The sequence below is a fragment of the Squalius cephalus genome, assembly GCF_949319135.1.
Source record: "Squalius cephalus genome assembly, chromosome: 1".
NCBI classification, from domain to species: Eukaryota; Metazoa; Chordata; class Actinopteri; order Cypriniformes; family Leuciscidae; genus Squalius; species Squalius cephalus.
Window position 1 is genome coordinate 68,534,155 of NC_137122.1, and position 72,089 is coordinate 68,606,243.

Genomic DNA, 72,089 nt, shown 5'->3' on the forward strand with positions numbered 1-72,089 from the left:
TAGCAGAAACACAAGCAGATCTTTCAGATCTACAATTATTACACCACTTTTCAGAATTATCTTCAGCAATATGACCGTCGTTTGATTGCTATAGAGGGGCTGATGCCAGACTTGATAAAGCTAATGACCACTCTATCATCACTCAACCGAAGTTTGAAGAAGTTGGAGGAAGAGCTTGTTGATTTTGTAGAAGAAAAGAGTAGCCGCCTGAAGAAAACCCTAGAAAACCAGCTACAAGAGATGGGTAAAACTGTGTGATGGATTGCATGAAAAGAAGAGACAACCATCTTAAGTCTTTGCTTTGTCTTACACCTGGAGCTACCTCCACTCCAACTACAACCTCAACACCAGATGTACAGTCAACTCCCATGCTACACCAGCTGCCTTATAGAATGTCCGTAAAATCGAATTCCCTAAGTTTGGGAGCACAGGAGCTGAAGACCCGATAGCTTATCTGGAAAAATGTACAGAGTATCTAGCTGTCCGACCCATGAGTGATGCTGAAATATTAGCAACTCTGCCATCGGTACTGTGGCTGAAAAAGCACAAGTTAAAACATGGAGTTAGATCAAAACTGCCTTTTTGCGGTCCTTTTTACCCGATGATCATGAGGTTGAAGCGAAAAGGAGGATAAGAGAGAGAAAACAAGGGATTGATGAGGATCTTCGAACATTCGCTTTCCAGTATTGAGCCTTATGCCTTAGACTGAAACCACCGATGTCTGAGAGAGAGATTCTGCAGGCTGCCTTAAGAAACTGTAATCCCCGTATTGCTAATATTTTGAGAGGAACAGTGACTACATTTGATGACTTGGTGCGCACAGGAGCTTTGGTAGAGCGGGACATTGCTGAGGAGAGGGCCTTCTGGAAGCAACGTCAGGCTGAACAGTCTTCCAGAAGAGGAGGCCAAGATAAGTACAGCAGAGGTAAGCCCGGAAGTCACAGCATGGCATTAGTGACAAGAGGTAATGTCAAGCTTCTAACCTTGACTATAACTTTGCATAGCCAACCTTGTGAAGCCATCCTGGATACAGGCAGCTCCTACTCATTAATCCAGGAGTCACTGTGGAGGAGATTGAAGGATGAGACGGAGTCTTGGCGGTCCAGTCAGGGACAGACATTTACCCTTGCCAATGGCCATATCCAGAGGGCGTTGGGGGAAGTTATTTGGGAGTGTGTCCTGCAAGGATGCACAAACCCGTTGCGACTATTCATCATGAGAGATGAGGACTTAGCCTTTCAGCTCATCTTAGGGCTTGAGTTCCTGGTAACATGCAGAGTCAAGTTGGATTTTGACTCCTCCACATATTCATTGCCTGGAGAGAAAGAAACAGTACATCCTTTCTCTTGTTATGACCAACCACCATCAGTTAACATATACTGTGCACTGCCAATAGTGCAAGTATCTAGTGATACCACAGCTGCCATAAAGGATTTGGTGGGTCTTGCGGATGCCTCCCGTAAAGAGAAGAGGCGTTTAGAGGGGTTGCTGTTTAATTGGCCGACTGTCTGTACAGATACATTAGGTAAAACCTCTATCATTAAGCACCAGATTATAACTAGTGACCCTGTTCCAAATAGAAAAAAGAGCATATCCCGTTCCAATCAATAAGCAAAACTTCATTGATGAGGAAGTCAAAGCCATGCTGAATAAAGGTAGCCTAGAAATCTAGACGCACCCTAGCGGCAGCAAAATGTATTTTGCAGCCAGGGTAGTCTAGCAACTCTCCATTGACTTTCGAGCTGCAAAAACCTAAATTGGGTCAGGCCAATCACAACGTGTATAGAGTAGGCGGGGCGGGCTTAACATAATGACGACAGAGTTGCGACGGTTCCCTGCTACTTGAAAACAAAGAATGGCTGCTGCTGCTGGCGAGCAGTCTTTCGAATCGGCTTTGGCCGTGACTCTGGAGGACTTGGAGTTAAGTTTTTCTTTGAGAAAAGAACGGCACTTAAGTCATTCTTTAAAAAAGGAAGATGTGTTCGTAGGTTTGCCGGCCAGATATGGCAAAAGTTGAATCTATCAACTAGCTCCGATGTTGGGAAAACGCTCTGGTTGGTTGAAGCGCTGTCCTATTGCGTGCAGAGGGAATTTGAAAGACAGCCGTTTATCCCGCCCATCGGATTGAGCCGTGTCTATGGTGAGTTGCCAGACCTAACATCTTGATGTAGGTCTGGCTTGCCAGGCTAGAATAAAGGTATAATATGACCATCTGTCTCCCCATGGGCAGCTCCAGTAGTGCTAGTGCCCAAGAGGGATGGGAGTATACGTTTCTGTGTGGATTTTCGAGCACTGAATGCCAAAACCCCACTGGATGGTTTTCCCATGCCTCAGATACAAGAGATCTTGAAGTCTGTCTACGGAGCAACAGTATTCAGTACCCTAGACCTCAAGACTAGATATTGGCAAGTTGTGATGGATGAAAGTAGCATCCAAAAAACTGCTTTTGTTACAAAGTACAACCAGTATGAGTTTGTTCATCTACCATTTGGGTTGAAAAATGCTGGAACAATATTCCAAAGGCTCATGAACAAAGTTCTACAAGATCTTATTGGCAAATGTTGTTTTGTGTACATAGACGACATCGTTGTGTACTCCAGAGACATCCAGCAACTCTTCCGGGATCTGAAGAAGGTGTTTGTTGGGCTGGAATCGGCTGGTCTAACCCATAGACTGTAAAAAATATGGACAAAGCGTCTGTGACGTCACCCATTGACTTTCTGAAGAACGGTTTTGAAGCCGTTTATGGGGGGTATGGGCGGCGCCATCTTGGAAAATCTTGGGAAATCCTAACCCCGCCCACCTTCTGACACAGCGCGCGTCACTCAGCTCACTGTGCTACTCCGGTCATCTTTGTGTATATTTTAGGCAACGAAATATGTTATAAAACACCATACTAACTCTTTTCGTTTTCATTTAAAGAAATCTTAAACATTATAGCCACACAAATGTGGTTCAGGCAACGCGTATTGATTATATTCACTGCACATAACCTGCCTCTTTTCGTTTTAAATATAATATAAAAATATTAAACATTTTAATATGGTCCAGGCAATATGTGCATTTGTACTAAACAACAGATTTTGCAGTAAACAACATTATAGATCATCTTCGTTGTATTAAAATTTAAAATGACAAAACTCAACCCAGTCTCTTTTTGTTAAATTTCAGTTTTATCAATATTAGCCATTATAAAAGTATAAGTAAAAGGTATAAGAAGCTATACAAATAAAGCAAACAATTCAGTCAAACATACAAAGTCAGCGCTCTGTCTAGTCTAACCATACAACGGTAAAGTTAAATAGCTTATAAAGTTATGAAACTTCCCCTCAGCCAAAACGATTGGCCAGGGAACAAGTTATAGATTCACAAAACCAAAAATCGCCCGTTAGATATACACAAGACGAATTATACCTCATGTTTAACCACTACAGAGACGCCAGGGTCAGCGGCGAACGACTAGCCGAGGAAAAGCTGTTGCAGGCGGAGTACATGCGCCGAGCGCCCGGTCATCATCGCTGGATCTCACAACTGGATAAAATTTTCATAAATCTTTAAATAAACCACAGATTTGAGCTTTAAACAACTACATTCTCGCCTGAAAAACTCTTAAAACTACATTTCATGATACAGAAACAGTAGTATTATATTTCAAATGTGTTAAAAAATGGCGCTTCTTATGTTGTCATTCTCCAGTTGGCGCAGCCTAAGCTGTCAATCAAGCTGTCAATCAAAGTTAACCACGCCCTTATTTGTCATACATTTTATATCTAAATACGATCTAAACTAACGAGTTAGAAAAAAATTCACTACCCTCGCCGTTGTCAGGCACTCGGAACCTATCGAAAAATACAATAAAAGTCCATGGGACCAACCTGTAAAAACATGAATTTATGCTGTGAAAACGGACATTTTAACATGGGGGCTATGGAGATTTGCTCCCTTTTGGGACCTTCCCCTAGCGGATTTTCGATGTATTGCAGTTTTTCGCACTTCCGGGTAGGCTTCATTTTTCAGATGAGAATGTTGCCCCTTGGTCTAACCCTTAACCTTAGGAAATGTAAATTGGTAAGGAAATCATTGACTTTCCTAGGACACGTCATTTCAGCGATAGGCGTCAAGACAGAGGATTCCAAAGTGGATGCTGTCAAGAATTTTCCTGTGCCCAAAAACATTAAGGGAGTTGAGCGATTCCTAGGTCTTGCTGGGTGGTATCACCGATTTATTCCATATTTTTCGGAAAGTGTTGCTCCACTCCATGCACTTAAGAGGAAGGGTGTACCATGGAACTGGACTAAGGAGTATCAACATTCTTTAGAAGATTTGAAGGATGTCCTACAAAAGGCCCCAGTTCTGGTGCCCCCAGACTCAAGTAAATCATTTAAAGTGTAGACGGATGCTAGCGACTTAGGACTTGGGGCTGTCCTGACTCAGGATTCGGAAAAGGGAGAACACGTCATCGCCTATGCATCCTGTCTGCATCAAGGAGCTCAAGGAGGCCTTTTATGAGGACCAGCGGTCAGCATAAAGGACGCACGGCAAGAGCGCGCAAGTGGTTTTTCAGAATACTCAGTTCTCCTGTTATTTCAGTGCTGTATTTGACTTAAGGTAAGCCTATCTTCGATTCTCTGCTTATTTTTGTTTTTTAACTTCACATAATTGTGTATTTTATTTAGACGCGTTGCTACATTAATAAACAGCCGCGTGTGGAAATTATTATTGCAGTTTAATCGCACTTAAGTATTGGCTCCTAGCTAGTTTCGATTTGGCCCATTTTCGCTTTATTGACTTAATTGCCGGACCGAGACAGCTGTCCTCACTCAAGCAGTGATAGCATTATATCTATATCTATGTAATTTGCGCGCTGTCACGGAAGCGTCAGCGGAAGCGTTCAGCTCTCGTGTTCAGCCTCCTCGTGTGAAGACCGACTCGGGTAAAGACCATCGACTCTACCTGCGCGACTCCACCGAGCAAGGACACCAGAAAGGCACTTAAGTATCTCCTTTTCCCTTTTCCTTCCCACTTTTTATCTTATTGCTCACCTTAATCAACATGTGCTTTCAATACATTCCTGTTTTCTCTCGGCAACGCCCTTTCATCACGCGCAAAAGGCAGCGCAATACTGCTAATCTGCGTCCAATTATCTCATCCTCACACACACCTCTCTCTCTTTCCGTGGGTCTATGGAATTGTCAGTCATTAGTCAATAAAGCTGACTTTATTCCAGCCTTTGCATCTCATTCTACTCTTAGTATCTTGGGCTTGACTGAGACCTGGATTCGTCCAGAAGACTCAGCAACCCCTGCTGCTCTCTCTAGCAATTTCTCCTTCTCTCACTCCCCTCGCCAGTCTGGGAGGGGTGGGGGTACAGGGCTTCTCATTTCTAACAATTGGAAATACTCAGCACTCTCTTCTCTATGCAACAACAACTCATTTGAATATCATGCTATTACACTTACAACTCCCAAGAAGATCCATATTGTAGTCATTTATCGCCCCCCAGGTCAGCTGGGTAACTTCGTAGAGGAGCTGGATGTGCTGCTGTCCTCTTTCCCTGAGGACGACACCCCACTTCTAGTCCTCGGCGACTTCAACATCCATCTCGAAAAGCTGCATGCAACTGACTTCATCTCTCTCCTAGCCTCTTTCGATCTCAAACGACTCATCACTACAAGTACTCACAAATCAGGCAACCAACTGGACCTGGTTTACACACGCAAGTGCATCACAGACAACATCTTGGTGAGACCTCTCCATGTCTCAGATCATTTCCTCATTACTTTCAGTCTACATCTCTCTACCCCTGCACCACCAACCCCCCCACCAGTCACTCTCAGGCGAAACCTGCGCTCACTTTCTCCCTCCCATCTTTCCTCTGCTGTGTCATCTTCTCTTCCCCCACCCTCACAATTCTCATCTCTGGATGTGAATACCGCAACGGATACCTTATGCTCCACTCTAACCTCTTCTCTAGACAATATCTGCCCTCTCTCCTCCAGGCCAGCACGCGCTACTCCCTCTAACCCCTGGTTGTCTGAGGTTCTTCGTGAACACCGGACCGAACTCAGGGCGGCGGAGAGGAAATGGCGCAAATCAAAAGACACATCTGACCTGAGTATGTATAAATCTCTCCTCTCTTCCTTTTCTGTTGATGTTCATGCTGCAAAATCTTCCTACTTCCACAACAAGATCAACAGCTCCTCTAACACACGATCACTCTTCAAGTCATTCAACTCTCTCCTTTGTCCACCTCCACCACCACCCACCTCCTCTTTAACTGCTGACGACTTTGCGAACTTCTTTACCCACAAAACAACAACTATCAGCAGTCAGTTCTCAGCTCCACACACACAGGAACCCAGACTGACCCCTTCCACAACCAATAACCCTCTGTCCTCCTTTTCTCCGCTAACCGAGGAAGAAGTATCTACACTTCTCCTCTCCAGTCATCCTACCACCTGCCCTCTTGACCCCATCCCCTCACACCTTCTACAAGCCATCTCTCCCATACTCCTCCCAGCACTCACACACATCATCAACTCATCCCTCCATACTGGCACTTTCCCTACAGCATTCAAGCAGGCTCGGGTTACTCCACTGCTTAAAAAACCAACACTAAACACATCATTGGTAGAGAATTACAGACCTATCTCTCTCCTACCATTCATTGCGAAAACACTTGAAAGAGCTGTTTTCAACCAAGTAACATCCTTCTTGTCTCTAAACAACCAGCTAGATGTCAACCAATCTGGCTTCAAGAAAGGGCATTCAACTGAGACTGCACTACTGTCAGTCACAGAAGCTCTACGGATCGCAAAAGCTGCTTCCAAATCTTCAGTCCTCATTCTCCTGGATCTGTCTGCTGCCTTCGACACTGTGAATCATCAGATCCTTCTGTCCAGCCTCTCATCACTGGGCATCACAGGAACTTCACTCCACTGGTTTGAGTCCTATCTCACAGGTAGGTCCTTCAGGGTCGCATGGAGAGGCGAGGTATCCAGAAGTCATCAACTGACCACAGGTGTTCCCCAGGGTTCAGTTCTTGGTCCCCTCCTCTTCTCCATCTACACCACATCACTGGGACACATCATACAGGCACACGGTTTCTCCTACCACTGCTATGCTGATGACACACAGCTCCTCCTCTCATTTCAACCAGATGATCCCACAGTAGCTGCACGGGTCTCGAGCTGTCTGGCGGACATCTCCACATGGATGAAGGAGCATCACCTGCAGCTCAACCTGGCAAAGACTGAGCTTCTCGTCCTCCCCGCCAATCCGTCTCTACAGCACAACTTCACTATCCAGCTACAATCATCATCAATCACCCCATCAAGGTCGGTCAGAAATCTTGGAGTAACGCTTGATGACCAGCTGACCTTCACAGATCACATTTCAAAGACAGCTCGATCATGCAGGTTTGCACTGCACATCAGGAAGATCAGGCCTTTCCTAACTGAGCATGCAACACAACTTCTCGTCCAGGCCCTGGGGTCTCATTTATAAAACTGTGCGTAGGAACCTTACTAAAAGTGTACGTGCGCCCGAAAGCCAAAAATGGCGTACGCAAAAAAATATTCAGATTTATAAAACCGTTCGTACGCCAGAACCTGCGCAGAATTCACTTTATAAGTCCCAGTCAGCGGAAGACTGTGCGCACATGCGTCTCCACCCCGAAATAACCATATATGGAGCTTACAACGCCTAGTTTTACTATGCAGATCCTCATCTGCATATCATTTGCATATGATTATTCATCCACGTGATAACGTTGAACGGTACAAGACACATTACATTAATAAAAATCAAGTAGTTGCCTATCCTTGCCTTGTTTTTGAATAGCCTACATAAATCAAATAGTGTAAAATACATTTCAGAGAAAGTTTTTCTCAATCTTTTCCACTGGCCGAATTTTATTTTTAATTGATTTATATTTTTTAATGTAAACAGATAGGCCTTGGGCATTATTTGCACGAAACTATTTTCTCAGACAATCTGGTATTATCATAAGCAATTATCTCTGTGGTTAAAACATTAAAACACAGCATGCCAGAGGAAAAGTGTTCAAAAACACCGTATCCACAACAAATATTTCTATTGACTGAATTTGAATATAAAAATGATGTAACTTCTCAGTAATGATTTCATGTTTAAGTGCTTAACTACATTATTTTAAATGGCATATTTAATCTAAATGTTTATATCAGAAGTAAAACATAGTTTAAATCATAATTTTATTTATTTAAACTGTTAATTGCGTTAGTTTAACCAAACGGCTCAACGCGCTCGCTGCCGCGGACATTTAAGAAGGGATGGATATTTGCTTCAAGTGACAGGCTTGGTGAGTGAAATTATATTTGTATTATCTTTCTCTGTATATGTTTAATTTCTTTAGATTTTCTGTCTAAAAGTGACCAAAAAGACACTTAACTCCAGCTCACCATCGGTGTCGCCAATTCCCTTTGTCTCCAGACTGTGCGTACGCACGGCTCAAAGTTTGCTTAAAGGTGCGCACATTCTCCCGTCAAGTTTGTTTTTTATAGATCACAACCTTTGCGTGGGAACTGGCGTACGTACGTTTCCAGCCCCGTTTTGTGCGTACGCACGCTTTATAAATGAGACCCCTGGTCATTTCTAGGCTTGACTACTGTAATGCTCTTCTGGCCGGACTTCCAGCATGTGCAACCAAACCTCTACAGATGATCCAGAATGCTGCAGCTCGTCTTGTCTTCAACGAGCCCAAGAGGGCCCACGTCACTCCTCTGTTCATCTCTCTGCAGTGGCTACCTCTCGCTGCTCGCATCAAGTTCAAGGCATTGACGCTCGCTTACAGATCTACCACAGGCTCAGCTCCCTCCTACTTTCACTCACTACTACAAGCCTACATCCCTACCAGAAGCCTACGATCGGTCAACGAGCGACGTCTCGTGGTTCCATCACAGAGAGCCACAAAATCTCTTTCCAGAACATTCTCATTCACAGTTTCATGCTGGTGGAACGCTCTCCCCACCCTCATCCGGAATGCAGAATCCCTGACAACCTTCAAAAGACAGCTGAAAACCCATCTCTTCCGTGAGCACTTAACCGCATAAAAAAAAAAAAAAAAAAAAAAAAAAAAAAACCTCCCCTTTCCTCTAAAACCTCACTTATCGGGCTTATGCTACTCTGAATAATGCCTGAACTTCGTATCTTGAGCACTTCTTGCGTTGTTTTTGTTTTTGCCTCTTCATGATGACTCGCTTAATCTAGTCCTAATTTGTAAGTCGCTTTGGATAAAAGCGTCTGCTAAATGACTAAATGTAAATGTAAATGTAAGGAGCTGAAAAAACATATGCCGTTTCAGAGAAGGAATGCCTCGCTGTCGTCTGGGCGGTTGAGAAGTGGGGACAGTACCTAGAAGGGAAACCCTTTGAAGTTCTTACTGATACTTACTAGGTGGGCTATCCAACTCCAGGGAATTGACTTTACTGTGAGATACCGAAAAGGGAGATTTAATGTTGTGCCTGATTCGTTGTCCCGTGCAATGCCTGAAGGAGAGCCACTGGGAAGTGTTGCGGTATGCCAGGCAAATGATGTGAATGGAGACTTACCGATCAACTGGGAAGAACTTGGTCAAAGCCAAAAAAGTGATCAATCATTGCAGCCTCTGTGAGATGAAACAAAGCTTAACCCTACCGACCCCCAACGTATCCATTATGTTTTACAGAACAGCTTTCTGTTCAGATGTGTCCCTGAAAGTCAAAAGGGTCATACTTTGCAAGTAGTCATCCCAAAGGATCTCCAGTTTGCACATGACAATCCTTTAAGTGGGCATCTTGGACTCATGAAAACATTGCGGAGACTACTCAACGTGGGGTACTGGCCAGAAATCCAGCGAGATGTATGGGATCACTGCAAACAATGCCAAACCTGTCAGCAATACAAGCCACGTATATCCAAACTTTCTGGAACCCTTCAATCTACTCCGGTAAAAGAACCCGGATATATGATGGGCATTCATCTTATGGGACCATTTCCAAGGAGCACGAAGTTGAATGAGTATTTATTGGTTTCTGTGGATTACTGTAGCAAGTGGGTCGAGGTGTTCCCTTTGCGGTCAGCTAAGACACCTTTGATAACTAACATCCTTATCAAAGATATCTTTACCCGTTGGGGGGTACCTACCTATTTGGACCACAATTTACCTCACAACTTCTGAACGCTACCTGCAGACAATGGGTTGCCATTCAAAAATGTACCACTACATACCATCCGCAGACTAACCTGACAGAAAGGGTAAACAAAACTTTTAAGACCATGATTGCCTCATATGTCAAGGACAATTGGAATTGGAATTGGGACCAATGGATCCATGAGTTCAGCTTGGCAGGAGAGTACGAAGTATACCTCAGCGGAAACTGCTCTAGGACACAAGTTGAAAGGACCCCTTGATACGATGTTTAATCCCCTGGGGTCGGCAACCTGCTCGCTTTTTTTCTTATCAGTGCAAACGAGACTCAAAATACTCTGTCGATTTTGATCTTACATACAAGTGTTATACATCATTTGATCCTGTTAAGTGTCTATTATTTTTGTGTATACTCACAATAAAAACAAAGTGTTGTGCTTTTTGCCAAATAAAGAAAAATAAACATGATGCAAGTTCTGCCTTCTCTCTGTCAGTGAAGTCCAATCTGAAACGCGTCCGAAAATGAACTAAAACTCAGCAAATACTCAGTCAAACAGGCATACAGACACACAGGCATGAAGCAGAAATTTATAAAATAAAGTAATTTGTATAAAAAACAAATATTCTCCGTTTATGTAATCTGAATGAAAAGAGAGAGAGATCTCAGCTCATTGTAGCTCATTAAGTTTTAATGTGACCCCGCCCACAGAGAGCGCGCGCTATTCAAACGCAAATGATCTGAGGCAATCCAAACAAACCTGTGAACGCCCACAATCAGCTGGATAAAACACAACGCGAGTTCTCTTACGAGAGTACTCTCGTGTTGCGTAAGGGAAAATCCCTTTTCTCGAGAATACTGAAGCCAAAAATTATCCTTAATTTTGTCTTAATTTAAAACGCATTTGCTGCACAGAGCAGACATAGGCGAGGCAGCTCTCGCGCCTATTGGTCGCTCTGCGGCAACTGCTGCGACCTATCGAGAGGCTGCTCGGGCGCCCTCATACGTCACGTCCCGCCAGAATGGGCGTGGCTTATGTCTATATAAGCCCAGTCTCGATAGGATGCTCTTTGATTTTTCATCTCTTCAGCGAAGTGTTCACATCGCTGGATCTTCGGAGAGAAGCCTGCGTCGTTGAGAAGGCACTGCAGCGGGACGAGCTCTGCATCGCAGAACAAGTGACTGAGGAAGCCGGCCGTCTTCTCGCCGCCTTCAGCCGCCGCTCCTATATCCTTTTCACTTGCTCCATGTGTGTTCGCCGCCGCAACACACACATTTATCCGCTAAAAGAGCCGAGGCGTTGATTCAAATGCTTTCCCAGAAAGCGACAACATGGCTACGTCGACCCTGCAGGCTCGACTAGTCATTTTTAACGTGGACCCCGTGCTTCCGCCTCTCACGTCCGGGCCGCGCCGAAAAGAGCGCCACCGCAGAGACCACCAGAATGCGATCCTGTTCGCGAATGCACGCCGGTGGGATCCCCACGTGCATCGCTTCCTGAGTCTCCCACTTCGCTCACGGATGGTTAGCGCCCGGCTTCTGCCACCGCTCTCACCGTGATCGACGAGTTCAACGGGGACAATGCAGAAGAGGATAGTCCCGCAGAGGCCGGACCAACCTTACATTTCTCAGTCCCCTCTTAGTTCAGGCGGCTGGAAATATCAGTATTGCAGCTGAGCTCACGGCCAGCTTTCTTACGTACAGAAAGCGAACCTGCCCCTCGTGCCCTCCCGTTCAAATGGCGGGGCTCGAGTATTATGAGCGTTTTAAACATTTGAGCCCACGCCGGTGCCCCCCGCGTGACTCACATGACGCACTCTTACATGCTCACGCTAACTGAAAGCTTATGTCATTTCCCCCTGTGGCTCAGTGGCGAAATCTAAGGCTTTCGCGCCAGAGACCCGTGTTCGAATGACGGCTCTGGAGGCAGATAAAAATGATGCTGCTCTCCTCTGAGCTCGCGGCCAGCTTTCTTACGTACAGAAAGCAAACCCGCCCCTCGCGCCCTCCCGTTCAAATGGCGGGGCTCGAGTATAATTAGCGTTTTAAACATATGAGTCCACGCCTGAACAGTGTGCCCGGCCCTGCCCTCCGTGTGACTCACATGACGCTCTCTTATCTGCTCACGCAGGTGGATGGAAACGCTTCGCTCTCGCAGTTCCCACAGCAGAGGTGACTGGAGGAGTGTATTTTGCAGCCAACGAGCCCGTTATACAACCCGCTCACCTGTACCCAACGCCGTTTTCACGGCAACCCAGATAAATCTCATTATGTCTGTTGGCCCGGCTCACGCCGAAAGTGTTATAAATGTAGGAATTGTGCCCACTTCCCAGTGTTCACTCCTACACATAAGCACGGCCCGTTCAGTGAAATTCACTCATTTAGGGCCCACATCAATAAATCATCTCAGGCCGCGTGTGTTTCAAATGTAGGAAATGTGCCCGCTGTTCAGTGCTCACCCCTACTCATAAACACTGCCCGCTCAGTGACACACACTCACTTAGGGCTCCCATCAACAAACACCAATTGTGTTTTAAGTGTAAGAAGTATGCCTGCTTCTCAGATACTAGATACTAGTACTAGTAAACACTGCACTAGTATCTATCTATCACTGCACTAGTATAAACAAGATACTAGTAAACACTGCACACCCTGCGTCACATACACATACACGTATTCTCAGTGTGCCGCCCCACATAAGCACTGTAAGCACAGTGTCAATGTATCATACCGATCGTGTCTCTGGTTCCCTGACACTAAGCGACCAGAGCCCAGATACCATTCTACCCCTAGCCATACGTGCAGAAGCATGGGAAATGATCCCGGGCGTGTCAGAATGGGCATTGAACATTATAAAGCGAGGCTATTCGCTGCAGTTCGCTCGCAGACCTCCGCGCTTTCGAGCCAGGGTCGAAACTACGGTGAAAGGCGAAGTAACCTATCTACTTCACGCCGAGATAGCAAAACTGCTGACAAAAAAGGGGCCATTGAAACTGTCCCTCTGACACAGAGCGAGTCGGGCTTCTCCGTACCCAAAAAGGATGGTGGTTTCAGACCCATCCTAGATCTCAGGCATTTGAACAAAGCCCTTATGAAGAGATCGTTCAGAATGCTCATGACCAGACAAATCCTCATGCAAATTCGCCCGAGGGACTGGTTTATTTCAGTGGATCTGAAGGATGCTCATTTTCAGATACAAATAGCGCCCCGTCACAGGCCTTTCTTGAGATTCGCTTTCGACGGCCAGGCTTATCAGTACACCATCCTTCCGTTTGGCCTGTCTATAGCACCCCGTACATTACGAAGTGTATGGACGTGGCGCACGCTCCCCTGAGACAACTATTTGGACGACTGGCTAATTGTAGAGCAGTCTGAGACGGAACTGATAACCCACAAGGCCTAACTACTCAGCCATCATGAAGGCTTGGGTTTCAAAGTCAATTGGACCAAGAGTTCGCTGTCTCCCAGCCAGAAAATACCTTTCCTGTGAACAGATTTACACTCAGCGTCAATGACAGCGCGGCTTATGTCACAGCGCGCTCTACAAATACAACGCCTGACAGCGTCATTCAAGGTTGGCAATGTCACTTCTCTCAGAAGTTTTCAGAGGATGCTAGGCCTTATGGCCTCAGCAGTGCTTTGGCTGGGCTTGCTTCACATGCACCCACTTCAGCACTGGCTGAAGACGCGCATCGGGCATCAGGCATGGGCCTCCGGTGAGGTGCTCGACCCGAAATTTGGATCCACAATGCTGTGGGGGGACGGAGATTCTCTCCTTCCTACAAGAGCTTTTGGACGAGGGCAGGTCCCCCTCCACACTTAAAGTGTATGTTTCAGCCATAGCTGCGTTTATAAAAACAACGCATGGCCAGTCACTGGGTAGGAACAATCTTATCACCCGCTTCCTTAACCCTTCCTTAACCCGCCAGCGCGTTTTGCTGGATTTTCTTCACATTGTAGCACAATAAACTTAAAAGTTAAGATATACTGTATAAAAAAAGAATCTGTGAGATGTCTACTTTTGTATGTGGCCACTTACAATCAAATCAAAACATTGTGCTTTTGTAAAATAAAGAAAATAAACAGGGTGTGCTTTCTGCCTCTCCGTCTCAGTGAACTTTTTTTTCTTGAGCACGTCTATAAACTGAAACAAAACTCAGCGAATACTTGTCACACATTTATGAGCCATATATCTTTATAAACATTTAAGTGTGTACTTTTAAATGATCGGATTCAAACTGAAAAAAAAAAATTATCTGCTTAAGTAATTTGTATAAAACCAACAAGATGTCCAGTTTCTCAAACCCTTGCTCATTATTTTTAATTTGACCACGCCCACACGCACAAAAGAGATTGACATGCAAATCGTCCACGTGTCACACGAACGCGCTCGTTACCTCAAAAACAAAGCACCAAACTTCATAAGTCTCTGCTTTTTGTCGAGTTTGGAAGACATGCTGTGAGCTTACATTGGATTTACCTCAGAAGAAGAAGAACACGATTTGAAGACAAGAAAGATGTAAGGTAAGAAATTCTTAATTATATTAGGTAATGTTATTGTTGCATAAACTTCACATTGCAGTTGAACTGTTGCTAGATATATGGTGAATAGCTATTATAATATTTAGACCCGTGTTTACTGTTAAAGGGCTAACACTCTTTCATGTAGTTGCGATGTTATATTGTGTCATGTTTATCAAATTAAAACTGATTAAAAAACGTAGACTCCACTTCATTGATAGTAGCTTATGTTGAACTTAATTCTTGTTCAAACAGATGCTGTATGAAGCAGTACATAAAGTACTGAATGAAAATATCTCTGAAACATCTGTGTATTATTTGGCAAATATTGCATTTATTTCACTTCAGCTGTGGTAAAGTATGCAAACACCACGTGAGCGGGAGCCATTTAGTGTCCGACTTTACGTCTCCGTTTTCAGCTCCTCCCGCCTGCACGCGGCTACTCTCGCCGATCGGTTACATCCATAGACTGTAAAAAATATGGAAAAAGCGTCTGTGACATCACCCATAGACTTTCTGAGGAACGGTTTTGAGGCCGTTTATGGGGTGTATGGGCGGGGCCATCTTGGAAAATCTTATAGCAGAGCAACCCATTTTATGTACGATATTTCAATACAAATTTTCAGAAAGGATACAGAGGTGGTATGATGTGTTGTGTCAGATCATGGCCGAGACGTCAAATTTCAGGAATTCCACTCGGCGCAGCCTATGCTCGTTATGAGCTGTCAATCAAGCTCATACATTTTATATCTAAATACGATCTAAACTAACGAGTTAGAAAAAAGTTCATCCCCCTCACAGTTGTCAGGCACTCGGAACCTATCGAAAAATACAATAAAAGTCCATGGGACCAACCTGTAAAAACATGAATTTATGCTGTGAAAACGGACATTTTAACATGGGGGTCTATGGACATTTGCTCCCTTTTGGGACCTGCCCCTAGCGGATTTTCGATGTATTCAGTTTTTCGCACTTCCGGGTAGGCTTCATTTTTCAGATTAGAATGTTGCCGCTTGGTTACATCCAGCCGCAGCCAATGTCGAACACACCTATTGACATGCAAATCTCCACGTGAAAGAACGCGAACGCCCTCATTACCTCAAAAACAAAGCACCAAACTTCATCAGTCTCTGCTTTTCGACGAGTTTGGAAGACACACTGTGAGCTTAGTCAGCTTACATTGGATTTACCTCAGAAGAAGAAGAACACAATTTGAAGACAAGAAAGATGTAAGGTAAGAAATGTATTCTGAATTATATTAGTTAATGTTATTGTTGCATAAACTTCACATTGCAGTTGAACTGTTGCTAGATATATGGTGAATATTATAATATTTAGACCCGTGTTTACTGTTAAATACTGTGTTTGTGGATATCTGCTCAAACGTAGATATGTATATAGTAGCAATAATGTTTAATATTTTGGCGCACACTGTGCGTTTGAATGTTTCATATTCAAAACGCGTTGTGCGTTTGAAAAGCAAAATGCACCAAACATTAGGCTTCATGTTTTACTCCAATCTCATTTCATAATGTCATAACGAATGGAAAATTTTGAAGTGACATATGCTAATCAATATATTTTTCTCTAGTGTAGTGTTACTGAAGTGTTCCTTTTTGGTTTGATTTATAGGTGATTTGATTTATAGGCCGCCTGCTATAGGCTATAGGCTATTGTTATTATTATTTAACCCTCTGGGGTCTGATGTGTTTTCTGGCCCTGGAGGTGTTCTGACATGCTCTGACATTTGTGCTTATTTATGTTTCTTGTGACATTTTCATGGCTAAAGTCTGATTACACTGTATTTAGCACAAACTCTGCTACAATAATATATCAGCAGCATGTATGTAAAAGTTTGTAGTTTTGAGATAATGACGTTTATGCGTGGTTTGTGAAAAACAAAAAAATGTCACTGAAATAAGGCCATGAAACCCATACTGATTATTTCTTCACACAACTTTTGAAAATTGTATCATGTAGCCTAGAATATTTGCCTCAAATCTATGTGAAAATCATCCTGACATCTCATTCAGATAAAACAATATATCAGTTTTAAATTTGAAAGACATGTTTTGTGTAAGAAAGCTTTATGCGAGTAGGCGTAACACATCATTAATATGTATGGTTTTCACACCTGAGAAACAAAGTCCCTCCCCCTAATGGCCCTATTAGGAACTATCAGGCCCTATCATTCTGAGCAACCTTGCTCAAAGAATGAGGAGATTTAAAAAAGAATGGCTTTTGATTGTTTGGATTTATTTACAACACAACATAATCCAAAGATACAACCCAATGACAAAAAAGCACATTATTGAAAACAATGATCCAAAGACAGAGACCTTTGTGCCATTCCTAAAAACATTGTACATACCTTTCATTTCCAAGGTTTGAAGTTTGATTTTCACTTTACCATGTTCATGTACAGAGACTCATGTGAATGTTGAAGTCAGCAGGACTCAGTTGCATCTGGGCCCTGTAAAAAAAAAAAAAAAAAAAAAAAAGAACATACAGATATCAAGAGAAACTATAGGGCTGCACGATTTTGGGAATAGATTTTAGATTTTTCTGGTTAAAATTTATTTTTAAAATCCACAGAATACACACACACACACAAATGTTTCCAACAATATATAATGAATGGTTTGTTGTGCCTTGTAGGTATAGGCTACGCGCAGTGCTGCATAAAATATTAATAACAATAAACTAAATCTTCCAAAAGATTTCAATAACAACAACGCTAGAGAAAAATATATTGATTACAATATAAAAACATGAAGCCTATTGTTTGGTGCGTTTTGCTTTTCAAATGCAGAGCGCGCTCCAAAATATGAAACATTCAAACGCAGAGCTTGCTCCAAAATATGATACATTCAAACGCAGAGCGCGCTCCAAAATATGATACATTATGGTTACCATATTATACATATCTACGTTTGAGCAGATATCCACAAACACAGTACCAGTTCAACTGCAATGTGAAGTTTATGCAACAATAAGGGTGTATTCACACCTGCCTTGTTTGGTTCGATTGAATCGAACTCTAGTTCGTTTCCCACCTTGGTGCGGACCTTTTGGGCAGGTGTGAATACAGCAATCGAACTCGGGTGCGGACCAAACAATCGAACCGAGACCCAGCTGAAGAGGTGGTCTCGGTATGGTTCCAAATGAACTCTGGTACGGTTTGTTTATGGTGTGAACATGAACAGACCCAATTGCAGAAAACTGCGCCTTTTTATTTGACTGCTCTTATGAGGATTCTTAACAAAACGGACATTTTGGCATAATGGTGTGTCTTATTGTTCGTTCAAGCATGAAAGAGAAAGAGAATTCCGGCGCGCTGTCTGTGCACGCGATACTGTTGCGCGCTTTCTGCGCATTGTGTGTGCATCAGGACATTCACAGACAGAGCGTTCTCTTTCTAACATTCGTTCGGTATCTCACTATGGGAACGCCTCTGGGCGTGACCGATCGCGGAAGCACCAATTACACCACGTCTGCCAACCGTGGCAGACCAATCGCTGCAGCGATTAGGGAGTCCCGCCTCCCTGTATATAAACCGCAGCTACCTGCCGTTTCGTCATTCTCGCTCTCTTCCCCGTGGAAGATTTCGGAAGCTGTCCTCAGCAGACTTGGGAATTATTGCTTAACAGTTTCTCGACGGAGCCGAGAGGTAACGTCCCTAACGCAATCAATTTCTTAGTTGTTGAGTGACTTCGTCACTTAAGAGTAAGATAACTAACGTGTCAAGACGAGTTTTCCTGCTCTTAAGTTTTTCCTTTATTTCCGAGTCTTTTTCGGTGCGCTCACCACGCTCCAAAAGAGATAGGAATAAGAGAGCTCTCTAATCGCAGCACAGCTCCGTACTAGTTGTCACGTTGTGGTGTAACTCATCGTACGAAGAGAGTGCTAGCTCTATCATGGCTACCGCGATAGAACCGGAGAGCCCCGGAGGAAAGGGTCGTCCTCCGCACCCGTGTGCTTGTGGAATGTGGATTTCTGCTAGGGATGCACACAGCCTCTGCATCTCCTGTCTGGGCACTAAACACGCTCAGGCAGCGCTGTCCAACCCTGAGAGCTGCCCGCACTGTGCTGCATTCTCGACTAAGATCCGTGAAAGGAGACTTCGCGTGGCAGTCGCGGGAAAATCGGACCCATGCCTCTCTGCTCAACCCAGAGAGGAACCCATGGATTGTCCGCAAACCACTAGCTCATGGGCAGAGATGATGGAGAAAGGCCTTCACAACAAGCAGGTCAAGGAGCTGAAAGAGACCTGTATGATGGAAAGAGGCTCCCGTCACGTCTCCCGCCGGCCAGGCAGTTTATTCCAGCCGTCCCGGCCTGTGTGGCGGAGATGAAGAAGTTTTGGGACAAGCCTTTTTCACATCGAGTGCCCGTTAAGGGTTTCTCAAGGCTAGATGTTCAGGGAATGGACGATCTAGGGATGGCAGATCCTCCCCCTGTGGAAACATCGGTAGCTAATCATCTGCACCCGAGCCGCAGGGCAGCGCTCTCTTCAACCGGAGCCTCGCTGCCAGGAAAAACGGAGCGCTTTGCTGCCTCCGTTTTTCAAAATATCTACAAATCAACTGCACTGTCTGTTCGCGCTTTGAACGCGACGTCCCTCCTTACTGCCTATCAAGCGGAGCTGTTAGAGGAGATGGGTCGTCAGCTGGACTCCGGATCTCCCAACCCAGTGCTCTGGGAAGAGATATGCGTCATCGCAGATTTAAACCTGCGCACGTCCCGCGGAGCAGTTCAAAGTTGCGAAGTATGGGCTTAGCAGTTGTGGGGGAGAGATCGCTGTGGCTGGGTTTGTCAGGACTCTCTGACAAAGAGAAAGTGGAGTTTTTGGATGCACATATAGATCCAAAGGCCATGTTCGGCTCGACGGTGACGGCAATGCGTCAGCAGTGTGACCTGCGAAAGAAGGAGGGAGAAGCTTTCCAGGTCTGTCTCCCCAGAAAACCGGCCGCTCAGCCTTATCACCCGAACCGGCCGAATTTCAAGCCCTCAGGGAGAGGCGGGCACTCTGATTATCAGCCTTCCCGCCCCGCGCCACCGCAACAGCAGGGCAACGCGGCTCCGCAGTCTAAGCCCGGTTTCGTTCGGCCTAAACAGTCGTTCGCAGCCGCAGCCGCGAAACACCGACCGGCTGCCCCTCAGGGGAATAAGAAGAGGCGGTCTACCTGATATGCCAGTTCGGCGACAGGAAGGGTTGGGAGACAGCACCCAGGGTTTATCTGTCCCATCCCTTCAGAGCGATTCCTCTCTCCCTCCCGCGGGGAAAAGGAGAAGGAATGCAAGGATAAAATGTGTCCGTGTGGACAGTTCAGAGTTCAGCATGTGCGGGAATGTGGCCAGTTCTCTACCAGTGCCCCCCAAGAGTTTTTCTCCCCCTCCACCTTCGAGGTCTGTTATGGGGGGAGAAGGTCTAACGTTCACAAGCATCCCATCAAAAATAAAGTTTTCTCTGACGCATCCAGGTCAAGGACCGAGGACGCAGAGTGGGATAAAAAGAGAAAAAGATCACAAAAAATCACAAAAACTATCACAAATGAATACCACTATAACTCCTTCACTGGAGCGGTATTCCCCCCCATTGCCGCTAGAGTGTGCTGCGGCACCTCTAGTGAACAGAGACGGGAAAGGCCCACTCGCTGCTCAGGCAGTGAACTGGTGCGCATGTGCAGTTCATCCCTGGGTACAGACCACTATAGAGAGGGGATACAGGCTTCAATTCGCTGTAAAACCTCCTCTGTTCAATGGAGTGGTAATCTCAGTGGCCAAAGGGGAAGCAGCTCTGGTTTTAGAGGAAGAAATAGCCTCTTTAATGAGAAAAGGAGTGATAAGAGTGATTCCAACGGCAGAGAGCCAGAAGGGTTTCTACTCCCGTTATTTTGTGATTCCCAAAAGAGGGGGGGGTCTCCGTCCCATTCTGGATTTAAAGGTTCTCAACAGACACCTCAGAAAATACAAATTCAAAATGCTGTCTGTCAAAACGCTGTGCCAAAATATTCGGCAAGGAGACTGGTTCACCTCGGTGGATCTCCAGGACGCATATTTTCACATAGATATTTTTCCTGCGCACAGGAAATATCTGAGGTTCACCTATCAGGGCACAGCATACGAGTTTACGAGAATTCCGTTTGGCCTGGCTTTAGCCCCCCGAGTATTCAGCAAGTGTGTGGAAGGGGCCCTGACTCCATTGAGGAGATTAGGGCTCAGAGTTTCAGCATATTTAGACGATCTTCTCATCTGCGCGCCGTGCCAACGGCAGGCAGAGAGCGACACACACACACTTGTGAAGCATCTGGAGAGATTAGGTTTCAAGATAAACCAGACGAAGAGTTGTCTTTCTCCATCCCGAGAAATAGTCTACTTGGGTCTCAGGTTGGATTCTGTGACGTTCCGAGCTTTCCTATCAGAGGATCGCATCAAGACGATTCACAGCTGTCTCTCCCTTTTTCAAATAGGGAGATCAGTCTCGTTCAGGATGTGTCTTCGGCTACTAGGTCTGATGGCCTCATCTGTGTCAGTGGTTCCCCTGGGACTACTGCGAATGAGAGATTTTCAGAACTGGACAGCTTCACAAGGCATTCGCCCCAAGAGCCGCCTCAACCGCAGAGTGCGGGTCTCACCAGAATGCGCGAGCGCTCTCCGTCATTGGAGAGTCCCATCTTTTCTCAGGACAGGATGTCCTCTAGGTCCTATTATACTGAGAAAAGTGGTGACGACGGATGCATCTCTCACAGGCTGGGGCGCAGTGTGAACAGTGAGAGGAGTTTGGTCTCCGGCACTGAGAGAGAGGCACATCAATTTTCTAGAGCTATTGACAGTGTTTCTAGCTCTGAGACATTTTGTGCATTTTCTCAAGAGTCATCACGTATTGGTCAGGACAGACAATACAACGGTGATTGCCTACATAAATCGGCAGGGAGGAGTTCGTTCTCACATGCTTCACAGGTTAGCGGAGAAACTAATAATGTGGAGCAGCAGGTCTCTCCTCTCATTACGCGCGACGCATGTCCCGGGAATAATGAACAGAGGAGCGGATCTACTATCCAGGGGGAATCCTCTGTACGGGGAGTGGAGACTCCACACCCAGGTGGTCCTCAGGTTATGGGAGATATTCGGCCAGGCTGCCGTAGATCTCTACGCATCGCGCGAAGACGCACACTGTCCCCTGTTCTTCTCCCTGGCCGGCGACGATGCACCATTGGGTGTGGATGCGCTAGCCCACGAGTGGCCAGACGTGTTGCTGTACGCGTTCCCGCCGTTGAGCTTGATCGAGCCGACATTACGGAGGGTTCGGGAACGCAGACATGTGATGATTCTGATCGCGCCTTACTGGCCGGGGAGACTGTGGGTGGCGGAGATTGCGCAACTGCTCTACGACCGACCATGGCCGTTACCAGTGCGCAGGGATCTTTTCTCACAAGCACAGGGGGAAATTTTCCATCCCTCCCCTCAGAAACTAGCTCTCTGGGCCTGGCCCGTGAGAGGGTGAATCTGAGCACAGCCGGATTACCTCCGAGGGTTATTGAGACGATTCAGAACGCGAGGGCTGCCTCGACGCGTTCTTTATATAATCTCAAATGGGGAGTTTTCGAGGAATGGTGCGCAGAGAAGAACATTGTTTCTTTCCTGTGTTCTGTTTCGGACGTGCTGTGTTTCCTTCAGGACCTCCTGGATAAAGGCAGGGCTTTTTCCACGGTTAAGGTTTATCTGTCCACTATCTCGGCATGTCATGTGGGTTTTGATTCAGGCACTATGGGCCAACACCCCCTGGTCTGTAGATTCATGAGAGGTGCACGCAGATTGCACCCAGTATCTAAGCCAATGGTCCCACTATGGGATTTGTCCGTGGTCCTGAACGCGCTCTCTAAACCCCCTTTCGAGCCCATTGATAAGATGGACTTAAAACTGCTCGCTTTAAAGACGTCTCTACTTCTCGCTCTTACAACAGCAAAGAGGGTGAGTGAACTACATGCTTTATCAGTTCACCCCTCATGTATGGAGTTCGCTCCGGGTGGTCTAAGAGTACTTTTTAGAACTAACCCGGCGTTCGTGCCTAAGGTCTACGATCACGCGGATAGGATAAAACCTGTGGACTTGTTGGCTTTTCACCCACCTCCTTTTTCATCTACAGAGGAGGAGAGGCTAAACTGTTTATGTCCGGTTCGTACGCTGTATATGTATGTACAGAGAACCCGCACATTGCGTAAGAGCAATCAGCTGTTTGTCTCGTGGGCTGACGCTTACAAAGGAAAACCTATCTCCCGTCAACGTCTTTCCCACTGGGTGGTAGAGGCTATCGTGTTATGTTACAATAGCATGAATTTAGAGCCCCCAGCAGGTCTACGAGCGCATTCTACTCGAGGAATGTCTACGTCCTGGGCTCTATTTAAAGGTATTTCGATTCAAGAAATTTGCGCGGCAGCCAGCTGGTCCTCTCCGCACACATTTATTCGTTTCTATAGACTGGATGTAACAGAACCCTCTCTGGCACACTCAGTTCTGGGAGTGAGTAGTCAGGTGGTATAGGATGGTTCTCTAAGGACGGATCTTCTCAGATTATTCTGTTTCTCCGTCTGGGTCAGTGATGCTGAGTTACCGGTATAACTTTACTTTAACCCTCTCGTCTTCAGTCTGCTTCGTCAGCATATCGGCAATACGGGAGTTGTCTATATCCCATAGTGAGATACCGAACGAATGTTAGAAAGAGAACGATTAGGTTACTGACGTAACCCAGGTTCTCTGATAACATGAAGTGAGGTATCTCACAACATTGCCCTCCTTGCCTTTTCGCACGGAGAAGAGATATGGGGAGAATGACGAAACGGCAGGTAGCTGCGGTTTATATACAGGGAGGCGGGACTCCCTAATCGCTGCAGCGATTGGTCTGCCACGGTTGGCAGACGTGGTGTTATTGGTGCTTCCGCGATCGGTCACGCCCAGAGGCGTCCCCATAGTGAGATACCTCACTTCATGTTATCAGAGAACCTGGGTTACGTCAGTAACCTAATCGTTCTCTTTTGTCTTATCGTGCTTAAATGGTTTAAAAGCTTGTTCTCTCCGCCGGAACTGTCTTGCAGCACATCGTCGTCTTCTCTAAATCCTAATTACAACATCGTATAGATGACATTGTATCATATGATGCTCATAAGTTTCTTCATATTGCGTTTGTAGAGAATAACACCAAATCAGTAAAATAACAAATATTACAAATATTACAAATATTTAATATTATAACAAAATATCTCCATGCTGAGCCTGTTTGTGCACTTCCTGCTTTTCCCTGCTTGAGAATTCCTGTCCAATGAATGGACGACCTTAGCACATGTGTGGTTTTGTTTACACATTTTGGTTCACTTGGTTCAAAATGAGCAGTGTGAAAGCGAACCGTACCAAACAAAAGAATTAACATTCTATTTAACATTCCAAAGCAAGTGAACTAGCGGACTTTCCTGGTGTGAATACACCCTAACATTAACTAATAATTAAGAATTTCTTACCTTACATCTTTCTTGTCTTCAAATCGCGTTCTTCTTCTTCTGAGGTAAATCCAATGTAAGCTTACAGTCTTCCAAACTCGACGAAAAGCAGAGACTTGTGAAGTTTGGTGCTTTGTTTTTGAGGTAACGAGCGCGTTCGTGTGACGCGTCGACGAGTTGCATGTGAATATCTTTTGCGCGTGTGGGCGTGGTCAAATTAAAAATAATGAGCAAGCGCTTGAGAAACTGGACATCTTGTTGGTTTTATACAAATTACTTAAGCAGAGAATATTTGTTTTCAGTTTGAATCCGATCATTTAAAAGTACACAGTTAAATGATTCTAAAGATATATGGCTCATAAATGTGTGACAAGTATTCACTGAGTTTTGTTTCAGTTTATAGACTCAAGAAAAAAAAGTTCACCGCGACGGAGAGCCAGAAAGCACACCCTGTTTATTTTCCTTATTTTAAAAAAGCACAATGTTTTGATTTGATTGTAAGTGGACACATACAAAAGTAGACATCTCACAGATTCTTTTTTTATATTTCTTTTTTATGTATGACCATAAATGACGGAATAATTTAAGTTTATTGTGCTACAATGTGAAGAAAATCCAGCAAAACGCGCGGGCGCGTTTGTCGACCCCAGAGAGTTAATGCAGCACTGCAGCCTATGCCTACAAGGCACAACAAACCTGGTGTTCATTATGTATATATGAAGAGTTCAGATGCAAAAGCCTCTAAGTGCCATCTGAAAATTTCTTCTAGAATGATCATTTTTATCAAGCTCGCATACCGTAAAACTTCAAATAATAGCCGAGTCCCAAATAGACGCCTGTCTCTCTTTTACACGCCTGGTGTGGCTACAGGTTTGGATAAATAAAAGCCGGTCTCAAATAGAGGCCCAGTCTGTTTTTTAGTTTCAGGTTGTATTTAATCTTCTAAGAGGGAGAAGTGACGGAGAGCGTCGAGGAGGAGGAATTCGCCAATGAACTTGTAGTTGAGGATCGCGGTGATCATGATAGTGATGAATAGGGTCTTTTTGTATCACATGATTGCAGTTGTTTTACAGAGTAGCCTTCATTCTTTCTTATTGATGTGTTTCTGGCAACTAGTTTATAGGCTCAATGGATATTACCGGTAACTTGTATTGTTCAGCCCATGGCTGTCACATCGTTTAGTTTTTTTATGCTGCCAATAATCTAAAGGGGGTCACACACCGTATGAGAAGTGCAGCGCCGCGTCGCATCTAGGACAACTCGAGGTATCGCACACCGGATGCCCACTTTGTCAGTTTATGGCCAGCAATATAGTTATGCTTAAAGGGACTGTGTGTAGGAATTTCTCCCATCTAGTGGTGAAATTGTATTTTGCATTCAAACGAATAATGCTCTCCAGCGCCTCACTTTTTCAAATTCGCGTTGCATCTACGGTAGCCGTTTTGTACCAAAAAGCTATGACAGGATGTCTTATAATAGCACTTCGAGTTTTTCTTTGGGTGAACAGGTTTGTTATTTAAAACAAACTGAAACTTGAAACAACGAAAAAAAGAATGTTATACAGTTATCAATTACTGACTGTGAAAAACATTAACTATGGTAATTAGTAGTAATGCCTTCTTTACTCGTTATATTTTTTGAAGTACGTGCATTGTTAGATATCAGTGATGCGCGGGTTGATCCGAAATGAGCGGGTGCCTGCGGTCACCCGCGGTTACGAGTCATCCAAAAATATTTTTAATGATATTCGGGTCGCGGTCGGTCGGGTCGTTTGAAATAAAGATGCCAATTAAACCTTTGTAATTTATATAGTACTAGAGAGCATATGAGCGGAGTGGAGCGGTGAGAATCTCCGCTCATCATTGCTCACGGAAATGTTCGCTCCCCCGCTCAAAGCTACATCAGGCTGCCGCTCATCATCGCTCAGCGCTCAACGCAGTTTGCTCCGCGCTCCACTCAAATAAAGGAAAGAAAAAAAAAAAAATCTACATGTATATCACTTTTAGCTTAGACCACAGCCTTACCTCCTAAAGAACTAATGAGCAACAACAACAACATTTTTCAAATAGAAATGTTTTATTTCAGATTACAAATTAGACCTAGGCTATGTAAGAAGGAATATAGCCTACTTACACAAAGTCCTGTAAAATTAAACGAATAAATGGGCCTAATAATATAAATAACAATTATATAAACAAAAAATATAGCCTAGCCTACATACAAATTTTAAAAGTAAAATTACTATTAGGCCAGAATTTTGATAAGTGAACTTTTGCGCAACGCGCACGATTAAAATGTAAATGGGCGTATATCCATTGTACACACAAACTGCTGTAAAATAAAACGAATAAATGGGCCTAATAATATAAATAAAATTTATATAAACAAAAATATGAAAAAATATACATTAACGTTTTAAAAGTAGGCTAAATTAGCCTAACTATTAGGCCAACATTCTTATAACTGAACTTTTGCGCAGCGCGCAGGATTAAAATTGAAATGGACTTGTATCAATTGTTTGAATATTACGCTATATTTAATTTACACTTTGTTACAGGTTACCGTATTCAATTTGCTAACCTTTTGCTTTCTTCCCAGCGTGTTCACATCACACTGCATGTTTACGAGAGATGTGTCTTTTTAGATTCCAAAATGAATCTTTACTGACTGGAATGATGTCTCCACATTCGTTTTCTTCTACCACATTATAGTTAGTTTTATATTATAGTAGCCTACACCTGTGACTTCTTATTTTCCTTTTTGAAGTAGCCTACTTTTTGAACTCCATTATTGAGCCGAGTTTTGACTGAAAATAGAATCCATCTTGCAGTCATCAACAGTAGACTGAGTCAGGCTTGACTGAGCATGCTTCAGAATCGTGGTGTGCGCGGAGCGAAATTGGAGCAGGAAATAGGGCCACGCTCCGTCTTTTTAAAAATGCCGCTCTGCGCTCTGTCCAAAAATGCGGGTCAGGAAGCGGGTCGGGTACAATATTTTCTACTTTTTTTTTTGCGGTCCGAGTTGCGGGCGGGTTAGTTGAAACCGTCGGTCGGGTGCGGGTTGTTTATACATTGACCCGCGCATCACTGTTAGATATCATCATCATCAGAGCCTTCTCTAACGTTACTTTACTCAATAGCTGCTATTCATCAAAGAGCCTGTTTAACTTTTAACTATAAATGTTCTACTGTCTATATAATAAAGTACACAACCAAGCAATGAAAAAAAGTTTGTAATTAAGACCGTAACATTGACTTACCTGTCGAGAAGAAAGCAGGCAACTTCAGGGTCTCTATTGAAAGCTTTCTCCTGCATTAGCTATCCCGACATTAACCCTTGTTTTTGTAATCTCCAGTCACGTTTACTTTTACGGTCTATTTTGGACTTTTTCGACGACGAGGACTCCTTATCCTGTGACTCATATGTATGTATGAATGAACGGTGTATAAATAACCGTGCAGTGCATCCTTTTAAACTTGTCGCGGCAGTGACCAGCACCTCTCTCTGCTCTGCGCCTCCACTTCTGCTTGCTTCAGTCACGTGACGCTGGTTCTGAACGAAAACGCGTTGTGGAAACGCGTTGGCCTAGTACTTTTTGTCCCTCTCTGCTATTATAGTTTTTCAAGATGGCGGAACTACATGGAAGCCTCCGTGGACCTACCCGTCCCATGTATATAAAGATAATAAATTCTTCGTTTACGAGGATTAGTCTGATCATTGGCATAGGTATTTGTACACCATTGAGGGCATTTTTATGAATAAAAATATTGATTTTAGATAATAAAATACCTAAAAAGCTACACATTGTCCCTTTAAGGATATTGTGGAATTAAGATCATGTCTGCACTATGTTGTGATTGTACTGTACAATTAAATACAATCGTTGCTTAGTCTGCAGTCTGAATTTACTTCAGAGCGTCCGTTACCTTAGAGTGTCCGTTAACTGAATGAATTGAGAATATCACCTAAAAATCCGATAACATCAGCAATTTTCATTCAAGCTGCTGATTTCTGTTAATGAGTGTAAAACTGAATGTATATTGCAGCACAGGGTGAAGTCAGTATACACTTTAACGACGATTTGAGACCATGTACACTTACAGAGAATAATGTGTTTGAATTTTAAAGACGTTGCCCTGCACTTCTCGTCTGGCGTGCGACCCCTTTTAGACATACGGAAATATAGTAGGCTAATCCTTACATTAATTGATCTGTTAAACACTTGCACTGTCATGCTCATCTCAACAATAAATTAAAGGCCTGTCTCATATGGACACCTGTCTCAAATACAAGAAAAATAAAAATGCATTCCCAAAATCATGCAGCCCTATAGTTTCTCTTGATATCAGCATGTTCACAGCTGTTTTGTTGTTGTTGTTGTTGTTGTTTTTACAGGGATCAGATACACTGATGAGTCCTGCTGACTTCAGCATTCACATAAGTCTCTGTACATGAACATGGTAAATGAAAAATCAAACACCATGGAAATGACAGGTATGTACTATGTTTCAGGAATGGCACAAAGGTGTGTGACTGTTCAAGTCTCTGTCTTTAGATCAGTGTGTTAAATAATGTGCTTCTTTGTCATTTGCTGTGTATTTTTGGATTATGTTGTGTTGTATATAAATCCAAACAATCAAAAAGCCATTTAAATCTCCTCATTCTTTGTGCAAGGTTGCTCAGAATGACAGGGCCTGATAGCTCCTAATAGGACCATTAGGGGAGTGTCTTTGTCTTTCTCAGGTGTGAAAGCCATACATATTCAGGATGTGTTCACGCCTCCTCACATAAAGCTTTCTTACACAAAACATGTCTTACAAGTTTAAAATCGATATATTGTTTTATCTGAATGACTTGTCAGGATGAATTTCACATAGTTTTGGAGCAAATATTCTAGGCTACGTGATACAATTTTCAAAAGTCTTGTGAAGAAATAATCAGTATGGGTTTCATGACCTTATTTCAGTGACAATTGTTTTAGTTTTTTTTTTCACAAACCCCGCATAAACATCATTATCTCAAAACTACAAACTTTTACATACATGCTGCTGATACATTATTGTAGCAGAGTTTGTGCTGAATACAGTGTAATCAGAGTTTAGCCATGAAAATGTCACAAGTAACAGAAATAAGCACAAATGTCAGAGCATGTCATGACCAACTTAAAAATAATTTTGCCATGATCTCTTTAGCTAGACAAAATAATGATAATAAAAAAAAAAAAATCATAATTCTTAATCATCATCAGCATGCACATTTAAAAAGGTACATAAATCAATTTACAAACTGAAGTGAAGTTCACAGAACAGTTAGAGTTAAATTGAGTTGTATTCTGGTTATCTTTATCTCTGGTTAAAATTTTAATAGACTGGATGGAAATTTAGTGAAATTTTGTCAAATACAAATATTTGCCAATATTAATATTTTAAAACTAGATAAACTTGAGTTAATTGTATTGTTTAATTAAGTACTACAGTGCTAACTGTACCCCTATTTCACATCAAAACAATGAAGTCCTTGTTTTGAGACTACAACAAGGTTGCTTTAGAGAAATACAAATTACAAATCATAAGTATGTGGAATTGCTCTTATCTTCACTCTGATATTCGTCTTAACAATTTTCCTCCAGGATTTTAGTGAGAGTTGCCAGTGTGCTATTTGGTTCCAGCAGAGTCACTAGAGGGACAATCACTCCTCTATCACTTAAGATCCGATTCTGCAGAGTCATGGCTAACATTGAGTCAATGCCTATATCAAAAAGATGAACATCATCATTCAGCTCATCCATCTCAACACCATTCGTTTCACTAATCATGAACCTCAGATAATCACGTGGTGAGGATGATGTCATGGGCTGCTCAGGTCCAGTCATGTTCCCTCCAGTCTTAACCGCGACTTTCTCTCCAATTGGGAAAAGCCGCAACTTTAGTGGAGTGTTCTGACTTAAATTGAATTTGCAAACAACCTGTTGAGGTTTGTTGATCCAGAGGCACTGCTCAAGACTTTCTTGGATTTCTGGAATCTCCAAAAGCATGATTCCCTTTGCCTCCAGAAATTTTTGGATATGGACTTTGTTCAACAAAAGACCAAGATTCAAAGCCCCCCAATTAATGGACAGTCCAGAAAGCCCAATGTTTCTGCGATACTGACAGAAAGTGTCCATGAATGTATTAGCCGCAGCATAATTAGTTTGTGAGGCATTGCCAACGAAGGCAGCAATGGAGGAATAACACACAAAGTAATCCAGATTGCACTGTATGGTAGCTCTGTGAAGGTTAATCACTCCGTTTACTTTTGGCCTCATGACTTTCTCATAAAGAGATTTGTCAAGACGTTCAATCAGCCCATCATGCAGGACAACCGCACTGTGAAACACCCCTTTGATGGGACTGGATGGAAATAGTTTTCCAATGTTTACAATTGTCTGGTCCACTTGCTCAGATATAGAAACATCACATGGCAGAGACTTAATGACATTACCCCAATGGCGACTGACCTGACTTATCTCTTGTTGCATCTGAGGATTTGGATTACTTCTAGACAGAATGACAATGTTCCCTCCTCCTTTCTGAGCAATGAACTTTACTGTCTCAAAGCCCAACCCTGTTAGACCACCTGTGACAATATAGACAGCATTTTTCTTGAATAGACTCTGTTTGGCCATTACTGGCATGTCAGACAGCTGGTGCTTGTCTTCACTGTTCAGGATGATAATGGGTATGATCTGGCATCTGAAGTATGATTCAGATTCTTTTACAGACAGAAGATCAGTGTCTTGAGATTTCACTCTTTGATTAGCTTTTGCATCCAAATATAAGGACTTTCTGTCCAAGTGCATGGAGTTCAGCCAACTGTAGATGTGTGGCATTTGCATTTGCAGAGACCCTTTTTGCATTATCTGGGACATGAGGAGGGCATGAAAGCGGACTTCCTCATTTGTACCTTGGAATGTTGTAGTATTGAATGGAAATTCTGTCTGGTTGTCATAGAGAAGAACAATGTCTTTGATGCCGCTAACATTACTAGCCATTTCAGCAATTTCTACATTAAAAGGAGGCAAAAGAATAGCTCCCACAACCTCACTAAAATCACAAGACAGCTGATCAGCCTGGGTGCTCACTCTGACATTCCAACCTGATCTGTTTGCAATAGTAATTAACACATTCATCAAAGCTGAGTCAGGAACTGTGGAGAAAATTCCCAGTTTCCATTTCTCTTTAGCTTTGGGTAAAGCCTCATGCAGGATCTGCCAAGCCAGTATCATATAAGAGACACAAGGCACGTCTTTCAGGAATGAAAGGTTTTCTGCTTTGCCGCAAACAGCTGCTGGGAGAACTACTTTAGTGTTGGCAGCCACAGGGAAACAAGACACAACGTGATCACCAACTTTAAATTCGCTGACATCTTTACCCACAGCTGTGACAGTGCCACTGAAGTCAAGGGCCAAGAGCTTATGGTTTTCATTTGTGTGCTTGTTCCAGTACAATGTCTTACCATGATTCAGGTCAGAAATGCTGACTGGAAAGTAATCTGATGAATGAACACAGATTTTACTGAGATGAAGCTCAATATTTTTTCCTTTAATTGGTTCAATCGAATTTTCCATTTGAGTTGCGGACACATTTATCATTATATATGGATCAGATGTTTGCAAGATGAAGACTTCTTCATCCAACATGTCCATGTTTCTTGAAGAAATTGCCATGGTTGGCAGAGGTGTGTGGGTGATTTCAGGTTTGAGAATATTGCCCTCCTTCACTACTAGCTCTGGATATTTCTTACAGGGGTAAGACCTGAGGACCTGAACCAGAGCTTTGATGTCTTCAAAAGTATCAGAGCCCATGTCAATCAGCTGGAAGGAATGTTCTGGCAGCTCAACTTCACATGCTCTTGTCATGCCTGACAGAACAAACCCAGGGTTGATGTAGTCCACTAAGCTCTCAGAGCACCTATAGGTTATTACTCTGATATCGCCTGGGAAATGAAGTGCCCTGAGATATGTGACAAGCTTTCGGAAAATCTCACAACACCCTACCACACTGTCCAAGACCTTCTCTGATTCAAGAGAGGTTAGGTCTGCATCCCCCCACATGAATAAAATTTCCTGGAAGTTTTTCTTTACATCTGAAATTTTCAGTTTTGACAAAAGAAGTTCAACTCCATCTTCTAACAGTATGTTACTGTTTGATGAAGACACATATCTAGATGTTGGGTCCAAGTACTGTTGCAAAGCTTTACCAATTCCTACCTCGTCAGAAAAGACCAGTGCCTTAATTGGTGTATCAGATGTGGCATCTTCAGAGAGAATGCTGAAATTGTTGTGAAAGAAGTACTCCTCGACTATTTGAGAACGACTTCCAAGCATTCTGATCTTCCCATGCCTGAGTTCAACTAACACCCTACCCTGTTTGTTGGCTAAGCAGCCACAAATATCAAACTCATCTTCTCCCATATGTACTGCTCTCAGATATGCAACCATCTCCTCTTGCAATGGTTCAAAAACAGCCAGACTTCCTATTTGCACAGGATATCCAGGTCTTGCTGTTAAACCCCATATAGCTGCAGGAATAAGTTGCAAGATGTAATCCAAGACCACAGGGTGAAGGTGATAGTCATGTAATTGAGGCAGTAATTCTTTTGGGACACTCACAATAGATATAGCCTCTCTTAATTCTTTCCCAAAATAAACATCTGCATGATTTCTGAAGACAGATTCATACTCAAATCCTGCTTGACTTAGAAGTTTGTAGAGTTCTTCAGAAGTCATGTGGGATGTGCATCTTTTGAAAATACGGTCTAATAAAAGTAACTTTTCTTCAGGACTTCTACCTGGTTTTGCTTCCACTGTGCCAAACGCATAGACTGCAGAAATAGACTGTATTTTGAAGTTACATGTTTTATCAGCCTGGTCAGAATGATGCAGCTGAACTTTTAAATCTGGGACATTCTGGGTGAAAACAAATGGACTCTGGAATGTTATGCTGAGCTGCAGAGAACACAGTGGAACCTTAGGCTTTGCATATGCCATGTAAGTTGCTAAACCCAACTCTGCATAAAATGCTCCGGGAAAGATGGCAACTCCTCTGTGCTTGTGGTGCTGCAGAAAGGCCACTGATTCAGAGGATAAATCACAGCTGAACACTGAACTGTCTGTACCCATTTGTGTAACTACTGGATGGTTGCCAGTAGGACTGATCAACTGTGAATTAGGAGGAAAGACATCTCTCTTCACATCATCAAACTGGTATCGTGGGTAGGGAACTGGTTCAGCCTCAAAACCTTTGTAGAACGCTTCCCAGTCTACTTTAATCCCAAGCTCAAACAGCCTGGAAACAACTGCAAGCATGGTCTCGTGATCTTTATCAGGCTGCACTGAGGGAATCACAGTGAAGTCATTTCCCAGAGTCTCAGTGATGTACCTCTGCAAAGATCTTCTTGGACCAATTTCAACAAATATCACACTCCTTTTGTTTTTAGCTGCAGACTTTACAGCTTGTTCGAATTCAACTGGCTCTCTGATATTCTTTGCCCAATATTCACCAGTGATAAAATCTGAGGAACACAAACTAACACCTGTCACTGTTGAGAACAATTCTGCCTCCAAATTATGTGCCTGCAATGAGCCTATACTCTGTTCCACTTTGGATAAAATGGGATCCATCTTGTGACTGTGGTATGCTGCAGGTACATCTAAAATGCGAAGGAACAAATCTTTTCCACTGGCCGAGTTGCTCAAATTCTGTTGGAGCCTGTCAATGTCATCTGCATCTCCTGAAAGGGTGCAGGACTGAGGGCTGTTATAAGCAGCCAGACAAACCCTTCCTGAATAAGATGGTAGAATTTTCAAAATTTCAGAAACAGCCATATTACTGACTACCAGCATCTTCCCTCCTGTCACAGTGCTTTGCAGAGAACTTCGATAGTGGATGACTTTCACTGCATCTTCAAGTGACAGCAAACCAGAACAATGAGCTGCAGCAACTTCTCCAATAGAGTGCCCCAAAACAGCATCAGGACTGATGCCCCAGTGTTTCAGGAGTTTGACAACAGCAACCTGAATAGCAAACAGAAGAGGCTGGACAATCTTTGGATCAGACAGCTCTGTACTTTTCTCAGATTCATTTTCTAGTATCTCTATCAGATTCAGATTTCTATGGCTTTGCAACAGAGTTTCAATCTTCACGATTTCCTCTCTGAAAACTGGCTCTTGTTTTAGGAGCTGCTTGCACATACCCTGATATGTAACACCATTGCCACAAAACACAAAAACTAGCTTGGAGTCTGTCTTTGACGGTGCAAGCTTTTTCTCCACAGCAGCAGTAAGTTTCACTTGCAGATCTGCCAATGATGATGTTTGAAATACTTTCCTGTATTTGTGTTTCAAGTGACTTCTTCTACATGCGGATGTGTACAGTAAAGACTGTAGATCTGATATTTTCCCTTTGCTGATCTGTTCTGCCGTATCTTTAATGATATTTTTTGTGGATTTTTCGGAGGCTGCAGAGACCACAAAATACTGATGGGATTTGCTGATCTGCTGAGCTTTTGGCTTTTCTGACTGCACATATTGTCTGACAATTGCATGTGCATTTGTTCCACCGAAGCCAAAGTTATTGATTCCTGCACACCTCCCTGATCTGTGGTCACTGATCCATTTTTCTGCTATGGTTGGGATTTTGATATTGAGAGATTCAGTGTCTATGCTGGAGTTTTCCACGGAGTAGAACAATGATGGCACTATGGTTTCGTGCTGCATCATCAAAACAACCTTTATGAGCCCTGCAACACCTGCGGCAGATTCTGTGTGTCCAATATTGCCTTTAACAGAACCAATGATGAGTGGCCCTGACTTTTGAGGTCTTGCTTTGGCAATGACTTTTGAGATGCTACCTGCCTCTATTGGATCTCCAATTGGAGTCCCAGTCCCATGAGCCTCAATGTACTGAACATTAGTCAGATCAGTCTCTGTTGAGTAGATTTTTCTGAGCAGCTCCTCCTGCTGTACCATGGATGGTTTGGTGATTGGACTAACGGTGTGGCCATCTTGATTTACTGCAGTTTTGCTGATGATACCCCAAATATGATCATGGTCTTCAAAAGCCTGTCAAAATACAGACAACATATGGGTGTTTCTTGCAGTAGTTTATCATTAGGTACATTGCTGTCATTGTGTTCAGTTTAAATGAGACAATCTTTTTATTTACTTTTTTCAGAGGCTTTAGTAAAACGACACCGCATCCTTCGCCTCTGCCATATCCGTCTGCTTTGCTGCTGAAAGGTTTACTCGTTCCATCAGAAGAGATTAATTTTCCCTTGGAGAGAGTCACAAAAATGGTCGGCTCCAGTATAAAGGTTGCACCACCACACAAGGCCATGTCACAATCTCCTGTTGAATACAGATAACCACACAACTTAGGGGGATAGGAGGAGCCTAATGGCTAATCATTTGTTTGTTAATTCAAAGGCAAAACATACTTAAAACATGAAGCATCTAATGTAATTTCCGCAGTACTGTATATTAGTACACATACAACATACAGTATATGGATTCTTAAAATGTGCAAATCAATTGATCCACATGGTTTACATACTTATATTTTTGAAGTACTACCTTGTTTTATGGCTTGAAAAGCTAAGTGGAGGGCGACGAGGGATGAGGAGCAGGCACAGTCAAGGGTCAGTGAGGGTCCAGTGAAGTTGAAGATGTATGAGATGCGGTTGGCAGCTATGCTCATTGCAGAGCCAGTGCCTGAGGTGTGGTCTATGTATTTCGGATTATTCCTCAGATTTGCCAGCTCAAAGTCTCTGTTCATGAGTCCTGAAAAACAAGCAAGCCCTTAGCTGTAGCCACCTTGTGTGCTTGTTTCTGTGACACAAATGAGTTAAAGCACAAGTGCACATATTGAGGTCAGGACAAGTTAGATCCCTCTTTTGAATAGCGGGAAAAACTGAGAAAATGTATGTGCTATTTAGCAATGAATCTTAACCAGAGGTTGCTCCGAAGGTACTTCCCATGTAGTTAGTGCATATACTTTTTTCACTGGGATTAAAGACACCAAAAGTAACTTCTTTTTTTTAATGTATCTTATATTAGCTCATATATTACCCAAAAATACTCCTGTGCGTGTTCCACTGGCCTTTTCCATTGGTATCCCAGCATCCTCTAGGGCCCTGTAGGTGCACTGCAACAGAAGTTTTTGCTGAGGGTCCATGGTGATTGTTTCAGCATTAGTGATGCCGAAGAACTTGTAGTCAAACTCATTCAAGCTACAGAGAATAAAAAGTAAATGATGATGGGGTTATTGCTTTTTGGAGTTCAGATCCTACAGAAATAGTTCACCTAAAAAGGACAATTCCATCATCACTCATTCTCACGTGATGTTATTCCAAACCTGTATGACTTATTTTCTTCAGCGGAACATGATAAGACTCTGAAGGTTAGTGGGCTCTAAACAACTTGGAACCTCACTGACTATCACTGTATGGGAGAAACCCATATTAACCCTAACAACAACCCTATCCCTAAACCTAAAAAAATAGCATGAGAAAGCATGGGTGTCGGCAGCAAAAAAAATGTGTTTGTGTGTGGGGTGGGGTGTTAAAGTAAGTGTTAAAGTATGTGTACTTACAATATTTTCATGAATATCTTCAACCATATTATTGTATTTTTGTGCTTTAGGACAGTCATAAATTTACAAACAACTTCTTTAAAGCTGTCATTTATGTATTCAGCGCAATATTTGACTGAAAGTAAAGCCTAACATGAACTATCCACAAAAGCTGCCTCAGCGTGTTGAATGCCCAAACACGAGATGCAACTATTGTGGCCATCTGCTGGCGCCAGGGTACGACGGCATCCAGAAACGCACAAGCGGAATGACATCTTGAAAAAGACGCAGGGTCACGCTTGTGTTGCTCTTTTAGTAAAATAAAAAAGATTGGAAAAACACTCTCTTAGTGCTGAGGCACCCAGGGGTAGCCGCAGTGTGAATGAACACACACAAGGGAAACGCCCACTGAACCGACACACACAGACACAAACAATAGTGCTGTGAAAACAGCAGTTGTGAGCTGCAATGCTCGCGGCCACCGCTGATCGCGCCGTCACACCAACACTGCAAGCATAGAGAGATTCTCCTTTGAAGTCTTCAAAGCGCTGATTCTCATAGACAGAAGTCTCATAGAAGCTCGGTTCCGAAGTGAAAGACAATGTGTGCGTGCGCCCGCTTCCTGTTTATAACCGCGCTGCGGGGCGGGGGCGCGTGACGCGATTCACGTACGCCAACGTTCATTGGCTCGTTCTGTAGACACTCGAAGTTGATAGGGCTCCCTGAAGTGATCCCAATTACGTCGTCACGTCGACGTTACGTCGAACGTGAGCGACTGAAAGGGAACTGACAGTTATTTTAGTCAGTTACTGCTTGTCAGATCAAACAATCTGCCCGTTTTGAATCAGACACAGAGATAAAATAGTGTGAATTAATGAATTCTATATATACAGTAGGTAGTCAACCAGAATGCCTATTACTGCCACACTAGCCGCTGGGGCAAAAGTCACCGCGGCAAAAATTATTTTGCATTTCAAACTCGTTCGTGAAATGACCACCAGGTGCCACCAAGGGACATTTTGCAAAACAGCAACAATTGCCGCAATTTGAAACGTAAGTGTGGCTGGTGTCAATTAACAGTAAGGATGAAATACTACATCTATGGTATTTTCCAAATAAGCTTATTAAAAAACATGAAAAATCAAAACAAGAGCTATTGACATTTACTGTGTAACAATGAAACAAACAAAGATTCGGTGGAGTTGAAACTGCATGTTATAAAGTAGGCCTAATAATTTTATTATTAAAGGGGGGGTGAATTGCTGTTTCATGCATACTGAGTTTTTTACACTGTTAAAGAGTTGGATTCCCATGCTAAACATGGACAAAGTTTCAAAAGTTAAGTTGTACGTTTGAAGGAGTATTTTTGTTCCAAAAATACTCCTTCCGGTTTGTCACAAGTTTCGGAAAGTTTTTTTCGAGTATGGCTCTGTCTTACGTAAGATAGAGCGGAATTTCCTTATATGGGTCCTAAGGGCACTTCTCCGCGGCCGCGCGCGCACTCGTAGACTAGAGAGAGAAGAGAGCGAAAGCCGTACGTTACCTCAAAGCGCTATGCTCGGCTTTTAGGGAAGTCAATGTCACCAAAGAAGTGGGTTTTTGGTTGGCAGGGCAAGACAACCCTGCACAGATTCCCAAAGAACCCAGCGTTAAGGGAATAGTGGATGGAGTTTGTTTTTTCGAAGCATCAACGGAGGTTGTGCACGACTCTTTGTTCCCTGCATTTCGACGATGATTGTTTTATAAACAAAGCACGACGGATTTGCAGATCGTCTAATGCTTAAGGATCGAGCAGTCACAATGATAAAGGTTCGCTGTCGCATGCGGTGAGTAAACTACTTCAAATGTCTCTCTGTGTTGTTGTTAGCTCGGTTAGCACAGCTATAGCACACCGCCCACACGGCCCGCCCCCAGCCGCTCGTTTTTTTCCGGAAAGACTCGGTACAGCCAATCTTCCACTTATAAATATAATAAAACTAAAGACGTTTTGGAGATATGAAGGATGCAATACTACTCTATAGGTACTCAAGATTAACAGGAGATTGAGTGAAAATGAGCATTTCACCCCCCCTTTAACTAGTGGTGGGCCGATATAGGCGTTAACTTGCTACTCTTATCGGGCGACGGGCGATTCTAGGATTTTCATTTTAGGGGGGCTCAGCCCCCAATGAGGGTATGATGTAAAGAAAAATAGAAATAAATAAAAGTTAGTTTATGGTCTAATGCTCATTATTAAGTAGTTTCATTCATTAATCCAGTAACATGCATATGGCACGGTTTTATAATCACTGAGGTACCGAATGTGAGGTATTTAGGGGGGTTCGGGGGCATGCTCCCCCGATAAAATTTTGATTTCTCTGATCTACATATGTGCATTTTAAGATGTTTTAAAGGCCAAAAAAATTGGATGACAATAGCTTTAAAAACCATGTGCGGGCAGCTGTTTTTTTCTCACCTCATCAGCATCACACTCTTTTTCTCTTTGTTTTTATCTTGCTCTGTCTTTTCCCCTCCTAAAGCTGAGCTTTGACAGATATAGGCTTTTAATTATTGTCTGTCAGTGAAGAAAGTAAACATAGGGTCAACTGATAGGTTGATTTATGAATCATTTTCTCAGACAAAGCTACCAGGAAAGCTAGGTAACTAAGTCCATCTACAATGAAATATAAATTATTTTATTTTTTAAGCTTTTTAGCCTTTATAATCAACAATACGGTTGGTTATTCATCAAGTCACCCTGTGAAAATCTATTTAATTTCAAATCATTTAACTAACCAGCTAAACATGTATTAATGTAATTGTCTATTGGCAATATGATTAATCTGTTCTATATTTATTTATATTTATTAAAAATAACAACATGAATGATCAATTTGCCACTTCTATAAATCAAGTACTTAAAAGAAAATCACAAATCCCTTTACTCTACTCTTACTCTAATATATGTATCATGATACACTCCTCCTGATTCATTATTACTTAATACAAAACTATATTTATTAATACAAAACCAACAACTCCACATGATGTTTCTCTCTCTGGGCCATCTAACGTTAGTGCTTTCAGACAATGATGTGTGTCTTTAATCATTTCTGTGCATGGCTGCAAAATGTAATGCCGAAATACAAAATAATATGTTTTAAAGTTTAAAAAGTAAATTAAAATAAATCATGATCGTTTTCTAAAGTATGTTTTCATGGGTGTTAATTGCTTCATTTTTGTAGGAATAAAAAACAACTATCACACTGTGATAAGGGCTGAAGGTGAACGCAGCGAATCGTGTTGGTATTGGATGAGAAACCGAACCGTCCCGTGTTGCTCCCAATGCTCCAGTAACATTACATTATGTAAACTGCAATGCATTTATGACAAAGAACTGCACCGATGCAGATGTAATATCATAGCGATCTATCAATAAATGCACTCACGACACACCTTGTACTCTCTGATGTTCGCTCTGCTCGGCACCCCTGCAGATTGAAAAATGCGCTAAATCCAAGCAGACTCAGATAAGGGGAGGAGCCGAAACTTGACGCAGCTTGCCGCCGTTTCAAATGAGTTTTTTTAAAGGGGACTGAAGCGATCAAAAATGTGTTAATCAAATATTTTTTAGGGGGGCTGGGCAGAAGTTTAGGGGGGCTGAAGCCCCCCTAAAAAGGGCCTAGTGACGCCCCTGTTGGGCGATAAAAAAAATATCGCTGTTAATCTATTCTCAAAGTTGGGTTGGGAGCTGGGTCTATACTACGCGAGCTATGATGACTTTCACCTTGATATTTTAGCGCGGATGTAGGCCTATACCAGTGTTTCCCACACATAGACTAATTCGTGGCGGTGCGCCACAGAATCAACACCGGCCGCCGCATATTGCATTTCGTTATAAAAAAAATTTTTTTACGCAATTTAAAACACGCAGCGTATTCATTCAGCTGCATTTCCTTTCCCTGCTCTCCCTCCGTCTCTCTGTCACTCACGCGTCTCTCTCACAAGCAATTTTTTGTCTCGCCAAAGCCTTATTTGATGGGTGAGTGATGTACATGACTGCTGCGCTTGCGATAGTGCGCATATTACTGAAAGAACGAGCAGAGAGAGAGGCCCGGTCGCGCGCACACCCTCACCATCTTCAAACTGTCTTGCTCTCTCTCTCTCCCTCGCGCATATTAATGCAACATCCCTGGTAAGATCATTTCTTTACTTTTAACCCTCTGAGGTCGACAAACGCGCGGGCGCGTTTTGCTGGATTTTCTCCACATTGTAGCACTATAAACTTAAATTACTCCGTCATTTATGGTCATACAGAAAAAAGAAATATAAAAAAAGAATCTGTGATATTTCTCCTTTTGTATGTGTCCACTTACAATCAGATCAAAACAGTGAGCTTTTGTAAAATAAAGAAAATAAACAGGGTGTGCGTTCTGCCTCTCCGTCGCAGTGAACTTTTTTTTCTTGAGCACGTCTATAAACTGAAACAAAACTCAGCGAATACTTGTCACACATTTATGAGCCATATACCTTTATAAACATTTAAGTGTGTACTTTTAAATGATCGGATTCAAAACGAAAACAAATATTCTCTGTTTAAGTAATTTGTATAAAACCAACAAGATGTCCAGCTTCTCAAACGCTTGCTCATTACAGTTAATTTGGCCACGCCCACACGCGCAAAAGATATTCACATGCAAATCTCCACATGGAACGCGGACTCGCTCATTACCTCAACAACAAAACACTTCACTTCACTTTTCGTCGAGTTTGAAAGACGTGCCTGAGCTTACTTTGGATTTAGGCTACCTCAGAAGAAGAAGAACGCGATTTGAAGACAAGAAAGATGTAAGGTAAGAAATTCTTACATATTAGTTTGTTATTGTTGCATAAATGTCACGTTGCAGTTGAACTGTTGCTAGATATATGGGGAATATTATAATATTTAGACCCGTGTTTACTGTTACTGTGTTTGTGGATATCTGCTCAAACGTAGATATGTATATGGTAACCATAATGTTTTATATTTGAGCGCGATCGCGTTTGAATGTTTAATATTTTGCTGCGCTATCGCGTTTGAATGTACTGTATCATATTTTGGATGAAAGCAAAATGCACCAAACGGCTTCATGTTTTTATTATTATCTCATTTCATATCATCATAACGGATGGAAACATTTGAAGTAACATGATAATCAATATATTTTTCTCTAGCTTAGTTGTTACTGAAATCTTTTGGAAGATTTATACTGCTATAGGTTATTTATTGTTATTATTATTTTATCTGGCACTGCGCATATACCTTATGCCTACAAGGCACAACAAACCTGGTGTTCATTATATTATATATTGTTGGAAACATTTGTGTGTGTGTGTATTCTGTGAATTTTAAAAAGGAATTTTAACCAGAAAAATCTTAATATTTATTTCCAAAATCGTGCAGGCCTTTCTCTTGATATCAGTATGTTCACTTTTTTTTTCAGGGCCCAGATGCCACTGAGGACTTCAACATTCACATGAGTCTCTGTACGTGAACACGGTAAAGTGAAAATCTTGGAAATGAAAGGTATGTACAATGTTTTTAGGAATGGCACAAAGGTCTCTGTCTTTGAAGTGCTTTTTTGGCATTTGTTGTGTATCTTTGGATTATGTTGTGTTGTAAATAAATCCAAACAATTTAAAAGCCATTCTTTTTTAAATCTCCTCATTTACAGTATTGTGCAAGGTTGCTCAGAATGATAGGGGCCTGATAGCTCCTAATAGGGCCGTTAGGGGAGGTTCTTTGTCTTTCTCAGGTGTGAAGAGCTTACATATTAATGAGCTCCCGCATAGAGCTTTTTCACACAAAACACGTCGTAACATTTTTAAATCAATATATTGTCTTCTCTGAATGAGCAGTCAGGGTGATTTTCACATAGTTTTGGAGCAAATATTCTAGGCTACGTCATACAATTTTCAAAAGTCTTGTTAAGAAATAATCAGTATGGATTTCATGGCCTTATTTCAGTGAGAATTTTTTTTTTGTATTTTCACAAACCACGCATAAATGTCATTATCTCAAAACTACAAACTTTTACATACATGCTGCTGATATATTATTGTAGCAGAGTTTGTGCTGAATACAGTGTAATTAGACTTTAGCCATGAAAATGTCACAAGTAACAGAAATAACCAGAAATGTCAGAGCATGTCAGAACACCTCCAGGGCCCAGAAAACAGCTCAGACCTCAGAGGGTTAATGATTGATGATGATTGTGTGTTAAGCGTCTGTGACTTTCACTTTGATTTGCGTTAGTTTGCTGGCTTAATGAATAGATGCTCAGCTTCTCATCTGCGGTGATGCGTGTTCCAGTAGCGTCGTCATATCTGGCTATAATATTACATAGCCTATTACACGCTCTCACACATTTATGTTTTTAGCATTTTTGGGAGGAGTACAATTTACATATGTGGTTTCAACAACCAGATGTATTTACACTTGTCCAGTTTGGTCTGGAATGTGGCCCACACCTCCTCCTAAAGTGGTTTGAGCTATCGGATTCAAATCCGTCTCGAATGCATTTCAGAGGGCATTTACACCTGGTCTCTTCACGATCGGATAGCTGTCCCATCTGAGAAAACGCATGAAGTGGCCAGGTGTAAACAGCCTTTTAGTCATTATTTGGGTAGCACACATATTCTGAATGCCTTCGGCAGAATTCAAATGAGCCATTTTAATATAGATTAATCTAGATTAATTCCAAGATTACAGTGAGATTAATCTAGATTAAAAAAAATGAATCTATGCCCACCACTATTATTAACCCTCAGGTTGTGTTCGGGTAATTTTGACCGAAAATACTAGTTAATGTTATCCCATTGGACTGAAACTTAGTGACTTTGTTCACAAAGGGTATAACTACTTCTCAAGTGTTTTTTTGACAATTTTTGGGAGGGGTTTTGTCACCTTGTTACACTTGTTGTGTTCCCAGCCTACAAAAAATAGCTTATAAATATCTCATTATGCTATATTAATCTTTTTGTCAACTTGTTCTCTTTCAATTAGGACTGGTTTTATATTTCTATTTGCATCTGATTAATCACAGGCCTCATTTATCTGAGAGTAGGCAGCTAATTTTTTGAGTAAAAAAAGCATTATTTATGAACAATTTTCACCATATTAAATAAAATATGAAGAAAATTGCTCTGTTTATCACACAAATGTGCTTTAATGTATAATTAGGGTGTTTGTTTTGAAATGCTTTTATTTTGTACAAATGGCACATATTCACTTGTGGTGTTCCTGGTCAAAAATGACCGGCCTACAAAAAATTGCTTATAAATCACTTGTTATGCAATATTATCAGCCAATATTGGAATCAATCTTTTTGTCAACTTGTTATCTTTTTTTCTTCCAGTCAACTTGTTTTGTATTTATATAAAATTATAATAATCGTTTAATAGCGTCTTCTTTTTGTCTCAGACACTCCTCTCCTCTCAGAGAGCCTGTGTTTGCAGGGGCAGTTCAGTGGCTTTATCGTGGGGGTGCAGGACAATAAAGGTGTTAATCGCCCCACTTTCATGTTGGAGAGTGTCTGATAGCCAGCCTGATAAATCATTTTATCTTAAAAAGCAGACAAAGTTCCTTTCAGGATAAATCTCTTGATGTGTCCAAATAGGCCCTATATCTTATTAAATTTTGCTAATGTATTTCATATATTATTTTTAATTTGAAATGTTCAATCCAGTGGTTTCAACTGGTTTTGTATAGTTTTACAATTTTTGAGCAGTGTGTATGATTATCAACAATCTGGCCTTATCTAAACATGGACCGTTGACGAAACGTGTTCATACCAACTAAACGAATGCGAGTGAGCAGCAGATACAGAGCTCTTTAATTCGCGATCAAACTCATTTTATTGTAAGGTGAGTTCAACAAGGCATTCTGTTTCTTTTAAGCAAGAAAGGCTAAATAATTTGTTAGTTGTTGTTTTTTGTCATTGTTGACATGTGACATATAGAGTTCTATTAGATGTATGATGTGTTTCTATCCTGAAACATTTAATATCGCGAGAGACCCGGCACGCGCAGTGAGGGAGACAAAAGAAATTTGCTAAAACGAGATCCAGTGTGTCTGCGAGAGAGAGGCAAAGAAAAACAATTGTTCTTAATTTATGTTGCTTTGTAATATTATTTCTTTGGCAATACAAATTTATACAAAAATACAAAATTAGTCTATTATTTTTTAAAATTTGTATATATATATATATATAATTTTATTTATAACAGTTTTTATACAAACAAAAAAACAAACAAATAAAGTAACACAGACTGTATACAAAAAGTATGTTATACATAAAATAAACAAACAAAGGAGAAAAAAAAGGAAACATCCCCCACCCAACCCGCACCAGATAGAGAGAGAAATTACACCTTAAAGCCATACATAAACTTAAACAGATCATTAACAATGGAATGAAGAGATAAAAGAGAGAGAAGCTATCCATATTACATATAAGCTCAAACATATTTCAACTCTTAGAAAGATACCTAAGGAAGGGGCCCCAGACTTTATACATTTTTTTAGAAGCATCCGCTTTAGAACAACCATTTCAGCCAGACATTTATGAAAGCTGGGTGGTACAGTGGACTTCCAGTCCATCAAGATCACCCTTTAGCCAACACCATACCAAACATAAGAGACAGTTGCTGAGAATGTGTCAATGCTAATATAGAGTCAGCACATCCAAACAAAGCTAACTCCAAATCTGGACTGATATCTTCTCCAACAACGTTTGAGTACCACAGAAAAATATTCTTCCAAAACTCCTAAATCTCAGGGCAAAACCAAAAAGTATGAGCATGCATCCCATCAGAGCTCTTGCATCTATCGCATAACGGGGATACTGAAGGGTCAATTTTATTAAGTTTAGATTTGGTATAGTTTAATCTATGCAACACTTTAAACTGAGTAAGTTGTAATGTTGCATTAACAGAACAGGTATTAATTCGCTTCAGTCCTTCTCCACAAATCTCGTTTGAGATATTAATTCCAGTGTAGAGTTGTGTATGGATCTGTTTTGAAAATGTTCTTTCGTTGCTATGGCCGGGTATCACTGTCAGTCGTCTCAATTTCGTGAATGATTCATGAAACTATAATTTAGCAGATTAAAGACGAGCTTCATCATCTTCATTTTCTGGTGCGATCGTCTGATAATCTCCTTCAACATCACCTTGGGGTTTTGTCGTCTGTGCAGCGCAACAGCGGCTCTACTGGAATAGCACATTTATGTTGTAATGTGCCATTGACAATTAAACGAAACGCTTGACTTTAATAAACTGTTAACCTATTTAAGCATCAAGAATGCTAAAACATAAACACTGTCGGCCAACATTGGATTACAGCATGTAGGCAACAATGTTATTGTCTAAACGCCAATTAATAAAAAAGTCAGACAATGGAATAACAAAGCTCTGAAAAGTGTTTCGAATCAATAAATGCACATTTCAAAAGTTATTTTCGACAAATATTAAACTAGAGCCAAAATCATGGAAACTGTTCATAGAGCTGCGTTTCGAACTCGGACCGCCTGAAGCCCGGCAAGGCACATGTTGTAGCGTTGACCACAGAATATCGTCTGAAAGCTTAACATCTTACACTCATGCAAAGCCTTTTTGATGTAAAAATGTTCTATTACAATGTTTTACGTTGAAATGTTTTCATTATTTATTAAAAATAAAATAAAATAAAAAAATGATGTTAACCATAACAACCAACTGTAAGCCTATTTAATTCTTAATATAATAAAAAATGCTGAAACACAACTGTTACGACTATCATTGGTTAGCAAGTCCTGACAATGTTTAAAGTAAACTATCATTTTGTTTAATTTATTTCACTGTTGTTTTAGTTAATACATATACTAACAAATTAGAATAACACGAAGTATAATGCCTTATATATGCATAACCTGAGATGCATAGCCTTTATAGAAAAACTGGGCACACAATGTTAATGTTTAGCCTACTTTACTTACATTTGATGCAATAATAGAAGCCTACCATTTGTTTCAGTTCTAAATTTGTACTGTAATTTCAGTATTGTGATTAAGAAGTCGTTTAACTAAAATGTTTCACTTGAATTTATCTGCTACCAGCTCTAAATGAGCCGGCAGATTACGTAATAGAGAATAAACTGACACTTTTCAAAGTCTGTGACTCTTAGCGGTAAAAGGCAGCAAATACATGTCCCCGACGGTAAAAGTATTATTCTGTTTAAAGTACCAACCGTCACCATCAAGTCATGACTTTGTCATGGATTGTCTGCACCTGTGCTCGTTTGTCCCTAATTAGTTTACCTTCTACACCTGTCTAGTTAGTTTCCTTCTGTTTATTTATACTCCCTGTTCTGTTCAGTCCTTTGCCGGTTCTCGTTTATGGTTATACCTTACGCGGTTGTGTCTGTTCTGTCTGCATTTGTTGAATAAACCTTATTATTACCTTCATCATCGTCTGTTACCTTCATCATTGTCTGTTACCTTCAACAACCACCACCAGCTGTTACACCAACTCTATTAATATATATATATATATATATATATATATATATATATATATATATATACACACACTATCGTTCAAACGTTTGGGGTCAGTAAGATTTTTTTATGTTTTTAAGAGAAGTCTCTTCTGCTCACCAAGGCTGCATTTATATGATATAAAAAAACCAATAAAAAAACCCAGTAATATTGTGAAATATTATGACAATTTAAAATGACTGTTTTCTATTTTAACATATTTTAAACTGTAATTTATTCCTGTGATCAAAGCTGAATTTTCAGCATCATTACTCCAGTCTTCAGTGTCACATGATCCTTCAGAAATTACTCTAATATGATGATCTGATGATCAAAAAAACATTTATGATTATTATCAATGTTAATGTGTACATTTTTTTTCAGGATTCTTTGATGAATAGAAAGTTCAAAAGAACAGCATTTATCTGAAATCTAAAGCTTTTGTAACATTAAACACTACCGTTCAAAAGTTTGGGGTCAGTAAGAATTTTTAATTTTATTTTTGGGGGAAAGAAATAAAATAAATCAATACTTGTATTCATCAAGGATGAGTTAAACTGATCAAAAGTTACAGTAAAGACATTTATAATGTTAGAAAATATTCTATTATAAATAAATGCTGTTATTTTGAACTTTCTATTCATCAAAGAATTTTGAAAAAAAAAATGTACACAACTGTTTTTAACACTGATAATAATCATAAATGTTTCTTGAGCATCAGATCATCATATTAGAGTGATTTCTGAAGGATCATGTGACACTGAAGACTGGAGTAATGATGCTGAAAGTTCAGCTTTGATCACAGGAATAAATTACAGTTTAAAATATATTAAAATAGAAAATAGTAATTTTAAGTTGTCATAATTTCACAATATTACTGTTTTTTTATTGTTTTATCAAATAAATGCAGCCTTGGTGAGCAGAAGAGACCCAGCAAACACATTTACGTTGTGGCAACATCTATGGAACGTTGCATTTCTGCTTTGGCAACGTCGCTGTCGACGTGCTCACAACATTGTAACAACGTAGAAGTGTAAGACTTCTGTAGGGCTGTAGTGACATTCAGCAACTGAGAGACAGCGTTCTGAATTTTTTTTTATGCTAGATATAGATATTCCACATTTAGCACGTTATGTTTTGTGGTTAATTTTTAATTTAATTATATACTTTTTAAAATATTGTTTATCCTTATTATTATGTATGGGCCTAACAGCAAATTAAAGTTAATTATAATCAACACCTGTAAGTGTACACTTAAATGTACACTTAAAAATGACATGGAAGGTTAGCTAAAGGTGGTATAGAATTTATACTAAAATGTGATTATGATGTTAACAAAATACCCGTTAAACTTGCAAGTTTCCACAAACAAGCATTACTTTCATGGACTCTTATGTATAGTCATCTCCCCCCCCCCCCACCCACCTCCCCTTTTTTGCTTTTTTTGCTTTTTTTTTGGTTTTTCTTTCTCTTATTTATTCTCTACCCCTGACATGTATGGTTATATGTACTCTTGTATGTAAAATGTTTTGTTATTATTGAAAAAAAAAAAAAAGAAGGTTAGCTAAATCAGCTTTATTAAAACTGCATATGGTAATCAAATTGCACTTCCAAAAGTCATACATTTGTGATGTAAACAGGTGTAAACAAAACTAAACAGGTGTGCGTGCAGTTACAAACTCTTTTTTTTTTCTTTGTGAAAAATATTAATATTATTATTAAATAAAATATTATAGGTTTTTTATTTTTAAACATAAAACATTTGGCATTATTTTACTTCCAAACAAATCATCCAAGCGCCTCATTCCGAGCTATTTTTAAGATATGTTTGATTAATATTATTAAAGATTATTTAATTGTAAAGAAATGATAGATCTGTCTTTGATTTTCGCAAAAATTCCAGAAGTTGAAAGTCTATTCTGATTGGTTGATAACTTTTGACAATGTTTAATCCAGAAGCGAAGATAATGAATGTCTAGTGAAAGAACATGGGAAGATTCGTGCTTGCACAGGACACAGTTTGAGCATCTGAGCGAGAGGAGAGGCGGTTCGTAAGAGAGCACTGTGTATTGGAGAGTGCGTGTCCAGTTTTGAGCGGGAGCAATCCACGTGCGAGGGGATAGATTCGTGCTCACACATTACATGGAAGTGCTCTTGCGTTACAATAATGCCATTAAAATAGCGCCATATGGTAAGTCCCTTAAAAATGTGTGAAAATTAAAATAAAAAAATGGCACATTCCATCCAACATGGTTGACTTTCTGTTGGGTGGAGTCAGATAAAACCAAGTGACCTTGACCACACTGAGTGTGCATATCGGAGAAACTCCATCCCGACCACAGCCTGCATTTGGTGGCGCTGTAGAGCCCCTCAGTTACACCCAAGCCCAAGCACTACATACATTACGTTTTACACAGGTCTAATGTCTCTGCAAAGTTTCAGAGAGAGAGAGAGAGAGAGAGAGAGAGAGAGAGAGAGAGAGAGAGAGAGAGAGAGATCTGCCCAAGCCTGAGAGATTTATTATCCTTTAATGCAGGCAAAATGAACACAACAATGAAAGGGTTAAACTGTAAATCATCACGGGTGTAACACACCCACACACAGAGGTGGGCATAAATACATGGAAAATACTGTGTGGAAAATTGTATTAAATTACAAATACAGTATTTTGTATTTTGAAAATACACAAACTACATGTGAAATTGGCCATCCAGTGCAGGGATAGGTCACAGTCAAGCGGCAACATTCTGATCTGAAAAATGAAGCCTACCCGGAAGTGCGAAAAACTGCAATACATCGAAAATCCGCTAGGGCGAGGTCCCAAAAGGGAGCAAATGTCCATAGCCCCCGTGTTAAAATGTCCGTTTTCACAGCATAAATTCATGTTTTTACAGGTTGGTCCCATGGACTTTTATTGTATTTTTTAATAGCTTCCGAGTTCCTGACAACCATGAGGGCTGTGAATTTTTTTCTAACTCGTTAGTTTAGATCGTATTTAGATATAAAATGTATGACAATAAGGGCGTGGTTAATTTTGATTGACAGCTTGATTGACAGCTGACAAGGCAGCGCCACGGAGAATGACAACATAAGAAGCGCCATTTTTTAACACATTTGAAATATAATACTACTGTTTCTGTATCATGAAATGTAGTTTTAAGAGTTTTTCAGGCGAGAATGTAGTTGTTTAAAGCTCAAATCTGTGGTTTATTTATAAAGATTTATAAATTGTATCCAGGTTGTGAGATCCAGCGATGACCGGGCGCTCGGCGCTCATGTACCCCGCCTGGAACAGCCTTTCCTCGGCTAGTCGTTCTGACGTTTGCCGCTGACTCTGGCGTCTCTGTAGTGGTTAAATATGAGATATAATTCGTCTTGTCTATATCTAACGGGCGATTTTTGGTCTCGTAAATCTATAATTTGTTCCCTGGCCAATTTTCGTTTTGGCTGAGGGGAAGTTTCATAACTTTATAAGCTATTTAACTTTACCATTGTATGGTTAGACTAGAGCGCTGACTTTGTATGTTTGACTGAATTGTTTGCTTTATTTGTATAGCTTCTTGTAACTTTACCTTTTACTTATACTTTTATAATGGCTAATATTGATAAAACTGAAATTTAACAAAAAGAGACTGGGTTGAGTTTTGTCATTTTAAATTTTAATACAACGAATATGATCTGTAATGTTGTTTACTGCAAAATCTGTTGTTTAGTACAAATGCACATATTGCCTGGACCATATTAAAATGTTTAATATTTTTATATTATATTTAAAACGAAAAGAGGCAGGTTTGTGTTTTATATTTCGTTTTGTTATAAATAGGCAAACGTTATATGCAGTGAATATAATCAATACGCGTTGCCTGAACCACATTTGTGTGGCTATAATGCTTAAGATTTCTTTAATTGAAAACGAAAAGAGTTAGTATGGTGTTTTATAACATATTTCGTTGCCTAAAATATACACACAGAGATAACCGGAGTAGCAGAGCGAGCTGAGTGTTTTCGGTTGAAGTCCAAAGTAGTCGATTGTCGAGTTCACGCGCATAGGTTTAGTTACCTATGATCACACGCGTGAACTCGACAATCGACTACTTTGGACTTCACCCGAAAACAGGAAGTAAATACAGGTATTTGCGCTGGCTTAAATAACATCATTTTTATCCATGTCTTTCACATCTACTGCAGTCAGATTCACTTGTGTTCACTCTGAAGGAATCACTCACATGACCTGGGCACTTGTAATGACACATCAAGGATGTTAAAAGGCTAAAAGCAGGTTTAAAACTTGCCCCATTGAAGTCAACAGGGTGCAAATTTTAAAAAGAGGATAACACGGTGTAGGCAACACTGATTTTTGTCGTTGTTCTCTGTACTGACAGCACTCCAAATTGACAAAAAAATGAGCTCAATGTTAAAATTGACCGGAGTTCTCCTTTAAGACTTTGATAATGTTGAAATATACATCCATAATGCTATACCTATGAAATGTAATGATGCCTGAATAATGTTATTAGCAAACAGTTTTTTTATGAGCGTTTCCTCAGCCCTGTTTAAAATGCTGTTATACTATGTATGACATTTTTTATTTGATTTATTAATTTCTACCAGATTGCACTAATCTGCCATTTTTTTACTTACACCAGTGAGTTTTTTTACAGACGCAAACGAGACGATAACTAAATAAAAACCAACAAATAAAAACTAGACAAAAATGTTTGGTAGGGACGATTTGGGAAGAGATCCAGTCAGAATTATGTCCTGCGTGTGTGGTAGATGCGCACATTTGTACTGTAACGTGCTGATCTACCCGGCGGGACACGAGGTGGCATGCGCTCGTCTCATAAACGTTCAAAAATGCAAACATCTGGGAGAAAGAGGAGAGCAGACATGTGGATCTGGATAAGAGTGACGACTCTAAAAAGAGAACGAGAACTCTATTCGGGACAGACTGAACATTTTAGAGAAATTCAAAATGAACAATTACAATTAAACTTTTATTGTAAAAGATTTTAGTCAACAAAATTGTTGTCGATTTATATCTACTGTAGATCATTAAAATCTTATTGTATTTCGTTGACTAAAATTTAATTCAGATGACTAAAATATGTCAAAAGACTAAGACTAAAACTAAGCCAGAATTTAAAATTAACCCTGACTTACACATACTTTAATAAAAAAAAATAAAAAAATAAAAAAATTCTAATATTTGTATAGTTTTATATCGTAATAAAATATGTATAATTGTTGAGAAGATATGAAACTCTTCCTGTTACTTTTTTTTGCACTACTTTAATCCCTCACCATGGCAACACCGTTTGAGATATTCTACATCCATTCACAATTTAACATCTTCACTGTCTTGGCACCATGTTGAAAAAGTGTGGTGTAAATCATATAAACGTGTTAGGAGTAGTAGGCTACTGATTAAAAAAAGTATTTACATTCAAACCAAAATAGCTGACTACCTGTTGGTTCAAGCGAATGACTGTAAATTATAAAGTCAGAAGTTCACATGAACTGAAGACGTACCCATCGATGAGCGCTGCTTTTGCCGTGTGCGTCTTCCCGGCCTTACTCTCGTCTGGGTCGTACCATTGAGAGAGCTTAAACCTGTCGTCCGGGATCTGAACTGTACAGTTCTCTCCATGAAGGAGGACTCGCCAGAAGTTTTCAAGTCCCTCGCCTAAAAGAGAGGAGAACATACAATGTAAATACTATTAAGGCCAAAATCATAGCATGAACAAATAATGAAAATAATGTTAGCCTACCTCCAGGAAAATGGCATCCAATGCCAACAATGGCAATTTCTACATCATCCTCCATCATGTTTCATGTGCTGTGTGTTACAATCTATATATAGACAGCAAAAATAAACAATGAAGCAGTTAACTTAATATTCATTCATCGCAATTAATATTGAGCTTTCTTCTTCATGCATTCTTTCAGCAGGAAAAAATATATATATATATTTACTACTTATTACTACTAGTCAACCAGAAAAAAAAAAAAAAAAGTCCTGTATAATATAGAGACAGTCTGAATATCGGATAAAATGTGGAATCTAATTTTAAATATTGCTAATAAATAAATAAAGGTTAAAGAAACTTTTTCTAAAAGTAGATATATATTCCACTGTATATGAAATTATTATTTTTTAACTTCTTACATTTATTTTTTTTATGAAAATGTATAATATATATTGATAAGCTGAAGCTGTCCATACTTTTCTTTTGTTAAATAGTTTCTCTTTTGTATTATTATTATTATTTTCAATTTTGGCACGGAGAACAAGAAAAAATAAAGCAAATGAAATGAGAAATATGGACTTACCTGGTTACTCATGTTGAATCTTGTCTTGTTGAAAACGCTTACATGATGCGGAGTCTACCCAATATTTATTGAGCTTAAGGAGAAGTAAAAGGTCAGGATTCTTCACGTGACTTCCTGTTAGCTCATGAAACAATTTCTTAGAAATGTTCCTTTAAATAGATAAAGTTGACTCAACTCTTTATCACATGTTTGATATTTAGATATAACCTAAGACAATTTAGCTCTATATTTTCCCTAAACCTCTACATCAGCAGAATATGAATGATATCAAAGACTGCATGGTCAGTATTTTCCTTCTCAGCTCTGACTAAACAGAGGTATTAGCTGTTGCATTAGACAAGTGAATATCATTTTGATTTAATGGATTTACTGTTTGTCATTTTCTTGGCCATTACCTCAGACCCCTGAGGGTTAAGAACCTGGATGTTATGTTTGACTGCAACCTATAATTTGACAATCATATTTCCAATGTTTTCAAAACATACTTTTTCAACCTTAGAAATGTTACCCAAGACATATTTTAGCTATGAGCTGACTGGGCCTGTCCATTCTGTCACCTGATGGTCTTTCTCCTTTAACTTGAATAGTGTACAGTGTCATGAATCATGATACCCCTGTTTTAGCCTGGTCGTTCACACCTCAGGGTTGGAAAAAGTCGAATGGGCATGTAAAGCTGTGGAAGAATGGGAGTGTAGACGGGGAAAGAGGGGAAACAACAACTCTCAGCAGTGATTTGATTTGTCTGCTATATAGTCTCATTCGTTTCTTTGCTCATCTGGATGTGTGGATGTTTTCCGGGACTGATTCAGGTTACCGACCTTTATCGCCCAGCTTTCCACTACGCTCGATCCCCTGTCTGCCATGTACAGAACTGGTTTTGTTCATTAAATCTTCTTATCTGCCTTTGCTTTTTATGCTTTATTTATTATTCTTAAAAGAAATTTGTATATTCCTTTATTTATTTATTTATTTATTTATTTATTTATTTTTTACCAAATGTATGACTTTTGGAAGTGCAATTTAATCACCATGTGCAGTTTTAATAAAGTTGAATTAACGTAACCTTCTGTCATTTTGACTCTTTAAAGTGCACACTTGCAGGTGTTGATTATAATTAATTAACTGTTAGGCATATTACATAATAATAAGGATAAACAATATTTAAAAAGCATCTAACATCTGACTAATTACAAGACATAACGTGCTAAATGGGGGATATCGTACTCGGTTACTAGCGTAACCTTGGTTCTCTCTAGAGAGGGAACGAGTACTGCGTAAGTCTTACGCTAGGGGAAAATCTCTTTTCCGTGAGATACTGAAGCCAAAAAATAATCCTTGATTTTGAAATAATGTAAAACGCGTTGCGGCAGCATGCAGACACAGGCGAGACGGCTCGCGCGCCTATTGGCTGCCCTGCGGCAACTGCAGCGGCCTATCGATAAGGCCCTATCGTGACGTCAGCTCCAATGGGGGCGCTTCGCGCCCAATACGTCACGTCCCGCCGAGACGGGCGTGGCCTAGGGCTATAAATATAGCTTCGAGAGGCTAGCTCACTGGTTTTTCATCGCCGGAGTGAACCAGAGCGTGTGCAGGCACGGCAAGATACGCAGTACTCGTTCCCTCTCTAGAGAGAACCGAGGTTATGTTAGTAGCCGAGTACGTTCTCTTACGAGAGGTTCTCTCGTACTGCATAAGTCTTACGCTAGGGGAACACAGTGTAAAACGCCGTGCATGCTAAGATCCAGCACCAAAGACCCAAGGGCAAGTGCCCGGGCTCATATAGTACATGATCATAAGGGGCTCACAGAGAGTTCAGAAAAGAGTGGCTAGAATAGCATCATTCCTGTAATAATATAACATCCTATAAGGAGCAGTTATACTGATGTTTCGTACAGTCAAGGCGACCCCCGGCCTGAATTGACGAATATAGTGGGTCTTACACACTGCCCATAGAGCTGCGCGATCAATCAGCGAGCGTTTGCTCAAGCAGTTTCAGTATTCTGGGCCGAACACATCGGGGCAGACAGTACCGATTTTTAGACCGAAAGCAGCTTAGCCTGCAATGCGGAAACCTCTAGGTTATAAAACCTTATAAATGTAGACGGGGAGGCCCAGCCTGCCGCCATACAGATATCTTGCAAGGGAATCCCACTAGACCAAGCCCACGACGAGGCCACACCTCTCGTGGAGTGCACTCTGACACCTAATGGGCACTGCAAGCCCTTAGAGGTATAAGCCAGCGCTATAGCATCGGCTATCCATCTGGATAGGCTCTGTTTCGACACGGCAAGTCCCTTAGAACGTCCGTAGAGTGAAACAAGAGCTGCTCTGTCTGTCTGAAAACAGATGTGCGAGACACATAAGCCCTTAATGCCCTGACCGGGCAAAGGAAGCTGGCGTCCTTTTCCTCGTTAGAGACCGGCAGGGCAGACAGGGAAATCACCTGAGCCCTGAACGGTGTGTTGAGGGATTTAGGAACGTACCCATGCCTCGTTTTGAGTATGACTTTCGAGTCATTTGGCCACATAAACTTTGAGCGTGGATGGGGCTCTGCCCTCATCCAGTAGCTCTTGTAGGAAGGAGAGAACCTCCGTCACTCCACAGTCTTGGGGTGAAAAGCCGCATGCTGTGCACCAGCTAGAGAACACAGACCATTTTGAGGAATAGAGCCGTCTCGTAGAGGTGGGAGCGCGATGGGGGGAAAAGCATAGAGCGGGCAGCGGGGCCAGATGTGGGCCAGCGCATCCCTGCTCGTGGAGAAAAAACTCCGGACAGTGAGCATTTTCTTGAGACGCAAACAGGTCTATTTTCCTACTGCCGAATGTCTCCCACAGTAGTTGAACTGTCTGCAGATGTAGAGACCATTCCCGTGCCGGAACATTGTTCCTGGACAGTCTGTCTGGTCCCACATTCAGGTGGCCAGGCACATGCGCTGCTCTGAGCGAGCGCAGATTGTGCTGAGCCCATACCAGGAGGTGTTCCGTCAACCTGTAAAGGTTTCGGGATGTGATGCCTCCCTGGCGATTTATGTAGGCTACCACTGACATGTTGTCCGAGCGGACCAAGACGTGGTGTCCTGCTATTTGGGGACGAAAAATGCCTCAGCGTGTTGTCGACTGCCATCATTTCCAGGCAGTTTATGTGCAGAAGCTTTTCCCGTTCTGACAAGGAAGTCCCCAGGCTTACACCTGACCCCAGGCTTACACCTGACTGGTACCAGTCGGTCGCTCTCCAAGGTATCAGTGCTGAGATGCATTTCTGATCGACCTTGAGGCAAAAAAGACCAGAAGTCCACGCAGAAGTACTCGCGCTTGTAGCCAGAGCTGCAGTGGGCGCATGCGAAGCAGACCCAGCTGAAGAACTGCTGATGCTGCGGCCATGAGACCCAGCATCCTTTGAAACTTTTTGAGCGGGACTATAGCGCCGCGGCGGAAGGGTTCCGTCATGCGCTGAATAACCAGTCTGCGCTGCGGCGATAGTTGAGCTGTCATAGATCATTATTCACGTCGGCACTAATGATGTTCGACTCCGCCAGTCGGAGATCACCAAAATTAATATTAAAGAGGTGTGTGAACTTGCAAGTACGATGTCAAGGACTGTAATTTGCTCTGGCCCCCTTCCTGTTCGCAGGACTGATGAGATAGTTAGTAGATTGTGTTCGCTTAACGGTTGGCTGTCGAAGTGGTGTCCGCTTAATAATATACAATTCATAGACAATTGGAAAAGTTTTTGCGGCAAACCTGACCTGTTGAAAAGAGATGGTATTCATCCCTCCTGGGATGGTGCTGCTCTTCTCTCTAGTAATATGGCACATAGTCTTAGAGCTCAAACATGACAATCTGGGGCTCAGGTCAGGAAGCAGACAGACTGGCTAAACCGACCGTCTGCTAGCGGCCTCGCGTCACCCAGGTCAGATAAATCCCATCACATAGAGCCTCTTTCACCTAGCTATCATCATATAGAGACTGTGTCTGTTCCCCGAATTTGGAAATCCAAAAAACGTTTTAACCCATCTAAGGTTAAAAATTTAATTGATGTTCAACAAATAAAAAACAGCTATAATACAGATGAGCAAATGCTAAAGCTTGGGTTGCTGAATATTCGATCGCTTACTTCAAAAGCACTCATTGTTAATGATATGATTTCAGATAATAACCTAGATGTGCTGTGTTTGACAGAAACCTGGCTAAAACCAAATGATTACATTACTTTAAATGAGTCCACCCCGCAAGATTACTGTTATAAACATGAGCCTCGTCTGAAACGCGAAGGGGGTGGTGTTGCTGTAATTTATAGTAATAGTTTCAAAACCACTAAGAAATCAAGTTTTAAATATAATTCTTTTGAAGCAGTGGTGCTTAATGTAAAATATAGTGTAAACGATAAATCACGTTTGAGATTTGTGCTGGCTACTGTATACAGGCCACCAGGGCACCATACAGACTTTATCAAAGAATTTGCGGACTTTCTATCAGAATTAATATTGACTGCAGATAAAGTACTAATTGTTGGTGATTTTAATATACACATCGATAATGAAAAAGATGCATTGGGATTGGCATTTAAAGACATTCTGAACTCAATTGGAGTTAGACAACACGTGTCAGGACCTACTCATCGTCGTAATCATACTATAGATCTAATATTATCACACGGAATAAATGTTGATGCCGTTGAAATTCTGCAGCAGAGCGATGACATCTCAGATCATTATCTAGTCTCGTGTAATTTGCATTTAGCCAAGGCTGCAAAGCCAACTCCGTGTTTCAAATATGTGAGACCTATCACTTCTGCTACTAAAGATTGCTTTATTAATAATCTTCCTGATCAGTTTCATCATCTCAGCATCCCAGATAGCTTAGAAGAACTAGATATTACAACAGAAACATTTAACTCTCTCTTTTCCAGCACTTTAGACACAGTTGCTCCATTGCACTTAAAGAAGATTAAAGAAAATAATCCAACGCCGTGGTACAACGAGCACACTCGGGCCCTTAAGAGAGCAGCCAGAAAAATGGAGCGCAACTGGAAGAAAACAAAACTAGAGGTATTTCGCATTTCATGGAAGGAGAGCTCGGTTGCTTACAGAGAGGCTTTAAAAGCTGCTAGATCTGCTTATTTTTCAACCCTATTAGAAGAAAATAAACATAATCCTAGGTATTTATTTGAAACGGTGGCTAAACTAACGAAAAATAAAGCTTCAAGCACCGAAGTTTCCAAGCAACACAGCAGTAATGACTTTATGAACTTCTTCACTTATAAGATTGATAATATCAGGGACAAAACTGTACTGTACTGTAGTACTGTCTACTACAGTATCGCATCAGGCAGTGCATTGTAGTCTCCCTAAGGAAAAATTTGATTCATTCGTTGCTATAGGAGAGGAAGAATTTACTAAACTCATTAAATCATCTAAATCGACAACATGTATGTTAGACCCTATACCAACTAAGCTACTGAAAGAAATGCTTCCAGAGGTCACAGATCCTCTACTTATTATCATTAATTCATCTTTGTCTCTAGGATACGTACCAAAAAACTTTAAGCTGGCTATGATTAAACCGCTTGTTAAAAAAACGCAACTTGATCCTACAGAATTAGTCAATTACAGGCCGATCTCGAATCTACCTTTTCTGTCAAAGATATTAGAAAAGGCAGTATCCTCACAACTGTGTTCCTTTCTAGAAAGAAATTATATCTGCGAGGATTTCCAGTCCGGATTTAGACCGTACCATACTACCGAGACAGCTCTCGTTAGAGTCACAAATGATTTGCTCTTATCATCCGATCGTGGTTGTATCTCTCTATTAGTGTTACTCGATCTTAGTGCTGCATTTGACACCATTGACCACAACGTTCTTTTAAATAGATTAGAACATTATGTTGGCATTACGGGAAATGCACTAGCATGGTTTAAATCATACTTATCTGACCGTTATCAGTTTGTAGCAGTAAATGAAGAGATGTCTTATCAATCACAAGTTCAGTATGGCGTACCACAAGGCTCAGTACTAGGACCGCTGCTGTTCACTCTGTACATGCTACCATTAGGAGATATCATTAGGAAACATGGAATTAGCTTTCACTGTTATGCTGACGATACTCAGCTCTATATTTCTTCAAAACCTAACGAAACTTATCAATTCACAAAATTAACGGAATGCATGGTGGATATAAAAAATTGGATGACTCGTAATTTCCTACTTCTAAATTCTGAAAAAACAGAGTTTCTAATTATTGGACAAAAAACTTCCTCACGTAATAACCTAGAATACTGTCTAACACTTGATGGCTGCTCTGTTAAGTCTTCGTCGTCGGTTAGGAACCTGGGTGTGCTCTTTGATACCAATCTTTCATTTGAAAGTCACGTGTCTAGTATCTGTAAAACTGCATTTTTCCATCTTAAAAATATATCTAAATTACGCCATATGCTCTCATTGACAAATGCGGAACAGTTAGTTCATGCGTTCATGACATCAAGGCTAGATTATTGTAATGCTCTACTGGGTGGTTGCCCTGCACGCTTAATAAACAAACTACAGCTGGTTCAAAACGCAGCAGCTCGAGTTCTTACCAGAACCAGGAAGTATGACCTTATTAGCCCAGTTCTGTCAAAACTGCATTGGCTCCCTATTAAACATCGCATAAATTTTAAAATATTGCTGATTACTTACAAAGCACTAAATGGTTTAGCTCCGCAGTACTTGAGCGAGCTCTTAACGCATTATAGTCCGTCACGTCTATTGCGATCTCAAAATTCCGGCCAGTTGATAATACCTAGAATATCTAAATCGACTGCTGGCGGTAGATCCTTCTCCTATTTAGCACCAAAACTCTGGAACAGTCTTCCTACCATTGTCCGGGAAGCAGACACACTCTGTCAGTTCAAAGCCAGATTAAAGACACATCTCTTTGACCTAGCATTCATATAATACATTATAGACTTCTATAATTTAATGTTAGGCTACATAGATTAGGTCAGCCGGAACTGGGAACACTTCCCATAAATCCTGATGTACTCGTTACATCATGAGAAGAATGGCATCTACGCTAATTTTAGTGTCTGTGTTTATCCCAAGGTTTTCCTGCAGCCTGCCGGATCCAGGCCGTATCCAGATCTGACGAAGGACCTTCGCCTGGACCGATGACAACAAAATTCGTTTCGCGTTCCTACCCCAAAGCAACAAAATAAAATAAAATTCTTTATCAAAATTTATAAGGAAAGAAAAGTACTTTGTTTAGGCTTGGCTTGTAGGGAATTCCAAACCTGCGTATTTTCAAATGCACATAACTATAGAACCCATTCTAAATGCGCATGTGAACGCCATCAGCGTTTCTCACAGGTTCGCGTTTAAAGTCTGTGTAGAGGGAATGGTGTCGTCTTAGCGGCCCCTAATTTAATAACAAATTATCGTTGCGACGGAAGCAAATCAATCAAAACTAACTTTAGATGGAAAATAACTTAACTCTGCTATAAAGCCAAAACAATATCTGTTACCTTAAATTATACGCTTATCTCTGTAAAGCTGCTTTGAAACAATCTACGTTGTTAAAAGCGCTATATAAATGAAGATGACTTGACTTGACTTGACATAGACAGCGAGTCCAGTTTTGTGTCCAGAAAAGATATTCTCTGACTGGGAGACAGTGAACTTTTCGCCCAATTGACTTCGAGACCCAGATTCTCGAGATGCTCGAGTAAAATGGTTCTGTGTTCTATGAGCTCTGAGTGTGAAGCTGAGCTAGAACCAGCCAATCGTCCAAGTGGTTCAAAACTCGCATTCCCCGAAGTTTCAGGGGAGCGAGGGCTGCGTCCATGCACATCGTGAATGTACAGGGTGCTAGGGACAGGCCAAACTGTAGGACTGTATACTGATATGCCTGGCCCTCAAAGGCGAATCTCAAAAATCGCCTGTGACGTGACGCTATTTGTATTTGGAAATATGCGTCCTTCAGATCTATTGACACAAACCAGTCCTCCTGGCGAATTTGCGAGAGGATTTTCTTGGTCGTGAGCATTCTGAACCGGCGTTTTGAAAGCGCTTTGTTCAGCTGTCTTAGATCTAGAATGGGTCTGAGACCCCTGTCTTTTTTTTTTTTTTTTTGGTACCAGAAAATATCTGCTGTATAGCCCCCCTTCGCTCTGAACTTGAGATAAAGGCTCTATGGCCCCTTTACTCAACAGTTTCGCAATTTCGGCACGAAGTAGATGTGCTACTTCCTTTTCTACCGTGGTTTCGATTCGCGCCGCGCAACGGCGGGGACGTTGAACGAACTTTAGAGAATAGCCTCTTTCTGTAATGTTCAGCACCCATTCTGATACCCTGGGAAGCTTTGCCCACGCATTTGCATGGATAGCTAGGGGTTGAATGAGATCTGGGCTCTGGGCGCGACATGGTGGCGGCCGGAGCGCTCCGGTGTGCTGAAACACAAACATCGCGCTTGAGCGTTCGAGGCGGGGGGCGCGCTGATCACAGCGGGCAGCCTGCCCGCGCTCGACTCTCTTACAGCGGGTTGCCGAGGGAGAGCGAGCGGGGGGAACCCCGTGGGGCTTGTCATGTCCGTGAGTGAATGTGGGCGCGGGACAGCGGGCACATTTACTGCACTGAAAACACCGTCGGCGTGAGCTGACTGTATGTGTGTTGGTTTCGTTTTTACAGAAACCGTGGGACATGCAGTGTGTAGTGTTTGTGGGCACTGGGTCGTGGGCACATACACTACGTTAAATGCACAATTGACATGAGTCGGTTTTATGTGTGCGAGCCCTGTATTTTGACGGGCTGTGCTTGTGTGTAGGAATGAACACTGGGTTGTGGGTATTTTTACTACACTCATAACACCATCGGCCGTGGCCGGATCTTGAGTGAATGTGGGTGCGGGACAGCGGGCACACTCATAACACTGAAAACACCGTCTGCTTGAGCAGACTGTATGTGCGTTGGTTTCGTTTTTTACAGAAACCATGAGACATGCAATGTGTAGTGTTTGTGTTGCACTGGGTCGTGGGCACATTCACTACATCTAATGCACAATCGACATGAGTCGATTTTATTTGTGCGAGTCGCGTGTGGCAGGCTGTGCTTGTGTGTAGGAATGAGCACTGGGCTGTGGCCATTTTACTACACTCATAACACCATCGGCCGTGGCCGGAATACTAGAAAATACACTCTTTATGGGATTTATCTGGGTTTGTGTGCATGCAAACCGGCTGTGAAACCGGCTTGTTTTCTGCTGAATACACTGGAACAGTTACATTTTCTGGAACTGAATGAGCGAGAAGTTTTGGTGGAAGTCCGGCCGCAGCGGGGCTTTAACACCGTCTTTTCCCTAGACTGGCTAGGAAGACTTTGAGTTGCCATAGAAACAGTGTTTGGGTGCAGGCGAGCGGGTTGTACAACGCGCTCGTTGGCTGCAAAATACATCTGCAGTCGCCTTTTTTAAGGCAACTGACAGAACAAAGCATTGACGGCATAATTTTATCTGCCGGCCGACACAGGATTCGAACACGGGTCTCTGGCGCGAAAGCCTAAGATTCCACCACTGAGCCATGGGGGGAATACATAAGCTTTCAGTTAGCACGAGCATATAAGAGAGCGTCAACGTGTCTTGTGAAGGCGTTTGTTTGCAGGCGTGTGTGTATTACAACAGGCTCGTTTACTGCAATATTGACATTTCCAGTCGCCTGAACTTTACTTTACTTTACTTTACTTTACTTTATACTTTATTGTCCCCTGGGGGAAATTTGTTGTGGACTCAAAAGTGCTTAGTGCCATTGCTGCCTTTACAGACAATAAATACACATAGGAAATAGAAATAATACACAACTACATATACACAAATATAGATAGCTAAGGTTACAAATTAATAAAAAGTACAGCACACAAGATTATTGCACATACCTCCGGCCTATCTCATACAAATCATCACACAACTTCTAATTTAGATTTTGATTTAAAATTTTGGTGGAAACTGGTACGAAGGAGTATTTAAACCGGTTCAATCTAGTTTTTGGTATTCTGTACCTTCTACCAGACGGCAAGAGTTCATATTCCTTTCGAAGAATGTGGGACGGGTCTGACAGAACTCTCTGCGCCTGTTTAAGTACAGACTGCTCATAAATGGACTGAAGGGAGAGCTTTTCAGTCCTCCCCATCACCTTCATAGCAGTCTGTACCAGGCGCTGCAACTTTGATTTTGACTGTGTGGAGAGATTGCCGAACCACGCTGTCATTCCATACCTGATGACACTTTCTATCACTGCCTGATAAAATAAAAACATAATATTCTGACTGATACCAAACACCCTTAGTCTGCGTAAAAAATACAGTCTCTGCTGTAAACGGGAACAAACATAATCTACATGGTCACTCCAGCTTAAGCGGTTATCCAGGTGGATACCCAGATACCTATATGAAGTGACCTGTTTTATATCCTCTCTATGAATGGTCAAAGGGGTATGATCCCCCACCGACCGAGGGTCAAACACCATCTCCTCTGTTTTTTTTGTGTTGATTGTAAGATAGTTTTTGTCACACCACAAAACAAATTTGTTAACTTCCATACAATATAGCGATGGATCTGAGTTCAGGTCAAGCAGACTAAGAATGGCAGTGTCATCAGAAAATTTAAAAAACAAGTTGCCCGGGAGACTATTAGTACAGTCGTTAGTATAAAGGGTGAACAGGACGGGTGAACTTACACAACCCTGAGGCGCGCCTGTACTGATGCGTTTTGATTCCGAAAGCGAGTTGTTAATCCTAACAGTTTGAGTTCTCTCTGTTAAAAAAGAATAAAACCATTTAATAATAAAAGAGTTAACATTCATCTGACTCATTTTCTGTAAAAGCAGATGAGGCTGTAATGTGTTAAAAGCAGAGCTAAAATCAATGAACAAAAGGCGTACATAAGCTTTAGGATCCTCCAGATGTTTAAGAGTTAGGTGGGTGATGCTATTAATTGCATCATTAGTACTCCTCCCCTGCCTATACGCAAACTGTAGTGGATCTAGTTCTGTGTTGACTTCAGCTTTCAGTAAGGATACCATGTATTTTTCAAAACATTTCATGACAACGGACGTTAAAGCCACCGGTCTATAGTCGTTGTTTTCTGTAGGACAGGGTTTCTTAGGAATGGGAACAATGATGGATTTTTTCCAGAGGGCAGGGACCAGATTGGAATCTACAGACCTCTGAAACACAGGGCACCATGCAGGGGTTAACTCTGCAGCGAAAGTTTTAAGGAGGAAAGCAGAAATGCCATCCGGGCCTGCAGATTTTTTTTTACATACATGGCTAAAGATTGACTGAATTATGAGGGGATCAACAACTATTCTAGAACACAGATCACTTGTTAATGACTGTAATACATTATTGCATTCCAATGAAAAGTCATGTGTATCAAACCTCAAAAAGAAATCATTTAGTTCATCTGCTTTACTCTGCTCATCATATGGTGTGAGGCCCTTTTTATGTGTTATCATATTTGTTGCAGATTTCATGGAAACCCAAAATTTTTTAGAGTCCATAGAGGCAAAGTTCTGTTCTATGACATCTTTATGTTTTCGTCTTGCATCCCTTAATAACTTATTAAGCTCCTTTTGAACTGATTTCACCCCCATCTTATCACGATTCCTAAAAGCCATTTTTTTCCGGTTGATACAGATTTTTAACTCTCTGGTTATGTATGGCTTATTGTTAGGATAGATTGTAATAACCTTCTTAGTGGCCACACAATCCTTACAGAATTTAATATAATCCGTAATAGTGTCAGTGGCCTCGTCAATACCCAGATCATGAAAAATGTCCCAGTCAGTACAGAGAAATGAGCCCTTCAATGTCTCAATACTGTCATTCGACCATACAGTCACTGTCTTGGTTACTGGTTTGCTGCTCTTCAAAACAGTCTTATATATAGGTATAAGATGGAGTGCATTATGGTCAGAGTTTGACAAAGGGGGCTTTGGACTGGCCCTGTATGCATGTTTTATATTACCGTAACATTTGTCCAACACTCTGTTGTCTCGGGTGCCGCACTTAACGTATTGTTCGAATCCAGGAAGGGAAAGTTCCAATTTGCAGTGATTGAAATCTCCAAGAATGAAGACAGGGGCTCCCGGCGTGCGTAACAGTTGGTGGTGAACACAGTCTGCGACTCGAGCTGCAGCTCGGGCCGCATTCCCGCTGGGTGGCACATACACTGAGCAAATTATAATATTGCCGAACTCCCTCGGGAGGTAAAAGGGTCTTAAAGAGATACACAGCAGTTCAATATCAGGGCAGCAAACAGTCTCTCTCACAGAATATTTCCTGCACCAGCTGTCACTCACAAACACACAGATACCTCCTCCTCGGCTTTTCCCCGAAGTTTTTTCCCTGTCTGCACGGACTAGGGAGAAACCCTCCAGCTCGATCAAGGAGTTGGGGATGTCTTCGTGTAGCCAAGTCTCAGTAAATACCAGCAAGCCCGCCTCACGGTATTCAAAACATACTCTCATGTTGATACGAAGCTCCTCCATTTTGTTTTTTAGAGAGCGAACGTTGCTCAAGATCATACCGGGCAGCGGAGGTCTACTGCCTCTCCGGCGGAGACGCTGTCGGGTCCCCCCACGCCGGCCTCTCTTCCGTAGTTTCCCGCGAAACGGCAGGATTTTAAATTCCTCCGGCAGGTTGAGTAAATCCGCGGGCGGCGATGTTGTTCTCGGGTAACGGAGAGACAGCAGCATGTCTCTGGAGTAGATGACTGGTAATCCACCCATCGATTGTGGAAAAGTTTGGCACATCCTTAAAAACTGCCAGACAATCAGTACAAGTAATAGTCCTTGTGCATATAACGCCACAGTGCTCGTCTAAGATACGTAAAACAAGAATAAAAACAGCAGCAGCAGCAGCACGCGAGTCCGGGTCGCCAGCAGAGCAGCGCCACCGGAAGTATAGTATAACTTCAGAGGGGACTTTATATAAGTATATATAACTTCAGAGGGGAAAGAGAAATGTGTGAGAAATGGAGGTTGGTCCGGCCTCAGCGGGACTAAAAACACTCTTTTCTCCTTTCGCCAGCGACGCACACGACGAGAGAGAGCGTCACATCACGTTTTGCTTCGGCGTTTGTTTGCAGACGTGCGTGTATTATAACAGGATCGTTTGCTGCAATATTGATATTTCCAGTCGCCTGAACTTATAAGAGGGAACTGACAAATGTGTGAGAAATGGAGGTTAGTCCAGCCTCGATGGGACTAAAACACTCTTTTCTCCTTTCGCCGGAACGACGCGTGAAAGGGCGGGGGTAGCTTTCTTGTAACGTAAAGAAAAAACTAATCATCCCCCACAGACGCGGCTTCTTGGTCGATATCCACGACGGAAGCGGCGGCAGACGGCGGCCACTGTCCGTTCGCAAGAGACTCTAGCGAACCTGGTGAAGCAGGCGGGCGAACCGGCGAGCTTTGCGGGTTGGGGGAGGTTCCGGGACCCGTTGAGCACGGCGCTTTTTACAGCGCGGTACCGCAGCGGGCGGAGGTGTAGTCTCGGAGAAGGATGCCAGGCGAGTCCTCAGAGTCACCATAGGCATTAGCTCGCTGAGGGCAGCCGCCGTCAGCGAGCGCGAGAGCTGCGTGATCCTCATCAGGAAAAGGGGCGTCTTGAAAAAGACGCCCGGCTCTTTTAGTGCAATGAGAGTGTGTGTCGCGGCAGCGAACACACACACACACAAAACACAGTAGCAGAGAAAGGATATAACGGCGGATAGCGCAGCAGGAACGGCGACTGAAGGCGGCGCGGCCAGCGGCTTCAGGTGCAGTGGCTCGTCCCGCTGAAAGGCTCTCTCAAACGGCGTGGCTTCTTCTCTCAGGATCCAGCGATGCGTGAGCTCCGCTGAAGAGATGAAAAATCAGTGAGCTAGCCTCTCAAAGCTAAATTTATAGCCCTAGGCCACGCCCGTCTCGGCGGGACGTGACGTATTGGGCGCAAAGCGCCCCCATTGGAGCTGACGTCACGTTAGGGCCTTATCGATAGGCTGCTGCAGTTGCCGCAGGGCAGCCAATAGGTGCGCGAGCCGTCTCGCCTGTGTCTGCATGCTGCCGCAACGCGTTTTACATTATTTAAAAATTAAGGATAATTTTTTGGCTTCAGTATCTCGCGGAAAAGAGATTTTCCCCTAGCGTAAGACTTACGCAGTGCGAGAGAACCTCTCGTAAGAGAATTATATCTAGCATAAAAAAAAGAATTGTCAGAACGTCGTCTCTCAGTTGCTGAATGTCGCGCTACAACGTTTCTACAGCTCTGTCGCGTTTTACAGTTCTACGTTGTTTCAATGTTGCGTTTCCTCTCAAAACTTGCCATTTATCAAAATGGACTTGAGCAGTGGCTACGATCAAATCTTGCGTCGGGTTTCAGCTTGTGTGCGCAAGTTTTTGAGGTATCGTGAACTTGCGTGCAGCATAGTAATTGTAGTGGACAACTGTAATAAGAGCAATGTGATTATTACGTTTATTTTCCTGAAGCCAATTAATGGATCATTAACCATTGAATGACTAGATTAACCAATGTCAAATTAAAATTATAAAATGGGTGTCTGTGACCCATTTAAAATAACATAAATGTTTTTTTTTTTTGCAATGGTTTAGCTTTACATGCACAAATTGTTACGTCAAGTAAAGACGGAAGCAAATGCAAGAAAAATACTCTTTATTTGAACAATGGTTGACTCAGGATGAAGAAAGCAGATCGCAGATGGCAGACAGCAGGTCGCAGACAGCAGGAGATCGTTGACACAGGGACTGAGATGGGTAATCTCCGGGGAATAAAGACTGAAGTATCCTAGTGGTGAATCCATGAATGAAGAGAACAGCGTCCAGAGAAACAGGAACACACGAGGAGAACAACGTCTAGAGAATCGGGAACACACAAGGAGAACAGGGAACAGGCAGTGACAACAGGAAGCCTCATACAACGATCTGACAAACACAAGACGAAAGACAAGGCATTAAATAGGCTGGCTAGATGGAATGCAGTTGGCGCTGATGAGGGAATCAGCAATGAGCGGTAACACCCACACGAAACAATCAGTACGAACAACATACACACACACAAGACATGGGTAAGTCAGCAGATCTAACAACCGTGACACAAATAGCAGCATAAACAACAGAACAAGAGAGTTCACACGTCATCACAAATAAAAATAGAATCAAATTAAATATATAAAAGGAATCAAATTAATTAAAATTAATAGGACTAAACGAATATTTAACTTAATTATGCAACAAGTAGTATAAGCTACACCCACTTTTGTGACACTCCACTGCAGAGGTACTCAATAGGCGGGTACTCAATCCAGCTCATCAGCATTCATTTTATGGCTCGCGTCATGCAAAAGATGAACACACTTTTTTTATAGAATTTGAGCTCAAAAGTTGTGCGAATATTAGACGGTGTGACTTACATCTATGTATTCCGTGAATGCTTTAGATAATCCGTGGCCCGATTAATAAAAATTAACATTCATCGTCATCATTGTGATGTGTGTGAAATGTTTAATGAGACTTTATATAACTACTTGATTTCTCTGAAATGTACCATTAACTTGCTAAGCGCAACAATATATATTTAATGGCCCTCAACATCTGCTCATGAAGGCTATAACAAAAGTCATGTGAAAACTGGGTTGTGTACCTTTAAGGTTGTGGTGCTAACCGAACCTGCGAAAATGAAGAGAGCCTGTTCGCGAAACCCCATCTGTCATCTAAACCTTGTGAAAATACTGTATGTTGTGTGTACGTACTGTACATTAAATAATGATGGGTTGACGATGAAAACAGAATTTTCAACCCTACGTGACAAATGGAATTTGAAGACATAGGTGGCAAACCAATGTGTCTCATTTGTCAAAAAACAATTGTTGTATTAAAGTGAGCTAATCTACAACGCCACCATGAGCAACTGAGCAGCTCAGTCAGGAGTCACAAGGTACAGACATTGTTAGCTGGTTTGAATGCCCAGAGATTCCGATTCCGATTCCGACGTGATTTACTGGCAGCCCTCGAAGATGACACATTCATGCACAACTTTTGCAACTCATGCAACTTTTCTGACTGATGTTACGCGACATTTAAATGCACTCAATCGTAAGCTTCAAGGGAAACAAAAGATTCTTCCGATGATGCTGAATGATGTGGCTGCATTTGAAGCAAGAATTTACCTGTTCGCGCAGCAACTCCAGGAAGGAAATCTCACTCACTTTTCTGTCCTGCAGTCACAAGTGACAGAACCAGCCTCATTTTCACCCAGCACTTACTGTTCATATCTCAGGGAGCTGAAAGACGAGTATTCCTCCTGATTTGCGGACGTTAAATCCCTCACAGCTGTACTGGCATTCACAGAGAATCCATTTGCTTGTGACATACAGGCAACGTCTGTCGCAGTCATGTCAGAACCCTTCATCGGGGACAGGGCAGGGTTTGAGGAGCAACTCACAGAGCTCCAGCACAACAACATCCTTAAAGGGGGGGTGAATTGCTGTTTCATGCATACTGAGTTTTTTACACTGTTAAAGAGTTGGATTCCCATGCTAAACATGGACAAAGTTTCAAAAGTTAAGTTGTACGTTTGAAGGAGTATTTTTGTTCCAAAAATACTCCTTCCGGTTTGTCACAAGTTTCGGAAAGTTTTTTTCGAGTATGGCTCTGTCTTACGTAAGATAGAGCGGAATTTCCTTATATGGGTCCTAAGGGCACTTCTCCGCGGCCGCGCGCGCACTCGCAGACCAGAGAGAGAAGAGAGCGAAAGCAGTACGTTACCTCAAAGCGCTATGCTCGGCTTTTAGGGAAGTCAATGTCACCAAAGAAGTGGGTTTTTGGTTGGCAGGGCAAGACAACCCTGCACAGATTCCCAAAGAACCCAGCGTTAAGGGAGCAGTGGATGGAGTTTGTTTTTTCGAAGCATCAACGGAGGTTGTGCACGACTCTTTGTTCCCTGCATTTCGACGATGCTTGTTTTATAAACAAAGCCCAGATCGACTTATTTGCAGATCGTCTAATGCTTAAGGATCGAGCAGTCACGGTGAGTAAACTACTTCAAATGTCTCTCTGTGTTGTTGTTAGATCAGTTAGCACAGCTTTAGCACACCGCCCACACGGCCCGCCCCCAGCCGCTCGTTTTTTTCCGGAAAGACTCGGTACAGACAATCTTTCACCTCTAAATATAATAAAACTAAAGACGTTTTGGAGATATGAAGGATGCAATACTACTCTATAGGTACTCAAGATTAACAGGAGATTGAGTGAAAATGAGCATTTCACCCCCCCTTTAAAGAGAGACATAAAGAAGAGAGCTTTGACACATTCTGGACCAAGTGTGTTCTGAAAGACACATACCCTGCATTAATCCAGTGAGCTTTAAAAATCTTGTCCTGCTTTGGATCTACATATGTGTGTGAAAGTGCTTTCCCTGCAATGGGAATAATAAAGTCAAATCAACGTTCACGTCTAACTGACAGACATTTGACAGAATGTCTTAGAGGAGCAGCCAGACCTGAAATCACTGGGAAAAAGAATGGACTCAGATTTCCCACTAGGAATTAGGACTACTTTTCATCAGGGCTTGAGAAGTAGCCTGTATTTGCTCAGTTATTTTCTTCATACATTTTGAGGTTTTTAATACTCTGAGTATTAACACATTTTTGTGTTAATACTTTTTAATCTACCTCTTGTTAATCTACTTTTTTGTTGCAGATTTTTTTTTTTTTTTCATGTTCAGTATTACTTTAAATTGGACATAGCCTAGCAAGACTTACCTTGCAAGGAGGTTTTTAATACTCTGAGTATGAACACTTTTTTTATTTTGTTTTTTGCTTACGATTAATAATTAATATTGCTAGAAAACGTCTCGGGTTACGTATGTAACCCTTGTTCCCTGAGAAAGGGAACGAGACACTGCGTCGGTGACAACACTAGGGGAACACCCTTCAGCGTAGCACGTCTGAATTCATGAATGAAAACTAAACCAATCCTATTGGCGTTGCGTGATGACGTAGCGTGTGACGGCATATACGGATGTGTACAAAAGTACGCCGGCACACAGAAAAGTCAGCTTTTTGCTATTCAGCAAGTGCTCTGTGTGAGTGACCGCTCTTATCTCTAGACAGTATATGTGTAGGCCTTTCTCCGGGTCTGTCCATAAGCCGGAGATGGGCCTGCCCTCATATAGGGCTCCCCGTTGGAGGTATCTGTCATCTGTCGAGATCACTTTTCTCTTTGAAACCACACCCATACTCACGCCAGACTGATACCAGTCGGCTGCTTTCCAGGGAGCCAGGGCTTTGATACAGCTGTGGCTCGCTCTGATTTTTAAGTGGCCAGATCGCCATGCGTGAGCTGGTACATGAGGTTTTAGCCAGCATTGGAGAGGATGCATGTACAGTAGTCCTAGCTGGAGTACTGAT

At 41.8% G+C, this 72,089-nt stretch overlaps 1 protein-coding gene across 1 annotated transcript; it reads right to left on the reverse strand.

Annotated features, from left to right (window-relative positions):
- Positions 1–29,011: 29,011 nt before the first annotated feature.
- On the reverse strand, positions 29,012–53,164 carry LOC307148606 (uncharacterized protein). Its single transcript, XM_079854265.1, has 6 exons — positions 53,096–53,164; positions 52,857–53,010; positions 36,288–36,448; positions 35,793–35,999; positions 35,386–35,567; positions 29,012–35,282 (listed from the first exon to the last, which is right to left on the reverse strand). The coding sequence occupies exons 1-6, from the start codon at positions 53,151–53,153 to the stop codon at positions 29,793–29,795; spliced, it is 6,252 nt and encodes a 2,083-aa protein (XP_079710391.1). The 5' UTR covers positions 53,154–53,164; the 3' UTR covers positions 29,012–29,792.
- Positions 53,165–72,089: the final 18,925 nt, after the last annotated feature.

Coding starts and splice junctions, on each gene's coding strand:
- LOC307148606 (XM_079854265.1), bottom strand. CDS start 53,153: ATGATGGAGGATGATGTAGAAATTGCCATTGTTGGCATTGGATGCCAT. Junction 53,011..53,095: donor TGGATGCCATTTTCCTGGAG/GTAGGCTAACAT, acceptor CCTCTCTTTTAG/GCGAGGGACTTGAAAACTTC. Junction 36,449..52,856: donor AAAGCAGCGCTCATCGATGG/GTACGTCTTCAG, acceptor TATTCTCTGTAG/CTTGAATGAGTTTGACTACA.